This window comes from Meriones unguiculatus, chromosome 6, assembly GCF_030254825.1.
Source record: "Meriones unguiculatus strain TT.TT164.6M chromosome 6, Bangor_MerUng_6.1, whole genome shotgun sequence".
Taxonomy (NCBI): Eukaryota; Metazoa; Chordata; class Mammalia; order Rodentia; family Muridae; genus Meriones; species Meriones unguiculatus.
Genome location: NC_083354.1, coordinates 106,950,850 through 107,022,938, shown reverse-complemented (window position 1 = coordinate 107,022,938; position 72,089 = coordinate 106,950,850). Strand labels below are relative to the sequence as shown.

Genomic DNA, 72,089 nt, shown 5'->3' with positions numbered 1-72,089 from the left:
CACTTCCCCAATCTCAGTGAACTCCACTATGGAAGTTGCTCAGGAGGGTTCTTTTGAACTCCCCTTGCTCACGAATACCATATACAAACTGCTGGGAAAACCTGTTGGCACCATCATTATAATATATCTTTTCATGAATCTTATCTGAATGCCATCCACTATAATCATGTTTACTATCACAAGTTGCTAGCCCATCAGTAGACACAGTCTTTCTTGATTTATATTGTTGGTTATTGAAAATCTCATATTACCTAGGAAAGGTGGCTCATGCCTGTAATCTCTGCACTCAGGAAGGCAGAGGGAGGCAGATCTCTGTGAGTTCGAGGCCAGCCTGGTCTACAAAGTGAGTCCAGGACAGCCAAGGCTATACAGAGAAACCTTATCTTGAAACAAACAAACAAACAAACAAATAGAACAAATCCTAAATTAAACTATATTTTCTTCATTTTTTCAATTGCTAAACATGGGCTACATATAGTTTGTTCATAATTAGAATACACTGTTAGGGACTGGCAAGGAAGCTAGGTGGGTAAAGGCACTTCCGGCTTCAGCTTGTCAACCTGAGTTAGGTTCCACTGAATCTGAATAAAAGCTTACTGACTTAACAAAGTTATCCAAACATATTGTGGCACACACACACACACACACAAATTATTATTTTATCATAAAAAGTTGCAAAAGAAAAAAAAATCCCCCAAAATTGAAGCAAAACTTTGAAGCATAGCTTTACAAGTTCAATGGGTAGGAATAACAACTTGAAAAAATGTAGTACAGGTTTCAAAGCTTTTAAAAGCAAGCTTTTCATTCACACCGTGATATCATTTAACACCGGTAAGGTAAGCAGATGGTAACAATTTTATGTAGGAAAAAGTATAATATTCATAGCATAAAGAGACAGGTCAGTGTTTCTTGCCAAAGGTATGCCTTTGTAGGACATCAAACGAATGTAATGACTCTGATTGGGATAACAGTGGTGAAAGCACAATGGTCGACTCACAGGGCTGTGGCTTCATTCCAAATGTTCTCCTACTTATCCCTCAAGTAGAAGAGCGAGGTGTGCCTCTTATTAGCAAGAGCACTGGCTTTTCTTGCTTGCATTGGATTAAAGCCAACCTCCCTCCTGGAATTGTAGAGGGTGTTATTCACAGAGACTTGGATCCTTTAGTGTAGGAAGTAGGAAAGAGAAATGGGGAAGAGACTGAAAGACATAAAGGGAGACCTAGTAGAGGGGGAAGGAAAGGGAGAGAGTGAGAAAGAAAGAGGAGAGAAAAGAGAGATGAGAAGATAAAGAGCAGAGGGGAGGCGAAGACACACTATTGTGTATATGTGCTAGTTCATGATCAATTTTAATAATTCACAAGTAGCTTCTTATACTGGTATTTGTTATTTTGAAAACATATTTAACAATTTCTCGCTATGAATTTCTTATTTCTTTTCTACATTTGTTGTTGACTGCACAGGCAAAAGAGAACAATTTACCAAACACAACTGGCAAAAAACCCAACCAAACCAAAACAAAAACAAAAGCCAATGAAACGATTCCAAATGCTATTCTGTTATAGAAGTAGACTGGAAACTAACATAATTATCATCAGAGAGACTTCATCTAGCAAGTGATGGGAACAGATGCTGAGACTCACAGCCAAACATTAAGCAGAGCTTAGGGAATGAAAGAGGGGGAGGAAGGATTGTAAGAGCCAGCGGGTCAAGGACACTGCAAGAGCACAGCCCAATAAATTAACTTACCACAGCTAGTGGGGCTCACAGAGAATGCACTGCTAATCAGGATGCCTGTCTAGGTCTGACCTCGGTTCTCAGCATCTATGTTATGGCTGTGTAGCTCGATATTCTTGTGGGACTCTTAAAAGTGGGAGTGGGCAGTGTGTCTGTCTCTTTTGTTTGTTCTTGGAACCCTTTTGCTCCTACTGGGTTGCCTCATCCAGCCTTGATATGAGCATTTCTGTCTAGTCTTATTGTAACTTATTATGCCATGTTTGGTTGATATCCCGGGAGACCTGCCCTTTTCTGGAGGGAAACAAAGGCAGAGTTGATCTGGGGAAGATTGGGGGTCAAGAGAGAGACAAGGAGGAGAGGATGGAAAGGAAATGGCAGTCAGAATATAATCTATGAAAGAAGAATAAAGTAAAAAAAAAAAAAAAAAAGAAAATCTCATTAGGTGTTAAAATTTTCTTTTCATGAAGCCAAAGTAAGAGCTGAGGTTTTGTGCATCAATGCTTTGTTAATACTTACAGATTTTAGTGCTGTCATTAATAACTAAAGGCTTAAAAATACATTGCTGTATAATGGTTATCTACAGCAAATCTAAGACTTTGAAAAATAAATACTATAGAGATAGAAATTGAACTAAAAGAAACATTTGATTTTTATATAATTAACAGCTACTATCTTATTTCAGGAGGGGGGCATTGACCAAAGTTAAAAATATCAAATCATATATATTTTTCAAGTAGTTTGTTAGACTTTTTCATTAGTGAAAATCTAGGATAATATGGCTTAGATCTTTTCTTTTTATTTTTTTATAAAAATGAGAATGTTTTGTGTGGCTTTTATTTCCACTGATATTTCCAACATACAATTATTATGTAAAATAAAAATGTTATAGTCAGAAATTAATAAAATTATTTTATTTCAGTGATGCTTCTGAGAAAATTGTTATCTTTTATACTCAGATTTTGTTCTGCCACAGTGAAAACAGGTCACTCATATTCAAATCACATGTACTACTTGTTGGTTTCTGCTCCAACAGTGATTAGGAAAAAAAATTCAAGTTTTGTTTATTATTGCTTCATCCTGAGGAGAAAAAGATGAAGTTTGTTAAGAGAACTAACTGCCCAAGTGAATATTATTTTTTTAATATATTGTATTTATTGTAATTTATTCACTTTGTATCCCAACTGTAGCCCCATCCTTGTCCCCTCCCAATCCCACACTCCCTCCCTCCCTCAACTCCTCCTATGCCTCTTCCCCACTCCACGATAGTGGAGGACCTCCTCCCCTTAATCTGACCCTAACCTATCAGGTCTCATCATAACTGTCTTTCATTGTCATCTTCTGTGGCCTGGTGAGGCTGCTCCTCCCTCAGGGGGAGGTGATCAAAGAGCCAGCCACTGAGTTCATGTCACAGACAGCCCCTGCTCCCCTTATTAGGGAACCCATTTGGAGACTGAGCTGTCATGGGTTACATCTGTGCAGGGGTCTAGGTTATCACCAATGAATGGTCCTTTCAGAGACCCTACCACAGAGGGTCTCTGAAAGACTCTATTGAGCAGTGTAACAAAGCAAATGCTGAGACTCTTAACCAAACATTGGGCAGAATACAGAGAATCCTACGAAAGAAGCTAGAAATAGTGGGAACTGGAGAGAACAGGAGCTCTACAAAGAGAGCAACATAACCAATATATCTGGGTACAGGGGCCTTTTCTGAGACTGTTACTCCAACCAAGGACCTTTCATTGATATAACCTAGAAACCCTGCTCAGATGTAGCCCATGGCAGGTCAGTCTTAAGTGGTTACCCTAGTAAGTGGTACAGGGACTATCTTTGATAAGAACTCAGTGGCTGGCTCTTTGACCACTCCTCTGGAGCAGGGAGCAGCCTTGCCAGGCCACCGAAGAGGATAATGCAACCAGTCTGTTGATACCTGATAAGTTAGGGTCAGGTGGAAGGGGAGGAGGACCACCCTCTCAGTGGACTTGAAGAGGGGAATGGGAGGAGATGAGGGACGGAGGGTGGGGCTGGGAGGGAATGAGAGAGGGGGCTGCAGCTGGGATACAATGTGGATAAACTGTAATTAATATAAAATTGTAATATTTTAAAAAGCTGCTATGAAATGGTTGAGCAAATGTCCTTGTTGTACACTTGAGCATGTTTTGGATATATGCCTAGAAGTGGTATAGATGGATCTTAAGGTAGTGTTTTTCCTAATTGTCTGAGAAAGTGCCAGATTGATTTCCAAAGTGGTTGTACAAGTTTACATTCCCACCAGCAGTGGAGGAGGGTTCCCCTTTCTCCACATCCTCTCCAGCATGTGTTGTCACTTGAGTTCTTGATCTTAGCCATTCTGATGGCTTCAACAAATGGTGCTGATCTAACTGGATATGTACATGTAGAAAAATGCACATAGATCCATACTTATCACCCTGTACAAAACTATGTTTCCAGTGGATCAAAGACCTCAACATAAAACCAGACACACTAAACCCATAAGAAGAAAAATTGGGAAGAATCTTGAGCTCAATGGCACAGGAGACAACTTCCTGAACAGAGCACCAACAGCACAGGCTCTAATGTCAACAATCAATAAATGGGACCTCATGAAACTGAAAGCTTCTATAAAGCAAAGGACACTGTTGTCAGAACAAAAGAACAGCCTACAGATTGGGAAAGGATCTTCACCAACCCTCTATCTGACAGAGGGCTAATAGCTAGAATATATAAAGAACTCAAGAAGTTAAACAGCAATAAATCAAGTAATCCAATTTTAAAAAAATGGGCTAAACAGAGAATTCTCAATAGAGGAATATTGAATGGCAGAGAAACACTTAAAGAAATGCCCAGCAGCCTTACTCATCATGGAAATGCAAATCAGAACAACCCTGAGATTTCACCTTACAAGTGAATATTTTTTATGATTGTTTTTTATTGATGATTAACACGTCACGGCAGTTAACCTGAACATTTCATGACTAAAAACTAACTTGGCACCCTCTTTATAATATTAAAGAGAAATACAACACAATTTGTTATACATTTTAAATTATGTGTTAGCTATCTATTACAATAATTGAGTTTGTCAACTTGTTAAGGGGAAAAAAACTAATTTAGGTGCACAGTTTCAAGGTTTCAATCCACGGTTTTGGGGGAAAAAAGGACCTACTCATCTCATGGTTAGAAAGCAAAATAAAGATGAGGTTCTCTGCTGTTTCAGTATTTCATTCCAGGCCAGCCTCAGTGACAGGTAATCTCCCAGTAGGCCCTTTTGAAGTTAGAATCACTCTCCAACGACCCCAGCAGCCTTAGGGGATGAGTAATCCAAGCCACAGCACATTGAAAGAAAGATTAAATATTACAATTATCTATCCATTCTGGCACTGTTGGTCCATACCTGTAATTCCAGAACATGGGAAGTAGAAGCAAAAGAATCAGAAGATCAAAGCCAGCCAGCTGTAGCTACCAAGTCAGCCCGGGTTACATGTAAGTCCTGTCTGAACAAACACAAGTCAAACAAAACAAACAAACAAAATGTATTTAAAGTGACACCGGGAAACTCAATGATTCACGTCAGAGAAAGACTATTTAATGATAATTAAAAAAAATAAATGCTTTAAATAAGAAGTTTAACAGAATAGACTACTTTCATTAATGTTAGGTATTTAATTGACAATTACGTGAGCTGTTTCATTTGGTGTCTTCATTAACAAACTTCTGTGAAATGCCCACATTGCCCTCTAACAATTTAATATTTCATTCACATAAAATGAAATCTTAAGTCATTGCTTTATTAGCTATATTTCCATAACAGACTTTCAGTTACAAAAGAAATAGAATGCTACAATCAGTTGGCATTTATTAAATGATCTATGGAAGCTTGCACTACATTACTGAAGAGATAGCAATTCAACATTGTGTCAAGGTTATTATCCCTGTAAAATTTTCTATCATGTTTCATCTCTCTGTCAAATATCAACTTAGTACTTTAAGTTTATTAAAAGTTCTGAAAATCATTCTTTTAAAAGTCTCTAAAGGAGTACACAGCATTTATTAAGCAATACCTATGAACTTATCATGTCTGCTTAAAATAATCTATTGAAAATTTTAGGTCAACAAAGAAATCTTTGAGAAACTTGTTGATAAATTGATGATATTTTTCACTATAAAGAAATCAAATGCATATCATTACAAATCTAAAAGAAATGGAGTTTTTCAAGCAAACATTTTTATCATATTATTGCACATTTTATTTTTTTTTATTTTTTATTTTAATCACAGGTCATTCACTTGTATCCCAGCAGTAGCCTCCTCCCTTTTTCCCTCCCAATCCCACCCTCCCTCTCTCATCTCCTCCCTGCCCCCTTCCAAGTCCACTGATGGGAGAAGTCCTCCTCCCCTTCCATCTGACCCTAGCCTATCAGGTATCTTCAGGACTGGCTGCAATATCCTTATCTGTGGCTTAGCAAAGCTGCTCCTCCCTCCTGGTGGGGAGATCTAAGAGGTAGTCATTGCGTTCATCTCAGAGATAATCCTTGTCCCCTTCAGCAGGGATATCCACATGGATACTGAGCTACCAAGAGCTACATCTGAGCAAGGGTTTTAGGTTATATCCATGCATGGTCCTTGGTTGGAGAAAAGTCTCATAGAAGACCCCTGTGCCCTGATATATTTGGTCCTTGTGGAGCTCCTGTCCCCTCTAGATCATACTAACTCTCTCTTCTTTCATATGATTCCCTGCACTCTGCTGAAGGTTTGGTTATGAGTCTCAGCATCTGCTTTGATACATTGCTAGGTAGAGTCTTTCAGATGCCCTCTGAGGTAGGCTCCTATCCTGTTACTTGTTTTCTCGTACTTCCAATGTCCATCCCCTTTGTCTTTCTAGGTGAGGACTGATCATCTTACTCCTGGTCCTCTTTCTAGTTTATCTTCTTTAGGTGTACAGATTTTAGGATCTTTATCCTATCTTATAGGTCTAGTACCCACTTATAAGTGAGTATATACTGTGTGTGTCTTTCTGTTTCTGGGATACCTCAGTCATGCTGATCTTTTCTAGATCCCACCATTTCCCTGCAAAATTCATGATTTCCTTGTTTTTAATTGCTGAGTAGTATTCCATTGTGTAAAAGTACCACAATTTCTGTATCCATTCCTCCATTGAGGGACATCTAGGTTGTTTCCAGGTTCTGGCTAATACAAGTAAAGCTGCTACAAACATGGTTGAGCAAATCACATTTTAATTTTTATGTTTACTTTTTACCTAAACAAACTACAGTATAATATCAATTATTGAATAAAATGCTATCAAAGTGATTGAAAATTATATCAACATTTCTTTTCAACTCTGTTTTAGTGGCTGCTTTTATAGCCATAATCTATTTTTCTTCATTAACGTGTAGTTCACTATACTTTACAGTCTTTCCTTGCCAGGTGGAGCATTTTTGTCTCCCGTTAACTAAACCATGTAATGAAATACTCCTAAGCCTCAAACCTCAACAATTTCAAACATGATCCTCTAGAGGGCACCGGCGTGCTCACTCTTTTAGATGGCAGGGATGGGTGGGGAGATAAGGGGGTATAAGTTCTTCAGTCAACTAACAAGGGAGGTTCTTTAGCGCCCTTTCCTTCTGCTCTTCGCTATTCTGGGGCTTTCTTTTATGGTTCTCACAGTTGCCGAGCACTGCACACTTCCAGATGAGAAGAACATTACCTCTTTGCAGACAGTACTATTTTCTTCCACAGGATGCCTGCACCTATAGGAACGTGGCCATCTCCCTTCTGCAGCATTACATCCTCATCTATCTTTCAGGAAACGAAGACAGTTTTACAGCTCAGTTCTCTAAAAATAAAACAAACATTTCAAAATCAGTGGTTTTTGAATTCGTTAAGTCTTTGTCTTCGCTTCTAATCAGACCTGTTCAGCAATAAGCATAACTAAAGAAACAAAACTTCAGAGGAAAGCGAGCTTCATTTTCTCATAAAAATTTAGAAAAAAAAATATCATTGTACTTAAGCAGATGGCCTCAACGCATACAGTACTTCAAGCCAGCTCAAACAGCATTCGAATCGCAATTGTCTGAGAGAGCAGTGGTCAGGGTACGCTCTCCAGTCTTGCTAGCCTATAAAAGTCTCACCACTTACTAAAAGCAAGAATGTATGTCCACGTTACCACAGACACACCTTCCCGTCTCTCTCCCAAGATCTCAGTTTAGCGGCTTGGTTACTTAATGACAGTCTATCACCGACAGTTAATAGGACAGTTATGATTTTGACTGATTAAATCTAAGTGCATAGTGAAGAGTCACATTGCCTTTCCTTTCTAATATATATCTACCAGAAGAGGGAGCAGTGTATCTAGTCTGTGGGTGCTTGGTCTATCCACCTGATTTCATCCCTTTGAACAGCAGCGACGGTTTTATGTTGAGTGTGCTTTCTGCATCTTTAAATTTTATTTTGTGTTTATCAAAATAAAGCGTAAAGGAAAGTAATAACATTAACTTACACTCAGTAAGTGACACTAAGTGTTTATGGAATGAGCTACTTTTAATTATTTGTCCTGAAGAAATTAAATGAGGCTTCCAGTATAGTTAGAGTGGAATCCTGGAGGAAATAGAAACATAATTAGAAGGTGTGATTTTTAACACAGTTAGGATCACCAATTGCTTTTCTCCATTTTATTGACCATTTACACTTTAAAAGAGCATGTGGTATTGAGGTTTTTTTTTCGTTTGTTTGTTTGTTTTTCATGTTGTCTCTGTCCCGATGAGACCAGACTAGGGTCAGATGGAAGGGGAGGAGGACCTCCCCTATAATTGGACTGGAGGAGGGACATAGGAGTATAAGAGAGAGGAAGGGTGGGATTGGAAGAGGATGGGGGGGGCTAAAAAGGCATACAAAGTGAATAAACTGTAATTAATAAAAATGAAATAAAAATTTAAAAAATCAAAAGAAGTAAAATAAATACCGTGTGTAAGTTGGTCAATGGGTAGTGTAAAATTATTTTTCCACAGTCATTTGAAAATTAAATAGACATCCATTTTTACTATCAATTATAGTATACAATATTATTACCTTGACTGACTTCCTCAGAAATGTGTGGACATTTATTTTACAGCCTAAACAGTAAGGAAAAGATTTATTTTAGCCTATTTTGGGTTATGATTAGACTGTGCTTATGGGTTATATTAGATTGAGTAGGTGCTGTGGGACCCTTTTCTGAGGAGACATGAGCAAATGTCTACTCACTCAAGATATGACACCCATGACAGAAACAGAAAAAAAACCAAAACAAAACAAAACAAAAAAAACAAAAACCGATTTCACTCTTAGTGGAGTTTGGTCAACCAGTGAGTTTAATTGGGATTAATTACAGCAGAATGGGCCACTAATGGCTGGAACAACACTAAATGAATAAAATTTATTTGTTTGAGAAGCTATTAACTGTCTATAAATCCTGGAGTAGGGCGCATCTGAGCCCCTCCACTGTCCATGATGAAAAGTAATGAGCCTGATTCTATATAGGTCTCCTTCAGGTAATTAACAGCTGCTTACAACTTCAGAGGTCAGGGACAATGCCTATAGCATAGCATCCTCCATACTGAGATTATTACAGTTACTCGTGTCTTTTCAGTAAAAAGTTGCCCATGCTAAATATTAGACTGTGGACATACATGAACTAAGGAACTGAACACACAGGTGACTATAAATATTAAATTGAAAATTAGTACTTTTACCATGATTATGGTGAGGAAAATTTGGTCAGTCTATAGCATGGGGTTCATCTCAACATGATACCTGTGACCTGGGAAAAACTATTTTGTCTTTGTAGCCTGGCTTACAGACCTTCAAAATTCGCATAGTTGAAAGCTTTGCTACATGGCTTATTGGTCTTTCTTGATGTCTCTTTTAAGCCACACATACTTCTCAGCTCACTCAGTCTTGGGAGAGAGGCTTGGACTTAGTGGACATGAGCCAAGGCTGTTACTGGAATTAGTGCTCCACAAGGCCAGATCAGTGTGAAGATGGTTATGGTGTGGTTTTCAGTGTGTGTGTGTGTGTGTGTGTGTGTGTGTGTGTGTGTGTGTGTGTGTGAAGTTGCCTTCCCTGTGAAGCTGTCCCTATTTGAACTTCCTGTTTCTTCCTCCTTGTGGCCCAAATGGAAAGGGCAAGGAGAGCTGCATTTCACACTGAGCCCTACTTTCCTCTGCAGCAGATACGGTGCCTAGATATGTTAGCATACATGTTGAGTTTGTCCATGGTGATAACCCAGAAAGCATAGAATGTTTAAGCTGCTAGGGATCCATGCAGCCCATTGAGCTATCTGTTATTCCTGAAGTGAGAGACGATATTATTTCATGTATTACATTCACTTCTCTCCTTCAGTGCAGTTCAAGCAAAGCAACCGGACATTTTTAACTTCAGTGTTGAAACCCCTTCCTAACTACCCAATGCAGAAAGGTCTTCCCAATGTTAACAGAAGCGGTTTTTCATCAGCAGATATGATTATAAGCATCAATGAAATGGCATTAGGATTTTAATTTCTTTAACAGTGACAGTATTAGCTTTGGCAAGAAGGTGATGTTCTCTTTAGCAGTTTCCACTGGAGAATGACTTGCAATTCCCCAGTTTTCTTCCAACTTTCGACTTGGCTTGACAACTAAGAGTATTCCAGGGCCAAGAGAAATGGATTGGCTGACTGGGAGAGACTACTGTTCCTTCACGCCTGGTTACCTTTCAGATAACTGACACTGCCTTTCCTTATATACCTCTGGGCTGGTGGGTGACTCTGCAGAGGGGACAATGAGAGCCATCAGCTATGAAGTGATAGAAAGCAACACTCAGGGACAATCATTTGTCTGGGCCTAACCCAGGACACCAGGGAAAGCACGAGGAACACACACATCTGCACTTCTTATATTTTTGGAGAAAATTTTCAAGACACTATTTTTTATGGAGAACCTTTAAGATACTCACTCTTTCCATTTTGTTTCCTCTTTCACGACACTTCTTCTTTTGTCCAGTGATGTAGAAGCACCCAGAGATTTCTGGGTCATGGGAGGTAAATTAGGCTGCCATCACTATTTACAATGGGAGGAATGAGTTTATATGATTTGCATTTGTTTTAGGTACAAATCATTGCTAACTGTTTATATTGGGAACAGCATACCTGATCAACCATATTTGAGGAAAAAAAAATATTCTTCTAATGTATTGTAGAACAGTACAAGTTGTTGTCATTGAAAAAGGAATGTTTTGATTACTCATCCAAGGAATTAAAGATCAAGTAACATGCAAGTGTTTCATATAGTAAGAGGTAAGCTGAAATATATTTTATCATTTCTTAAAATCAGCTTAGGCTCCTCCTTGCAGAGTGGATCGGTCAGCTTGGCCTCTCTGTAAGTAAATCCTGACACATTTTCCTATGAAGAAGAGAGTTTATTTAGCGCACAGTTTTGAAGATTCAAGAACATGGTATCTCAGATGTAATGACGGCCATGGCAGATGGGATGTGGACAGTGGTGAAAATATAGTTCAGGGCAGGTGATCCTATCTTCAGGTGGAGAGCAGGATCAGTAAGGCTGACTTCTGCTTGACTCAGTTTCCCAAGGGAAATCAAAGGGTCCTATGAGAACTACATTGTGAAAGCATGTGCTGAAGGATGTAGGAATTCTCACTGGGTCCATCTTTTAAGTCCTGAAACTCCCCACAACACTAACTTCTGCACCAATCATTTAACACATGAATTTTGTGGAGGCTAGAGAGTATCTGAAACATCTGACTGGAAATATGCTTGCTGTGGACTTTAGAAAAAAACGTCTGGTTTCCTACCTGGGCAATGACAGCATCATTTTTAAGAGAGAAATGATGATTTCATGCTAATTTCAAAGATCGTTTCCTCTTCTAAAAGACTTACATCTAACCTTCCATGGAGTACATGATATTTCGCAGCAAGTTCCCGATGAAGCTGCTTATACCTTCTTTTAGAGGTGAATAAAATGAGACGCAGAGAGCGCAAAGTGTTCATGACTTCCCTGAGTTTAGAATGCTGACAGACAACAGAGCGTGGATTAGATCTCCATCCAAGCTTCGAGGTCCTGTCTTCTGATACAGCTAGTAGGAGGCCTTGGTGGGAAACATTCTCAGAGAACAACAGTTTGCTTGGCTGACTTCATCAATTACCAGCATGGAGCAAGTCAATGAGAGTCTTGCAGTGTCAGTTTACATTACATTTTCAGATAGAAAAAAAAAATGTCATTTCTTAAACTCACTGTGAATATTTTCAGCCGTACTATCAGGAGATCTCAAAAGTTCTATGTGTGGGTCAGGGGTGAAAAGCCTGGCAAACTTTCATGATATAAGGATTCTCTCTCTCTCTCTCTCTCTCTCTCTCTCAAACAAAATAACAGCTGGCAACTTTTCATTCCTCTACCACTCTATCAACGCAGAAAGTGTGTAACCTCTGTTTATGCTGGTGTATCCTTTCTACGTGTATTCTCTGTACACAAAAATAAGATCAATAATAAAATATGCTTGAGTTCTTAGTATGATCATCCACTTTTCTGTGCTCTGTATCAAAAACTGACATTATGAGTAGGATGGTATTTTTTAAACCTGAATTAATGTAATTAATAAAAAGATAGTGTAATTCTCCTATGCCTTCGAATTTTCATTTTCCCTGCTGTTTCTTTTATCAGATCCCATAACTGAGTCATTTGTATTTTACTGAGTGATTTTTGAGGTTGCTTGCTAATTTTGCACACAAATCCGTCAGTAACACAAAAGTCACAACAAATTTCTTTTTAAACTGTAATTTGTTATTTAATTTGGCACTTTTTTTGTTATGCCTAATAGCATAATTTTCAATTTTTTATTTTTGGAGAATTTATATATGTGTGCAGTATCTCTATCATGTTTACCCCTCCCTTTGTACTTCTTCCTCCCCTCAAACACATTCTTCTCAAATTTATGTCCTCTTTATTGTAGTCAAATATAACACGTTGCCTTTTGTGTTGTGATTGTTCTATCTTACCTGAGAAATTCTTTCCTTACTTAATAATATAAAGATAGCTCTATCAGCTGTGTGTGATGGCACATGTCTATGATCTCAACACTGTGACGGTTGAGATAGAATAATTTTTAAGTGTGGGTTACACAGTGGAACCCTGTCTCTAAAAAACAAGGCAAGTGATTCTCTTTTTTTCTTTTTTATATCATTTCACTTTAAGAATCTTTAATAAGTGTCACATTTATTTAGGAAAACAACTTCATATTTCTATATTAAAGACAATCTTGTAAGACAATTTCTTGAATGATCTAATTCAGGTCTTTTATACAAAACCTCAGACTTGTTTTACACTAAATTTTCAAACGCACATACCACATATACACAAAGGAGAAGGAGAAGGAGAAGGAGAAGGAGGAGAAAGACGAAGAAGAAGGAGGAGGAGGAGGAGGAGGAGGAGGAAGAGGAGGAGGAAGAGGAGGAGGAGGAGGAGGAAGAGGAGGAGAAAGACAAGCTTATTGTTTGCTAGCTTTCAATCCCTGAGCCAGAAATAATTTCAAAACAAGATTAATTAATTAATTATGTATACAGTGTTCTGCCTGCACGTATGCCTGCAGGCCAGAAGAGGGCACTAGATCTCATTATAGATGATTGTAAGCCATCATGTGGTTGTTGGAACTCAGGATCTCTGCAAGAGCAACCAGTGCTCTGAACCCCTGAGCCATTTCTCCAGACCACTGAAACAGCTTTTTAATGACAGCTAGAGAGGCCTCTTATTGGAAGGTAGTTAAGGAGGTTCTATAGCAGCACACAGGGACAGCCTTGGTTGCTGCTTCTTCCCACACTGAAGGATTTTGGTTGCTTCGTTTTGATTAGGCAGGGAGTTACCATGTGCTGCTCTCTACAAAGGAGACCTCAACAGTCAGTTTAGACATAACCTGGTGAACAATGGTGCGTGATAAAATTCAACACGTGAGAAAAATCTGGGCGACCTTCCTTCCCATCAGCATGGAGCTCTTTACGGATGGGACGTTTGAGAAAAGGTGGAGGAATCATAACCACAGAGAATCCAGTGGATTTTCTTGGAAGAGAAGCTGCCCCGCCAAACTTTGCCAGTCACAGCTGAAGGAACATGGTATCAAGTAAGGGCTTCTCCTAATATTTAGGAGATGAGCAACCTTTGCTCACGACTTGGCTTGTTTTCACAACCAAAACTATGAACTTTTCTGAACTTTCATCTGGGATCATTGGATCTTCTTGAGGTTTGTCCTAACCAATCCTAGCAAAGTATTGATGTGTAGACGGACTTTATGTGTATAGCTGTTTAGACGTCTTAAACAGTCTGAAAATTGTACTTTCCCAAACTATAAAAAAAAAGGATATAGCTGAAAACCTTTCACCTATATAGAATAGTGGAGTGGAACCTATTGGTTCTATTTATAATCAGAGTGCTCCCCCATTCACTCCATCAAAAGATATATTTTTCAATACAGTGTTCTCTCCCTACCTTGTTTGTTATGAGCATCTGTGGTAGGTAAGCCACCTGGTCTTGGAGGCAGAGGAGAGACTGCCACACTGTCAGGACATGCCTGGGACCCTCATCTGGCATAGCCTCAAGGACTTATCTCAGATTTCACCGAAAGCAGTCAGTTCTGTTGAAAGACCTGTGAAGTGGAATATTATTTGGTTATACTTATAAGTACTGAACATTAAGAAACAGCATGGTAGAATGTTTATAGGCTGGGTTTTTTTTTCATAAACTTATTCTTCTATTTATAAAAGGAATAAATTGGAGTCGCTTTAGAAAAGTTCAAAAAGACAATAAAGGCCACAGAAAATAACCGGGTACGCTCAGTCTTTTGAATTCAAGTTATAATGATTGAAGTACAATTCTGGCAGGCTTGAATCTAGAAGCAAAGCTGATTTCTTGTATAGGAAATCTGGAAATAGCAATGAAGTAAAAGAAAATAGTGTTGCTGAAGTTGTGAAAGCAGGCAGAAATATTTTCTCAGAATATGGAGCAAAGGTTGTGTCCCTAGGAGATACTATGGCCTTTGCATGTACCGTTTAATTAAGGCAGCATCATAGTGAATTTAGTACTTTGAACACAATTTAGGTTTTGAGATATTATCTTTATTGGGTAAACTTCAAAAGTAGATTGAACTTTGGCTTTCACTATTTCCTCGTAGTCATGAGAAACATGATTCTTGCATTTCACAACAAACCAGGTTAAACCAAAATTCTGACATTTTCTTGGTAGGAAATTGCGAACATTAGATTAGATTTTTTGTGAAGTGTGCATGTGTATGCGGAGGGTGAAGTTTGGCTTCAGATGTCTTTCTAAACCACTCTATTATTTTCTGAGACTGGATGTCTCAACCATCCTCCATCTTACCAAACTGATTAAGTTGGCTGCCCTGGGGACCCCAGAGACCTCCTGTTTCTGTCTCTTTAGTGCTGAAAGATAGGCTTGGTCTTCCATGCCTGGTCTTTACCATTGATGTTTGAGGTTGGGTTTTTATGTTTAGGTGTAGCAGGCATTTTACCGACTGACCCATCTCCCCAGCCCTACCATTGAATGATTTTAATTTTTTAATTAAAGGGTAATTTGGCTTAGAGTAAATATATACATACATAAGAGCACATGGAATGGACATTTCTTTGACCTGAACTTGCTATTTAGTTAAAAAAAATAATGAAATTTCCTTTTAACACAGCCTATGATCTCCGATTCTGCCAGTAATGACAGTGAGCAGCTTGGTTTTATAACCATAACCAGCTACAGGTATTTAGCATGTTATTATAAAATAAGTGAAAACTACATGATGAGAAAAATAGATTTCCCAAGGGTTGCTGAAACCCTTGTTAGATATTTTTGTGGTGTTGATTACCAGTGGAAAGCAACCAGTCCCAGGACTGAAGCAGAAAGCCATGACCACTGACTATTCATAAAATGCCAAGACAGAGCCACTTCTGTCTAAGGAAATTATATTCACCTTGGATGGCTACAGAAACAAAATGATGCCAGGATTATGCCACAAACTGAAGATCAATTGCAAGGTATGTTTTACCAAATTAAATAGCTTTAGAAAAGTTTAGAAAACAGTTCATAGCCCCGTGCATGTTTAAGACACACAAAGTTGCTAATGTTTAAAGTAGTACTGAGTATCATAAACAAAAAGTTGTCTTTTGGAAAAAAAATACAAAACATAGGACAAAAAGAAAAATCATGGATAAAATGTAGAAAGGAAAGGTAAAAGAAAAAAAGAAAGGTCTGTATATCTTTAGATGATTTTTCTCTTGGTTTGCATTCCTTTAATTCTATCCTTTGAATTAGCAAAGTGAGCCAAGGCCCTACTTTAAACAAATCTTGAGAAGCCAGAAGTAGAACAGGAAATCTGGTTAGATAGAGCAAGGCAATTTGCTCAACATGTGGGAGCAATGTTCAGCTTGCTAATAGATGGTCTGTGAGCTGAATCGTTACAGACAGAAAAGCTATTAATTTAAAGTAGAAACTTAATCCACCTTTTGGGATTCCATGAAGTGAATGATTTTTCTTCCATGTTCTTTTCTATATAATCTTTTATAACTGCAGGCAATCTTAATTTATACATATTCAAAATACATAATTAAAGTTACAGTTTTACCTCAATTTATTCTATGAAATCTTGAATGAACGTGGGTAGACTGCTGCCTTGGCAAGTGGAGAAACGTGTCTTGAATTTTTCTGATTCCTCACTCAGCCATTCTGTTGGCCATCTGGATCTCAGCCACAGTTCACATCTCAAAACACACACCTACTACTTCCTTCCTGGCAGAAGCTTAGCCTGACTTTGCAGAACATTGCTTCCTTTATATAATAATGTTGAGGGCAGAAAGTCTTTGTACTTCATTTTTATTTTTCCATATCAAGCACTGTGTCTCACCTTGGATTTGACCCTTCATACTTCCTGCTCTCCATATTTTTTTTTCAGTCATATGAGTGTTCCTTTTTGCACAACTAGCTCTTTCTAAAGTCAAAAGTCTTTTTTAGTTAGAACCATTCTTTCTTTCAAGGATAGATAGATAGATAGATAGATAGATATAGATAGATATAGATATAGATAGATAGATATAGATAGATAGATATTCTTGTTTATTAAAATACTATGTAGCAATAGAGCATAATTGGCTAGAACCTACATTTTTAAATCCAGAAATTCTTTAGAAAGGCTATTCAATTCTTCCAAGTGAACAATCTCTTAGAATAGATTTCTGTAGAGCAAAACTTGGTGCACCATTTTATCCATTGTTTTCCTGCTTTTCTTTAAAGTTGAATCACCTAGGTACAATTATTCCTGTGGTAATTTAGGGTCTTGTTAAGAAGCACTAACTGTAATATTGACAAGAGTCACAGAAAAATAATCTCCCCCCTGTTTTCAAGTAACAAGCCACAGTGAAGTGAGAAGTAAGTAAAGTTTAAGGGCTTCAGAATAAAATGGCTAGTGAAGAAGTCATTTGCTAGCTTGCCACTGCCTCCCACCTCCACTGCCATTTTCACATTGTACAAAGATTTCAGTTGCACTTCTATGAATATAGCTATGGATGAAAGAAGGTTTGGCATTGTGGATGCTCTAACAAGGACATTACTTTTGAGGACAATAGGGGTCATTAAATTCCATTTACTCAATCTCTCTCTTCATGACTAATTAATTACCTACAGTGTTTACTGATCAGCTGGGCTTTTTTTTCTCTGATAGCTCTTCTGCAGAACACCACAGTAACACTTCAGGAGCATAGATCGACATTCCCTGAGCATTCTTGAGTCTGGTAGGTGGACTGGGCAGTCTTGGACAGCCTCAAGGAGTACATGCTGAGTTCTGTGGTTTAGAGCCTCCATTAGCTCCATCTGGAAAGAACAACTGCAAGCAGGACATACTGCAGTTTCATGACAATAAGAAGGAATTCTGAGATGGAGATACAGGTTGCTGTGTCTCCACAGTTATTAGTTTGGCATACTCTGCCACTTCCACCAACAGTCAACAAGGCAACGATAGCAAAAAAGTCAAATCCAAAGTCAGTTCAAGAGAAAGATCTGTGGAGAAAAAGTCAGTCTACTACTACAGCAGGGATGTGTAGTATACAAAGGATACTCAAAGAAAGAGAGAGGAAATGGTTCCATAAAAGGATAGTTTTGTAAATCCAAAATTACAGCAAGTACATTCCTGTAACTCCTGCTCCAGGGAAGGCTGATACCCCTGGCCTCTGCAGATATGTGGACTCATGTGCACAACCCGCACCCTACTCTCTCGCACATACCAATGATTTAAAAACAGTTAAAGTAAACTTTATGAACATAAGATGAGAAGCAAGTGAGGATGACACCTGATGCCAGTCTCTGGCTTCTATTCACATATACACATTTGTGCATGCATATGGAAATGTTTTCTCATGTACTTATAAGATATATTTTAGAGCTTTTCGAATCTAGATCTCCATTGTAATTAAATCTTGACAGTCTTTTTCTGTCTAGGAGAATGTGCAGTTTTACTATTCATCTAGACTTTCGTTAAGCATTTTAGGCTATCTGCAGATGTTAGAGTATAGGTAGAATATGTTTATGGTTGGACAACCATGAGGATTTTGGGGGGGAGAATTGGGACTTGAGATAAAAGGAAAGGAACAAAACAAGAAATACCTGTAGTAACTGAGATCTGTTATAATTTGGAAAAGAATTTGCACAAATGGCACCAAGAAAGAAATATTTAGAAACAAAATGGGTACTGAAATTAAGACCATTGAAAGAAGTTAAGCAGATGCAGAAACAGGCATCTCCTGTCACTGATTCAGTTTTTAAGACCGACATTATGGATTTCTCAGATATGTTGGCAAAAGCTGGATACCTCAGTTTATTTTCTATTGGCTCACATGTTTTGCTTATTGTGATACAGTCATTGGTCACAGACATTTTATTTTACAGTAAATCTCTGTGTGTGGCTCTCTGTGTGTCCCTCCCTCTTCCCCTCTCCTTCTCTCTCTCTCTCCCCACCTGCATGTGTGTATTATGTGTTCCTTCGGTATGTATGTGTTTACATGAGTGCATGCCATTCATGTCACTTATGTTCCTCATTCATTCCACCTTAAGTTTTGAAACAGAATCTCTCACTGAACACGGAGCTCACTGAATTAACTAAGTTGTATGGCAGCTGAGTTTCAAGGATCCTCCTGTCTCTGCCTACCCAGTTCTTGTGCTGCCTTGCCAAGCTCTTACCAGGGCTCTGATCCAAACTCAGTTGCTTGTGCTTACATGAGAAATGCATTATTGAGTGTGTCATCTCCTGATTGACCAATTTTAGACTGAAAGCACTAATAAGATACATACCAAATTTAGGGGCTTAGTTTCTTAGTTTCAGGAAAATAGTTGGCGGTTACTCAGTCTCCAAGTGGGTTCTGTAGTAAGGGGAACAGAGGCTGTCTCTAACATGAACTCAGTGGTTGACTCTTTGATCACCTCCCCCTGAGGGGGGAGAAGCCTTGCCAGACCACAGAATAAGACAATGCAGCCAGTCCTGCATTGAGAACTGATAGGCTAGGGTCAGAGGGAAGGGGAGGGGGACCACCCTTATCAGTGTACTCTGAGAGGGCCATGGGAGGAGAAAAGAGAGGCAGGGTAGGCTTGGGAGGGGATCAGAAAGGGGGCTACTGAATGGATACAAAGTGAATAAACTGTAATAAATAAAAAATAAATAAAAAGAAAAATAAGCAAAAAAAAGTTGCTCACATCTTTCCTATTTCCAGTGTTTTCTGTACAATTTGTCTAGTTATAAATAAATTTTCTTAATAGTTCCTCTGATATGTAGTGAAAGAATTTTTATTACTTAGGCACCACACACACACACACACATTCACACACACACACACATACAAACACACACACACACACACAGACACACACACTCCTAATTGTGGAGTGTATTCATATGCCAGACACCAGGATTTTTTTGTTGTTTGCTTTAATTGGGTATGATTCTGCAAAATTGTCATTTAAAGTGGAGTATGGGCTTTGGTCAACTATTTCTTCACAGGCTAGCTAATGATAGCTGAGGATGCTTTCATCCCCTTCAGGTTGGAATGAAAAACTTGCCTCAGCCATTAATTCTGCTGATGAGAGGTTGGAGGCTTTCGCTGTAACAATGCTCCTCTTTCAACAATTCTTCCCAGCAAGCCTGGAAGACCTCTACCCCAAACACCCCATCTGCAGGTCATCTGCTACCCCACCAGCACATCTGCAGGTCTAGATGAGGTATGCCTCAGAAACTTCTTTAATTTGAAAATAGTTTTGCATTTCTGTACATTGTACTTTAAAGAAGAGAAAATACACTGCTCAAACGAGATAGATGTTTCTATGTTAATGTGTCTTTCTGTCTCTTGGATGTGCTATAGGTTAAAAATCTACTGATGCTGTAATTATGCATATAGGCTGTAAAATGATATGTAGAGACAATCTCCTAAGTGAGACAACATTCATAACACAAATACAGCACCCTCCTGAAGTATCATGTGACTTTTCTCCCTTTAGAGAACATTTTCCACAGATCATTGAGGTTAGATTGAAAAGAATAAATGGTTTAGACATGCCTTGCCCTTATTTATTTAAGGGAGAGTTTATATGCATAAATTTTAAATTAAATGAATGGCTTAGGGCAGTAAATGTTAACCAGAAAACACTGAAAATTTGTTAATGTTATTTAGTCTGGTGATACTTCCTAGAGTTGCTAATGTCCTGTCCAATTTTTACTTTTAAACTAATCTGAATTGCCCCTCTGCTCTGTACCATGATTGTCTCTCATGTACTGTCTCACACATAGATGTTCCCCCCCCCCCCACCACCACCAAGGAAATAAATATCTTAGGTGACAATTGTCTCAAGCATGATGAGCTTTGTTTATTTTGTGGATTCCAGTTCATCCGTCATGCACAAACGGAGCATGGGTACTTCTAGGTTTGAATGTGTTTATACACTTGGTCCTTAGCTAGTGGTGTTGTAGTCAGAGGTTGTACAGCCTTTGGGACTTGAGGCCATGTTGTCACATGGAGGCCCCTGGAGTTGGGCCTTAAAGGTGACTGGCTGACTTTTCTTCTGGCCAGAGTTATTTGCTTCCATAACAACCTCCCATCTGTGACTAGCCATCTCATGCTTAAACTGTGCTTCAGCCATATGGTCATCAATGAGGGTCTAGATGCACCCTGTGCTGTAAACCCAAATAAACCTTTTCTCCCCCAACTTGCTTCTGTCTGGTATTTTGTTAGGGCAATGGGAAAAGCAGCTCCCCAAGATCATGTTTTGTATTTCCAAAAGAATCCAGTTCATCTGTGTATTTAATATACATTGTAAGTGATGAAACGCAATGCATATACACAACTTCCTTTGTTAATAAAATTTTATTGGGAAGTAGGTCAAATATACAAATAGCTATCGCTTGAGGAGTAGAAAGAGGGCAATGAAGTGGCAGAAGAGATGGCGAAGCCATGAAAATCAGTGTGGCAGGGGGTGGTTTGGGTGTAGATTGTCAGACTGAATGTTACTGATTTCACGCACAGAGAAGAGTATGAAGAAAGGCAGAGACGCATATAAAAATTCCTGGATCTTTTTTTTAATGCATGAAGAGTGCCACAGATGTGAGAGAAGATAACTTAAAGGTGAACCACTGAAGGAAGAGAGTGAAGAGCAGCCAGACTGCAAAATAATGACAAAGTTTTTCATTCAAATAGAAAAACAGGCTAATTTCTTCCCTAGACATCACGACACACTTCAAGGAGTTTCCAAATTATAACATGAATATGGGTCTGGACAGTTCATCTCTCTAATTCAACTGAAGCATCATAATAAGGCTGGCTGCAACAATGACATTTATCTATGTATCTTAGTTTGGAAATTTGACCTTTATGCTGAACAATTCATGGCAGTTTCCCAGGGATGGTGACAAGAAATGTGGTTCTTTATAAAATTTCTTCCTTAGTAAACTGTTCCTTCATCACACTTTAACACAATCCCATTCTATGTAAAACAAGGATATGTTCAGAAAATGGCCAGCAATACAATTCAGAGATAAAAGAGCAGCATTTTCTTTATGACTTGGAATAGGCAAGATTTCTTCCACAGGCTCCAGGGTGGTGAAATGGCTCAGGGCTTAAGCACAGGTGCTGCTGTTGGAGAGGACCTGGGTTTGGTTCTCCGCCCTGGCATGGTGGCTTACACCCTCCTGTGATTCCTGCTCCAGAGCATTTGATGCCTTCTCTGGCTTCCCAGAGCACTAAGTATCATGTGGTGCACATACACAGAAACATGCATGCTCTTACATACCTAGAACCATGCAGACACACAGAACTATGCAGACACTTACATATATACACAAGCACACAAAAATATGCAAGCCCTTACACATACACACAAACGTACAGACTCTTACACGAACATACAGGCACTTACACATACACACACACATAAAAAAGGCACTTATAAACACATGGAAAACCTCCTTTGGCATCAGACACCATGGGGTACACATACTTACAAACATGCAGGCACTCCTCACACATCCACAGAAAACCTTCCTGGGTACCAGTCATCATGTGGTACACACACACACACACATGCAGGCATTTAGTCATACATGGAGGAGAAAAAAACGTCTTTGAAATAATTAAAATACATCTACACCAGTGTTATTTCTTAAAATACCAAACACAAGAAATCTATCCCCAAGAGAAGAAATGTAACAATGTCCTGCTAGATGAGACATAGGGATACCGTAGCAGAGAGCCACTGCCATTTCCACAATACATACTCACTTTTGGAAACTCAGGGGTAGGCTAGAACATATTTCAAGGTAATTCTTTACTCTGCATGCATACAGGAAATTGCAGTATGGAGACTATCACACCGGCAAAGGATGAATCATCTTTGCAGAAAGGTGTGGGTTACAATGCTTAGAGCTGCAAGTAGCAAAATACTCATTCCAAGCTGGTGCAGCTTAAACACACATTTCTTATCTGACATAACAAGAAAATGGGCAGTAGGCCTGTTGGTGGTTGGTCAATAGTAGAGAGAGACAGACACTATTTGTCCTTTTGCACAAGAGGTTAAAAGGCCATTCCTTTAGTTTGTCTCTCTTTGTACAGCACCAGCTGTAGTTTTAAATCTCACAAATTAACACTTAAAGGTACACTTTCTTTTCATCACACACATACACACAAAAACTTTCTAAGCCCTTTCCTCAGCCCTAACTACAGCCCTGCCTTAACTCGCAGCATGAGAAAGCATTGCTAGCGCTGTCTCTTCCTTCACTGACCACCGCCCCAGGAATGAGCAGCGGTCTCCTCCTGCAGTTGTTGCTGAAGCAAAAAGGTAGACACCCTTGTAAACCAGAGGCTATGGGCTTGGAAAGTCAAGTGGTGACCAAGTACCCAACAATGTGTGACAGGAGAAAAGAGAAATGCTACCGCCCACTGTGGCATTAAAAGGGACTGCTTCAGCCTCAAAGCGAAGTGCTACTTTCCCCTCAACTTTATGAGGACAAGATGGTTTCTTCTATTGACAAACTCTGCAATAATTAGAAAAAAAAAAAAAAAAAAAAAAAAAGGGGACTGTGTTAAAAAAAACCACTCTGAATTGTGAATGACAAGAGTTTTAAAATGTTAATGTTTAACACGATGGATATTTACATCATTTTTTATTAAAATATAATTATTTCTTCGCCAAATTTCTTACTATTTTAATTTGTTTATTTTCAATTTAAGTTCTTTTTTTTAATGTTTCAAATTTATGAAATGACTTTTAACAAGCTTAATTCAATTCACCGTATGATTTTCAAGGACACATAAAGCATGAAATACAGACATAGTCTCCATCTTCAGTAATACCTCCATTCCTTTACCATGAGCTTGTCTAGCAGTTCAGAGGCAAAGGCCAATTTCCTGAGTGCCAGGCCTAATAATTATGAATGATATCAAAACTGCAACGTTACAGCCATTTTGTGTGTAAGATACTGAAGATAAAAATGGTAATCTACACGTGGGAAGGTTCGGTGTGGCCCACAAGTTACTCTTTCTGATAGGCCTGTTTCCCCCGCTATTCCCTGTTACAGGCAGAAAGGATTCCTGTCATCAGAGACTTCGGGATCTGACTACAGAAGAGCAGCGGGTTAGTGCAAAGAGTCAGGTGGAGGTTGGAGTGATGGGAGAATCCCTAGCACGGGGTTTTTATGTGGTCTTGTGCGGTACTCCAGATACAGAGACAGAAATTTGAGATGAGGACTCAAAGGAGCAACCGCAAAGGCAGGAAAACTAAACGCTCTACTTCAAAAGAAAAGTGTGCATGTACAAAGAGCACTGCACTCAGTAGGGCAACACTTTCTTACGGATGTAAAATTGGTAAATCCCTCCTTCAGGTTGCAACATGGGTAATGAGGGACTCCCTTCTTTATTGTCCTGGGACTGAGATATGAGCTCTTGTCAACCTATCAACGATGTATTGTTCAAAGGCCCCTTCTCTTATTTTCACAAAGGCCAAGTTCTGCGACCCCCTTTGAGAAGCCAGTGCTGCATGTTTTATGGCTGAAGCATAGGTCTCAACTGTCAGGCAATATCTGCCTCCATAGTCTTCTGAAACTTCTTTTCCATCTGGTCCTCATTAAGGCTTAGTAGCCAAAGAAAGACTTCTCCCCTCTAGAAACTAGAGCCTAGAGACCAATGGGGACCCATTGGAGAAAATAAAAAGCATTTCTCTCTTCATTCGGCGCCATAGGTCTCCTTGTGTGTGTGTGTATTAGACTGCAGGGTCTGAGCACACCCCTCTGCCCATCCACCTCAAGCTATGGAACCAGCTCCATTGCGCCCAGGCTGTTGGAGAATTTTAGCACCCCCTCAGAGTGGAACTAGGGGGAGGGTGCGTGATAGGAATGGAGTTAAGAGGGGCAGAAGAAGTTAGGGGTTTTCCTCCCACAGGGTCCAGATCTTGCCTGTCCCTCCCCTTCCCCCCCAGTCACAGAGACCCAGGGTACGCCCACGAAAGCTCCTGGCTTGCTGCTAGTCGACTCCCGTGGGCATTGGGCCAGGCCTGGGTGGAGGTGGAGGTGGGGTGGGCAAGGAGGGCTCTAGCGTCACGTGCCTGCGCAGGGACCTCAATAAATGCCGGCGAGCGCTGGGGAGCAGCGGAAGCGCCTTGCTCCGGGGCTCTGCTCTCGCTTAGACGTCACCCGGCCAAAGCCAGAGGTACCCGCGGAGCTTTCTCCTTGCCCCACCCAGCACCGACGGTTGAGGAGCACAGGGGAGCCCCCACTGCCGAGCGAGCTGCTTTCCGGGGGGGCCACTAACTTCGGAGCTCGCGGCCGCTGCTCCTCCCAGGTTTGCGGGGAGTCAGGGAGGTAGCGGCTGGTCCACAGCAGCCAGCCAGCTCCTTGTTCAGAGTGGCGCGGTGGCCTGGTCCTTTCCCCTCGTTGGCTCTGTGCAGTGCTGAGTGGAGGCTCGGGACAGCTGCAGAGATCGGCCATCCCGCTGGGCTCCGCTCTCCGGGGGAACAGCACACTGGAGAGGTAGGCGATTCGCAAGCTGCACCCGGAGTGGTCCAGCTGCCACGTTTTCCTAGCTCCCCTTTTGGAAACATGATCTAGGAAAAACACCAAAGTTGTACAGAAAGGTCTAGCCAAGACAGGGTAAGTGGGTTTCAGCGCAGGAACCCGAGGCGAGAGAGGACCCAGGCTAGTTCTTGCAAGTGGCTTCATTGGTTTCCCCTTGTCCTGGGCTTGCCTCCGCTGCGGAGTTTAGTGAACTTTGGGCTCCTGTGGTGTGTTCAGGACCTGTCTGAAGTCCTCCAGGAGCCCCCTTGGTAGGGTATGGTTCACAAGTTGGGCATAAACTTTGCAGGAAATATGATTGATTTCTCCATCTACGCGTGGGTGAAAGAAAAGTTGCTCCAGGGACAGGAGCCACTCATTCACAGTGATTCACCGCCGGGCCCCCTTCAGGTACCCAGGAACAAAGGCATACAGTGTATGAATAGCTATGAACCCACAAGTGCGATGCTGTGATACTGTGAATAAAACCCTTCGAAGTTTCTACACAAAATATTAACGTCTACACACACACGCACACACAAAACACTCAATCACTATATAGATTGTACTGTTTGCAGACTAAATGCAGCCTATGTCACTTAAAACCTTGTAATTCAGAAATTATTCTCAAGCTTTGAGCTTCCCGTGCTACTTTCTTGCCCTTGACCTTTGGCTTGGAAAAATATTTTTTGTGCAAACAGTACATTGTGAAAGCTCTTCGTGGGAAAATGGGGGCAGTAGAAAAGTATTTTCAAAAACTGAGTGCTTACTTGTTAGAGTTTGCTATTAGAAAAGAAATTCATCTTAATTCCCTGACATGTCTTATAGCCAAAAGGAGTGGACGAGCCTGTCTTGGAGATTTTCCCAGGGAAACCCCGAGGCCGGTCATTATGATGTGTACAGCACGGGAGTGGCTCAGAGTGACTGCACTCCTATTCATGGCTAGAGCTGTTCCAGCTATGGTGGTTCCTAATGCCACTTCGTTGGAGAAGCTTTTGGAAAAGTACATGGATGAGGATGGTGAATGGTGGACAGCTAAGCAAAGAGGGAAAAGAGCCATCACAGACAATGACATGCAGAGCATCTTGGATCTCCATAATAAACTGAGAAGTCAGGTGTACCCAACAGCTTCTAATATGGAGTATATGGTAAGACAGTTTTCCACTTGGTGTGTGTCAAAGAAATATTACTGGTGCATTGAGCGACACAGGCAAATTCCTTCGTGCTGTTCTTTAATCTTTTACCACTCGTTCTGTCTTAAGTTTTAAAGTTTTCGTCGAGTATATCCTCATCTGCATACTCTTCTATTCATGTCCCCGTTATTAATAGCTCTTTCAGTTTCGGCATAAAATCAAGTACCTTCAGATCCGCTGTTCCTACTAAGCATTCTAAACCCTGCTCTGACCTGAAGGAAGGTCTCCCTCTCATAAATAGCTGCTGTATTGACTTTAATTTTTTTTTTTTACATTTACTTATTTTATGTAGGAGGCGCATGCCATGGTAAACAGGTGACAATCAGAAATCATGTGAATCCAGGTCATCAAATTCAGATCCCTTGGCTTGGTGGTTCTTGGCTGAGCCATCTGGCCAGCCGCCATATTGGCTTTCTATTTACTTTGTAGAAAGATTATGCCATAATGCCCCTTTCTGTAAATACTGGATCTGACAACTCAGACTGAGACTCAGGGAAGAGTTCTGAGTTGTTGGCACAGAACTAGAGGAGACTTGTTTCTGGCAAATATGAAAAACATAGTTGTTTTATGTTAGTCTGTTTTAGTCAATTTATTCTTTATAAGTTTCAAATATAAATATAACTAGGCAAATAATTTAATTTTAAAGAATCATTTTGTCTTTGATCACCTCATATAAATTAACAGGTTTGGGACACACAATTAGTTCTTTAAAATTATTAGCATACCTTACATCTTTAGACTGGCTTTCAAACTGTATTGTATTACTCCTGTGAACTCAGAATGCACTAGGCTGGGGAAGCCTGATAGCTAATACTTCAATGACAGAATAGCTTATTTAACAAACACACTCAGAAGCATATTTCTCCCTTAGACAGGTTCTACAGTGCAGTTAATTTCAGTGCGTTCTCTTCTCCCTCTGTGTTTACATTAGTTCTGATGGCTATCTTTTTAAGATAAATTTATAGAAACACGCAGTTCTGACTTTCCATTACCCTTCGCAAAATAGTGCTTTACATTATTTTAACTTTTACTTGAATACAGTTTAACTATAAAGAAAGCAGGTAGCATTCAAGATGCCTCATCGGAAACTGGGAATTAGGGCCCATGTAGCAGGTAGAAACTCTACCATAATCACATCACTGACTGTGTGGATGGTCACTCATTAATGCTTCTCTGTTTCACGTTCCTTATGGCTACTCCAAGAAGGGTTGTGAAGATTAATTGAAGTAGCCAGTGGTTTAATTCTTTAAGACACATATTACTAGGTGACAATATATCATGAAGAAATATGCAATGGATTTCTTAGGCATCCTCACACTGTTTACATTTGATATCTAAGGAGATTGCTTAATTCTCAAAATTGCCTGAAGGATGTGACATCTTCAATGTTGCATATTTATTTTACATTTGATATTATGTTTATTTTGGAATGTTTGTTTAAGATGAAAAATTCTCTTTCTTCGGTAGTGAGCCTTTAATTTGAACAAATTATGGAACCTCTGTAGGTTGATCACTCTAAGTTTATTCCATGATGGTAGGTCTTGGGTGGCTTCATGTGTGTGTGCTTGTGTGTATGTGATATATGTGTGTGTACTGTTCATATGCATGTGTGGGTGCACACTTATATGTGTGTGCATGCATGTTGAGATCAGCAGTTGATAATAGATGTCTTCCTCTACCCCTCCCCACCTCATTTTCGAGATAGGATCTAACTGAACCTGGAACTGGAATTTACTGACTGGGCAAGACTAGATGGCCAATGCAATCCATGCGTCCTCTTGTCTACATGTCTCCAGAGTTAGCATTTCGGTATATATATACCACCTTGCTTGGCCTAGGAGAGTGCCTCACTTAAGAGAGGGCGGAAGATCTATTCTCAGGTCCTAGTGTTTGTGTGGTAACACACTGTGGACATAAACCAGCCCTTCCTTTGGTTTTAATTAAAAAAAAAAAGAGCTTAGGATCTCAGTTCTACAAAAGGGAATGTGTGCGATTTAATGTGCAAATCGTGAAATGTAAGTTCTGTGATTTTTCTCTCATTTCTACTTTCAGAGAAAAAACAATAACTGCAAAGAGTATGTATGCTGTCTATCTAGCCTGGGATGTTTACTTGGGTTTCAGCTTTGTTTCATTGGTTTCTTTCTGTCCTTGAAACGTGGATGCAGAAACCAGCCAGGGTTTAGGCTGTGTTGCCCTTAGATACTGTTAACATTGGAACTGTGTGCTGGCTCTAACCAGCTGCACAGCTCTGTGCCTCACTGTGATACTGGAAGACATTAATTTTAGAATGCACACTAAAGGGGCATTTAAAAATTGACTATTGAAATTGTTATTGATTTTTGTGAATTTTATAGGAATGAAAGTGCAGATATTAATCAGCCTTTTTAGAATATAGTTAACTCAGTTATTTATAATGGATTTATTTTATTTAAGAAATATAGCTTAAATGTAAAAGCTGCGCAAAGCCATTTTCTATGTTACTTTCAATGTCCGCTTATACTCTTATAAGTCTTTTTCAGATTAACTGTTGAAATAGCCATTCTCCTTATTTGTAATTGGTGCTTATTTTAGTCTCACAATTGCCAAGCCACACATTGACAAAATAATACCACTGTCCCCACTTCTGCCTTTATCCTCACTTATCTTTTAAACTTAAATCTTACTGTTGAAAACCAGGCCTTTTCTTGAAGAGCTTATCATTTAATTGAGGAAAAGAAAATATATATGCTTAAAGTCTCCACATACATGGGACACAGAATTCTTTTTCCTGAAATATCCTTGTGAGAGCTTTACAAGGCTAAATGTGAGGTGTGGGCAGTTTTTTAGTGATGGTCAACACTGCCAATTAAAGGTAAGAGGAGAGCTCAGAGGTGGAAAGTAGACTCCCAGGCACTATCAGCCTGCTTTGCAATAATCAGACTAAGCAGATACAAGCTCAGAGCTGGGGCAGAATCTAGACCCAAAGAAAGGAAGATAGGAACCAGAAACCCTAGGGAGAGTGATTATCTGCATTTGGTTTAGGGTGAGTTGAGAAATGAGCCTTAGGGCATCAAATGAAGGGACAGGGATTACCACGTAAAAACACCGGCTTTGCGTGTGTACTGGAGGGGGATCACAGCTTGTCCCTGTTGCTTACTGGAATGTGACCTCTGAGAGTCTTCTGCCCTTCTGGGCCTGGGCTACTTCACAGTAAAGCTGGTGGAAAAATACAAAGCCCAGAGGTTGGATTGAAGTGAGAATTTGACTGTGTTGAACTGATGTGATTCCTGCAGGTTTATGACTCTGGGGCAGAGTGTGGCCATCTATGTCCTTCTTTTCTTCAATATTTAAAAATATCTTCTCTGGGTTTTGCTTTATCGATTCAGTTAAAATATCATCAGGCTTGCATGGCTCTGTCTTCCATCTCTGCATTGTCTTCAGGTATTTCCTAATATGTACGGGGTGTCCTCCATGAAGACTCATTCTACAGTAAATTTCAAAGAAAGCTAAGGGCCTTATGATGTCTCTTCACTCTTCTCCAGGAAACAGATAAATAATTGTATTCAAGTCTGCAAATCTGGTTTCCACACCCACATATGAACACATATCACTTCATAGCATTTCTCTCACGGATGTCTGTCTTTAAGTCCACCTCTCCTATTTCATTCTCACCGTTGTTCCTATATTGTCATCACATTTGTCAGCTTGTACGAATTCATTCCTAGTTTGCAGCTTAGTTCACCCTTTTCATGGCTGCTACAGCTGACTTGTCCCCCAGCTTGTCTGTGAAGGTCACCCAGTTGAACCAAAGTTATTTTGACTCCTCCATGGTTCAGAAACTAAGGTCTCTAGAATTAACCCAAGCAAGGAGGCACCTGCAGTCTGCACCATGTGCCCGTCTGCCACATCTTTGTAGGTGCCTGGATCCAGTTCACGCGTGGTCCTTGGTTGATGCTTCAGTCGAAACAAACCCCTCTGGGCTTTGGTTAGTTAGCGCTTTTGGTCTTCTTGCGGACCCCCTGTCACTTCTGGGTCCTTTTTCCTTTCCTCCCACTATTCCCCCAAGCTCCCTATGAATAGGCCAATGTTTGACTGTGAGTCTCAGTATCTGTTTTGAAGATCTGCTTGGTAGAGTCTCTTAGAGAACAACTCTGTCAGGTTCCTGTCAGCAAGATTAGCAGAGTATGGTTCATAGTGTCAGTGGTTAGCACTCTCCGAAAGGGTGGGTCTTTCGTTGAGCTAGGCATCAGTTCAGTATTCTCTCAATCTCAAAATATAGCTTTAATTAACCTTTCTCCAAATAAAGTTATATTTTTATAAGCATCTTTAGCTACAAAAATCTAAAGTTCATGAGGACTATATGTTTCTAAAGAAATTGGCACTTTAAAATTAAAGTGCTTTTCTCTTTGGAAATTTTGTCTCTATGAGGACAATACTGGAAGAAGAAATAACACAGCAGCCAAGCTTTACTAAAAAAAATTAACTCATGGGGTAACTGGCTGGAGTTCAGGAGATTAAAAGTTCTTTCTTAAATCCAAGCTACTTATCTAGGCTTTTGAGATAAAGGGTGTGGAGGGGTGGGGATTGTGCTGCTATTCCTTCCTCCATTCAGCCTACCTTGAGAGATGGCCATATAACAGGCAATGTCTAGGAAATATAAGTAGGAAATATAAGCTTTACCCCCTGCTTGAAACACTTGACTTTCTAATTTCAACATGTTGCTCCCTGTGCCTGAGAGCGTGAATTTAGGAAATGGTGCAGAAATGAATACTGAGCTTTAACTGGGAGGGATGAGATTGGTTTCTTTTAATCACTACAAAAGCCATTTGAGCATTTGAATGGAGGAGGGACTTATTTTAGGATTATCCCAGTCTTCACTGTAAAGGGCTGTAGGTGGGTTGAAACTCAACTGTATACAACAATCTGTTTAGGTGTGGCAGCAGTTGTCAAGTGGATAGTGACCAGGAGTAGGTAGCGGTGTGAAGGTGGTGAGAAGTGGCAGGAATGCGAATATCACCTCCTCGCAGTTCATTCATCCTGAAACATTCAAAGACGTCTTGTTCCAAATGTAAAGTTGACCTGGCTAGCAGGCAGCCAGGAGACAGAATTCCCTCTCCTTGTGAAAGGCCTGTCTATCCAAGCCATGATGCAGACTTTTGAAGATTAGTGGCAGTTTCCACTCTGGTTTTCATATGAATGGAAAACATTATGCATCCTACAAACTTGCAAGGACTTTCAGAATGTTGGGAAAATTATAGAAATCACCAATTACATGGTGTTCAATGCAATCTCTAGTATAAAACTAGTCAACAGTATCAAAGAAACACCATCTCCCTGTATCATCCCATCCTATCTGTTGACTAGTTTTATACTGAAAGGCAATGGATCAGGAAGAATTTGAGGTTATGTTCAGAGTTTACAGCCTCTTGATTGACTGAAGCACGTCTTGTGGTAGAAGAAGAGACAGGACAAAGTGAAGGTGAAATCACAGGGTCTTTTGGGGGAAAGACTTGAGTTTGAAGAGCAGTGCTATTCTTACTTACATTTAGTGTTCAGTGAAGAGATGGGGCTTGGGATAAAAATAATGGGAAGGTTGTACATATCATGAAGTTATCCCAGCTGAGCAGGTGCAGCTGTGTCAAAGAGAAGATTGTATGGACAAGGGATTGAATGCTTTGGATGGAGCTCAAAGAGTGATGTATGGGTGTTAAGGCAAAAGGATAAGGGAGCAAAGACAATGAATAAAGCCCCCAGCAAGGTTGGAGAAATAGATGGCACAGACAGCATTCCTTAAGGCAGCAGGAGAGATAGCAAGCCAATACTCCTTCAGTGTTGTTGCAAGGCTCCTAAGATGAACCAGACAAAGGAACAGTGGGTTCATCAGTGTAGAAGTCATTGGTAAGATTTATTAAAAATGTCAGCAGTGAGGTGTGCCCAGAAGCCTTGGAGAGATGAGAAGAGTTAGGTGAGTAGGTGGCAAAGTCATCTTAACTCCTAGAGATGTTGATATGAAGATGAAATGAGAGGGCAGATTATGAGGGAAATGGGAAAGCTTCTGCTCTTCAGTTTAAGAGAAAGTGTGGTAAGGGAAGGGCCTTACCTAGGAGGGAGAAAGTATAGCTGCCACACCGTCAGTTTGTTTATTTTAGCCGTAAACCTGAGGCCACAAGTGTGGAAATGATTGGATTCATTTAATAAAGAAAAGAGATTTTTTTTTTTTGGTTTCCTTAGTGAACCCTAGAGAAAAATCCATACGTTGTGTCTAAGCAGATAAAAATGAAGAGAGTCTGATGAGGGAACATAGTGAATTGGTGTTGTTGGCACGCTTCTATTTAAGGATCTTTTTAAAATTATTTATTTATTTTACTATTAATTACACTTTATTCATTTTGTATTCCCCCATAAGCCCCTCCCTCCTCCCCTCCTGATCCCACCCTCCTTCCTCCTTCGTCATGCATGCCCCGCCCCAAGTCCACTGAGAGGGAAGGTCCTCTTCTCCTTCCTTCTGATCTTAGTCTATCAGATCGCATCAGGAGTGGCTGCATTGTCATCTTCTGTGGCCTCGGAAGGCTGCTCCCTACTCAGGGGGAGGTGATCAAAGAGATGGCCAATGAGATTATGTCAGCGGCAGTCCCTCTTCCCATTACTATATAACCCACTTGGACACTGAACTATCATGTGCTACATCTGTGCAGGGCTTCTAAGTTATCTCCATGAATAGTCCTTGGCTATTTAAGGATCTTGGTGCAGTCAAGTGTAAGTGGGATTTGAGTTATTGTAAGCTTTCTTGTTACACAGTACTTGGGGTCCAGGAGTGGTATCATAGCCTAATGTGGCCTGGATTGGTAATGCAGAGCAGTGTCAGAGGACACAGTCACCTTGAACAAGGGGATGGCTTGAAATAGAGAATATATCTTCCACTTGTTAGATACATCCAGACTCCAAGGAACAAGTGAGTGAGGTAAGGTAACAGCTCATTGAGGCATAGAATATAGCAGCAGGATAGTGCAGAGATGGTAGTGCAGAGATAAATGAAGGTTGCTTACCATGATTTTCCTCAGATGGTCAAATAGAAATATCTAAAAGCCATGGTATACGTATCCGCTATACATGTATATTTGTATGTATGTATGTGCGTATGCATGTATGTGTGTATACACACCCATACATATACATCATCACAATCTTTTCATAATATCATTTTATTATTTAGCCTTTTAGGGAAATTTATTCCTCAGTAGTTCATAAAGATCTCATAGAAAATAATCTCCTTATAAAACTGGTTTTAATTCTCCTTACAATTAGGGAAAACTGAGAATAAAGGATTTATGTAGTTCTCACTGGCTGGAAAGATAGAGAATTTTCACCTTTAGGGAAGAATTACTGATACAGACAACACAGAATATGAATATACAGTGCAGAAAATCAAGGAGTAGAATACAGCAGTTTTGTTGGAAACATCTAAACTTACATTTGAATGTTTCTAATGTCAGCCTTTGGTTTAAATGAAAGTTCTTTGGGTAAATTGTGGTTTCAGTTTATTTACTTCCATAAGCTTTCTTTTACTAATTTATCCAAAAAAGAGTGGTTTTTTTTTTTAATCGTTAATCACTTAATAAATAAACTAGGCTTTCTCAAGAACACTAAATAGAAGCAATTAGTTTTTCGTTCACCTTCAAAAACCTAACTTATCAGTTAGTATTACAGTTTGGTTGTGAAATGCCACACCAAGTCTCAAGTGTTGGCTGGAGAGTTGGCCAGTTGTTGGTGCTGTTCTGGAAGTTCTAAGAGCTTTGCCACATGTAGACCAGCTGGCAGAGAGAGATCGTGAAGGCTGGGACTTGATGGCTATGCCCATTTCAGGTTCTCATCTGGTTCAGTGCATCCTAGCTGGTGCTAGGTAACAAGTTACTGCTTTCTGATCACTCTTCCGCAGGCTAGGCTTCTTCGTCACACCTTACCTGTTTTGGGCGACGATAGTCCTCAAAACTTGACACGACAAAAATCTGTCCTTGACATTGTTTCTGACAGGTTCTTTGGTCTCTCCGTGATGAGCAGAGTACCATTATAATATGCAAATCTAAAGTACTTACTATGCAAATAATAATTTATCGTGAGAATTTTTTCCTGCCATGCATTTTCTAGGTTTGAGTTTCTGAAATTTATTGGACTATGAATAAGCCCATTGAAGAAATTCACTCTCACAAATTGGCCGCATATCCACAGCTCAAGATGTAAAGGACTAATAAGTTAGGTTGTTGTTGTTTCGCTTGTTTGTTTGGCTTTGGTATGTAACTTTGTTTTTGTATACACACGTGTGTGTGTGAGTGTGTGTGTGTGTGTGTGTGTGTGTGTGTATGTGGAGGCTAGAGATCAACACTGGGTGTCTTTGTCTCAAAACTAATATGTTTAGTGATAGATAAAGTCTCAGTGTCTCTTGAAGTGTGAATTCACCTATAATGGCTCACCAGAAAGCTCTAGGGATCCCCTGTCTCCACCTTTCTAGAACTGGGATTCCATGCTCTTGCTGCGTCCAGATTTTAAGTGGGTTATTGGAATCAGAATCAAGGTCCTCATGCTCAGTAGTAAGTGCTTTGTCCTAAGAAATACTTTACCCTAGATTGTACGTTTTCCAGTACTGAAAGATTTTCCAAATTACTATGGTCTCCTGAAATATCTAGGAGACATTTGTAAAGATTGTTACTCCGCCCCCTTATTTATTTATTTTTATTATTAATTACACTTTTTCACTTTGTATCCTTCCTGTGGTTCCCTCCCTCCTCCCATCCCAATCCCTCCCTTCTCCCAGCCTCTGCATGCATGCCCCTCCCCAAGTCCACTGATAGGGGAGGTCTTCTTTTCCTTCCTTCTGATCCTAGTCAATTAGGTCTCATCAGGAGTGGCTGCCTTGTCTTCTTCTGTGGCCTGGTAATGCTGCTTCCCCCTCAGGGGGAGGTAATTAAAGAGCAGGCCAATCAGTTCATATCAGAGACAGTCCCTGTTCCTATTACAATGGAAACCACTTGAATACTGAACTGCCATGGGCTACATCTGTGCAGGGGTCTTAGATTATCTTCATGCATAGTCCTTGGTTGGAGTATGAGTCTCAGGAAAGACCCCTGTGCTTAGATTTTTTGGTTCTGTTGCTCTCCTTGTGAAGTTTCTGTCCTCTCCAGATCTTACCATTTCCCACTTCTTTCATAAGATTCGCTGCACTCTGTCCAAAGGTTGCTATCTCAGCATCTGCATTGATAGTCTGCAGGGCAGAGCCTTTCAGAGGTCCTCTCTGTCAGGCCCCTGACTTGTTCCCTCTTTTTTCCTTCTTCTGATGTCCATCCTCTTTGCCTTTATGGACAGGGATTGAGCATTTTAGCAACAATCCTCCCTCTTGATTAGTTTCTTTAGGTGTACAGATTTTAGTAGATTTATCCTATATTATATGTCTATATGAGTGAGCATATACTGTGTGTATCTTTCTGCTTCTGGAATAGCTCATTCAGAATGATCTTTTCCAGATACCACCATTTACCTGCAAATTTCATGATTTTCTTGTTTTTTTATTGCTGAGTAATATTCCATTGTGTAGATATACCACAATTTGTGCATCCATAGCTCCACTGAGGGGCATCTGGGCTGTTTCCAGCTTCTGGCTATTACAAATAAGGCTGCTACAAACATGGTTGAGCAAATGTCCTTATTGTGTACTTGAGACTCTTTTGGGTATATGCCTAGGAGAGGTATAGCTGGATCTTAAGAAAGCGCTATTTCTAGTTGTCTGAGAAAGCGCCAGATTGCTTTCCAGAGTGGTTGTGCAAGTTTCCATTCCCACCAGCAGTGGAGGAGGGTTCCCCTTTCTCCACAACCTCTCCAGCATGTGTTGTCTCTTGAGTTTTTGATCTTAGCCATTCTGATTGGTGTAAGGTGAAATCTTAGGGTCTGGGTCTTTTTAATTTGCATTTCCCTGATGGCTAATGAGGTTGAACATTTCTTTAAGTGTTTCTGTGCCATTTGATATTCCTCTATTGAGAATTCTGTATTTTGCTCTGTACTCCCTCTTTTTTTTTAAAGACTTTAAAATTTGTTTGAAGTATGTATGGGTATTTTGTCTTTATTTATGTCTGTGTCACATGTATGCAGTGCCTCCAGAGGCCAGAAGAGGTTGTTTAGTCTCCTGTAAGTAGAGTTGCAGGTGATTAGTTGTTTCCAGGGGGGTGCTGGGAATCAAAGGTAGGCTTGTGAAAGAGAAAGCAATGCTCTTAACCACCAAGCTATATCTCCAACCCAAACTGCTCCCCTCTTAATTAAATGTCAATAAAATAATGAAGGTATTGTAGGGTTTGATTTACCAGAAAGTCTATAAGAAGGTAATATCATTCACAAAAATAATTCAAGTTTGCGGAGCTTTATATTTGTGTAACACAGGTGCATTATGGTTACTCTAACAATTATTCTTAACTCCTCCAAGCATGTTTGAGGCAGAAAAACACAGCTCTCTTTCCCTGAACCAAGTGTTTGCTCACTCTTGGGCATTTGGTGAGATGGAAGCAGAGAGAACACATGGACAATCAGATCTCTTCTGAGTCAGGTTACATATTAGGAGCCACAGAAAACTCACAAGGCATACACAGTGGAGATCTGCTTTTCAAGTTCTCAGTTGAGAAATAAGATTCAGAACAATGGAGGCAGAGAAAGAAGAAAATATAACAACTGGTAAATTGTGTGTTTAAGCAGATTGAGAGGGTGGTATGGGAAAGAGAGTGTTGGAGTGCACATTACTTTGGGAAATCTTTGAGTAATGGAGGAGAAGAAAGAATACACAGTCCTGTTGGAGAAACACTGATGACATCAGCATCCAAGTAAGATGGACAGTTGTGGACCTGGCTGCTTTGTCTTCTCACTCTCCTGGCTCCAGGTGATGGAGCTGTACCTAACATCTCCTGTACAACTGAGTCATAACTTGCATTTTGACAAGAAGTCCTTTAAAGTTTGATAATGGAAGCTGTAGGGGGTCAGCAAAGAGGAAAGTTGGGATATAAAGGCCTTGACAGTGACATAAGACTAATAAGAAGAAATTGTGTAGAAAATGTGGAGATGGTGTCAGATTCATGTTTGCTCCATCCCATGAAGACACTCTGTCCTGTCTCATTCAAGACTTTGAAGTTGAACACGGTATTCAAATAAAATGAAACCACTGGTATTGTCTTTTGAGTTTATCTGCATATTCAATTACCATTTCAGAAATTGAGAGAGAAGCCCACCTCACATCTCTGTAATTTCCAGGAATCCCTGCTAGAACATTCATTGCCTCGGGATAATGCTGTTTTCCCCGGCATCCTAGGATCCTTCTTTGTGTTCCCTCTCACTACAGAAGCCTTGAGGACAAATGAGGCAGAGTAGTTACAACCTGCATTCACCCCTAAATTGGAAGGAATGCGTCACAACTCATTCCCATAGGCGTGTGTGTGTGCTATATATGTAGTTGGAAAATAACCATGTTTTCTTTTCGACATACCTCATGTATCCATTTTATGAAGAAATGGTAATTTTGGTATAAGTTGTCTTCAAATTACTGCTGGGTAAATAGTTCAGAGGAAGACAAAAAAGCCCCTTAAGCCATCTTGATTTGATTTACAAAGCCAGAATTTAAATAGAAATGTGTAGTCCAACCTACATTTAAATAGTATGGGTATGAATTATTGGCAATCTTAAAGCCTGAAATATCAGGTTGTTGAGTGAAAATACCCATGTATAAATGTGTATGCATGTTCCATGCTGTTATTGGTCCTTAGTAGTAATACTTCCAGGACAGCTAAATTTCCAGTACTTTAGTCTAGAAAATTTATAAAATTTACATTGTTTGTAAGTTTTAGGCATAATTAAATTTGATAAACAATGACTTTAAAATGGTTACCAATTAATATTTAGTGAATATTGATTTAAATTAAAATTAGTTACGTGATTTTCTGTGTAGTCCTTATATTCAAATATGATATTATGAATATGTTTATTTACGCATGTATTATTAATGATAGCTTATAAATTCCATTGACTCTCAACTCTTGTTTTCAATGGGTTAAAGAAAAATTAGTTGATGCTTTTTAAAATATATAATTACATCATTTTCCCCTTCTTTTTGCTATCTCCAAGTCTTATAATATGCTCCTTCTTACTTCTTTTTCTGATTCATGGCCTCTTTTTCACTAATTTTTATTACATTATATATGTATACATTATATGTATGATTTATTCATAGTATGTACTGAATGAAAACAGTTAGTCCTTAAGCCATCTTTCTGATTTACCTTGTATTTCATTTGACAGATTTTATAGTTTAGAAAGATTAGCCTAACAGGTTTGAGCACATTTTAAATTTTATTTCACTTTCTGTGTAACAGATACAGACACTGCCTTGGAAAGACAAATTTGGGAGTTTAGAAGCAGCTGTACATTCTGTCTGTAAAGTTCCAGTTTCCATGGCAAACCTCGCAGCCCAGAGTATACAGTCAAGTGCAAAGGAAGAAGAAGCTGGCCTTGAGGAGAGTCTCCAGGACTCTTCTGTGGGCTCCTCTGGGTGGTCCTTAGGTGTGGGAGGTGGGTGTGAGGCTTTCAGTTATTTACTGGACCCGGGCCACCATCACCTGAGGGTCTGTACACTCTCCCGTCTCAAGCCCGGGCCAAGAAATCTCACAGCTCCTGATCCTTCTGTGTGGTCTCTCCACGGTGTCCTTCCCGCCAAATTTCCCCTGTGGTTGGCTGCATAATGTATTGGCTCCAGTTAGTCAAGATGTATCTGAAAAGAGAACCGAATAGAAGCTCCATTTCATAACTTAGCCCCAGAATTCTTGGGGCCTCATTCCATTTGTCAGATGTAAATCACTGTGGCCCTGGTTGAGGGGGAGACTCGAGAATTCTACAGCACCTTGCATAGGAGGAGGATTTAAAAATCAACACAGATTTTTTTTTCTTTTTAGCCATGTAAGTCTTATTTGTGTTTTTCCTCTTGCTTCTGTATGTCCATTATCATGAGGTTGGCCTACTGGGAAACCTATGGGTTAGTATGTTTTGCAATGTGACTTAAAACACTGAGGGAAAGCCCAAGTTTCAAGATTGAAGACAAAACTCTGTTGTCTCTTAAGGACTCTTTACTTTCTGGGTGACTCTGCCTGGAAACCTGATTGCCTTGGAGAGGTGATTATTTTTCCAATTTTCTGGATATAAAAGGAAGATAACATTTTATCCACCCTTTGGAACTTCATCCAAATACATACTTCTTGTGTAAATATTTGATGAAGAGATAACAACAGTGACTTGAATGATATTTGTGTAGTAAATTAAAATGTGTAGTTTAACTTAAACAAATACTGAAATTAACTAATAGTGTACTTATGTCAGCAAATAAAGTATTTAACCTGATAAATATCATATATTTCTGATGTCTATGGTAGTTTGGAATACTTGATATTAACCCAAAGTAAAGGCAATTTTTTTAGTGAAAATCAACTATTGTTTACCACTCTTTAATTTTTAGTTGAATATAGAGATTTTTTTAAATTCATGGTAAATAATAAAGGTATACTCTAATAAAAATATAGTTAGTTAATGTAAAATATTACTTTGTTACTGTGAAAACATTTTCCATATTTTAAAAACACAATTAAAAGGGAAGAAATATCATTATAAAAAATTATATGAATGAGGAAGAAAGACTTTCATACCTGTATGTGTTTGTGCATGTATGTATGTGTGTGCAAGTGTATGTACGAGTGTGTGCATGCATGTGTATGTACACGCGTACCTGCGTGTGTTTGTGTGTATGTGTATGTTTTGTGTATGTGTTGTGTGAAGGCTGAGCTCTTTCAGCTTCTGAAATCAAGGAGAGAAAACAGGCTTCTTGCTCCACAATCTTACCTTTCTTAGTTTCTCCACCACCTCTCCTGAAATACTGGGGAAGTCAATATCCTTGACTTTGCTTTCCACTCACTTTTAAACCTCTATGGCCAACATTCTCCATCACTGATCTGGAGTGGCTCTTATTTATGCGGTCTTACTCAGCCAGGCTGCTGTCTTGCTCTCTTGGTGACAGCGTTGCCCATCTACTGCTGAAATCTCTTTCTTCTTGCTGTAGTTGAACTTGCCAGTTATATATAATTTTAATTTCATGTCTAGTGGGCAGCCTATGTCTTGAGTCAATAACAACTTGAATACTAAATCCATAATATGTAAAAGTTCATTAAGTTATCAGTTTGCATTTTGATTCTTTGTAAATTCACCTTCATTGAATTTTATAGATAAGAATAATGTATTTCCTATTGTAATCAGATTATTATTTTTTCATGTATCCAACATGTACTTATTGGTCACTGTGTCTATATGATGAACACAGAAAAGTGGCCAATGGTACCAGCAGGAGTTAAACAATTATCTCCAAACAACTCATACTCTCTTGAGAGAGATATGTAAATAAACATTGCCATGCTTGGTAATAGTGCCAAATCAAGGAATGTAAACAAAGCTTTGACAGCACCAGTAAGGGAGGAGCTTACTTTTGGAGGAGTTGGAGAGGTAAACCAGAGACCCTGTTATGTAATGCAGGACAGAACGCCAAGCATAGAGTCCTTCCTGGCTAATAACCACAGGATGCTTAGACCAGGTTCAAGTCCTGCAGGTAGTACAGATTGCATGATACAGAATCCTTGCTCTTGCTACCTGTGGGGTTTTATTTGCTGCATAAAGGGAGAAGAGTCAGGTAAATGCATCTGTGATCACTCTGGTGCTTCTGAAAATGTATAGGCGCCTTTGAAGAGGAACAGATGCAGTGAAGGAAGTTGAGTGAGGAAGCTAATGAAGAAAAACTCTAGGTGATGATTAGGAAAAACCTAGACCAGTGTGTTCACTTAATAAAGAAGGGAGAAAAGAAGAACCCAGTGATGCTCACTTGAAGGAAAGCCTGGTGTGCACATTGCATGTCTGTTTTGTTGCTTTTTACCCTGCAGACGTGGGATGTGGAGCTGGAAAGATCCGCGGAATCCTGGGCTGAAACATGCCTGTGGGAGCATGGACCTTCAAGCCTGCTGCCCTCCATCGGACAGAATTTGGGAGCACACTGGGGAAGGTAGTGGAAAGTGCAGCTTTTTATTTCTGGACACACAAATGCCATGAATGAAAATGCTGATTAATCGATCGCTGCAAATTTTCTAATGTTTGGTGCCTAGGACTAAAGAAGCTAATTGCAAAACAAGGAAAAGTCCAATATCCTACCAGAACAGTCTCTGACTTCCTAGGTTATTTTTGTATTATTTGTATATGTAAGATCTGCAGCTTACACAGAGGAAGCTTTCTGTCAAGCCTTGTCAGTCTTAGTTGGTTTTATGTCCCTCAACTTTTCTTGTTTCCTGTGATTTTTCTCAAACAGATATCGACCACCAACCTTTCATGTACAAGCGTGGTATGACGAAGTGAGAGACTTTAGCTACCCATATGAGCATGAGTGCAATCCTTATTGTCCTTTCAGATGCTCTGGCCCTGTTTGCACACACTACACTCAGGTATGCTTTCTGTGAGCTACAGTTCCTTCCTCCAAATGCAGTTACTACAACTGCCTAAGAACATATGAGCATGTGTCTTTTTTAAAAATTTAATGTGATTATTTAAGAAAATGTGTATTGTTGTCAATCCCATGGAAGAGACATAAAGATTTCTATAAGCACTGACACTATCACAGAAGCCCAAAACCTTCCTTAAAAAGGTTACTTTAATGACTTCACATGTAGAATAATTTACTATGGCCTCGATAAGTATTTTCAATGAACAGTTTGCCATCTTTGAAATCAATTTGGTGCCAAAATTATAATTCATGATTGACAGCTACTATGTACAGGTGTGCAGAATTTTTAATATGCATGTATAAATTTTATATTTTGTATCCACATTTAGCATTGCATGTGTTACTAATTTTTAGGTCAAATAAGGGAAGGCAGGCTCAAGTAGACAAAGGTCACTGCTGTGCTAAGTTTCTAGAAAGGAGGGCTTCTGAGCATTGCAAGCTTACTTCTTGCTTGAGATACAGGCTTCTGTTTACTATTTTTCTACTTAGTAGAAATGTTCGTAGCATAAGATGGAGATGTAACTTTGAATTATTTAGTATGTTTGCACTTCGAAAATGCTGATGTTGTTTTGCAGAGAGGGCTATTTTCCTGCGAATTTCTTTTATAAAAAATCTCAGGCAAGATGCATGTTTGACCCTGTTGCTCCAGTATAGATCAGTCTTGGCTTCTGAAGCTCTGTTTTTATCCATTTCTCTTTGATGCACTGCTGCCTCATGTCATCTTTTAGCCTTCCCTGAGCTTCTCTTCTCTAACACAGGTGGTGTGGGCAACCAGCAGCAGGATAGGCTGTGCCATCAATCTTTGCCACAGCATGAACATCTGGGGACAGATATGGCCCAAGGCCGTCTACCTGGTGTGCAATTATTCTCCCAAGTGAGTAGACAGTGCGCGAGTGTCTAATGGAGAGTTTTTCTTAATGTGAAAATAACTTTATAATCCTGGGTTTTCTTATCTTCAAGGTATATTCATAGAGTGTGTTGCTTTAATTCAGTTTATCACCCATGGCAGTGATTATAGTTGTTGAATGTGTAAGTCAGTCCTTACAGGGACTGGGACAATTGAAACCTAAAGACACAAAATGTATTTCTATGTTTTCATCTTGACTCATTATACTATTCTTGTCAATATTTACTAATTACGATGAGAGATTTTTCAGCTACACATTAGTTGAGAAACACATATTTTGCCTGTGCAAAGAAGACATTAATGAATGTAAAAAATCGCACACAACCATCCTCTGAGTCAGATTAAGTTATTAGTATACATGAGATACGTGAATTCAGTTTTTTTCTCCTAAATGATTGATTCTTAAACTGTTAATAGTATTCATGCCAAGTTACTTTGAGAGTTTTCAAAATAATGACCCATTTCTGCCTAGACCAAAAGTAACTCATAGTAAATTAAAGATTCGGGGTTTTATCTTAAGATGACTGCGTCATTACTCTGGAAGTACTTACGTAGTGATGTTTGTAACATCTCAGTAATGTCTTAATAGCATGGGTCATCTCTTTAGGGGAAACTGGTGGGGCCACGCGCCTTACAAACATGGAAGGCCCTGCTCGGCTTGCCCACCCAGTTTTGGAGGAGGCTGTAGAGAAAACTTGTGCTACAAAGGTCAGTGTCATGTTGCTCTAGTTTTCACTTTGAAATCTGTTTATCCAGCTTTATATCACTTTGTGTGCTCTTGGGGGATGTTGCAAGAGGCAAGAGTCTGCCTCATGTCTGCAAGGGCCTGGATGGAATCCCCAGTGCCAAGAAATTCAAAAGTATTCTAAACCGCATTAGTTCTCACACGAGTACTTCCTAGACCTAAAGTGCAAGTATTTTGAGGAAGTCATTTTAAATGTGAATAAATTATTTTCAACTTATTTTTAAAGGGTTATTATATCCATTGTGACGGGGACATGTGCCTATAGGATAGTAGCAAGAGTTTCCATAACTACTTCTAATACTTTATCACTACTATCATTTTTTAAGGCTTTGACACTTTAAGTAATTCATTTTTAATGCTTTGAGAGTTTAGACAAAAGTACGTTTCTATGTATCATACTGACCTGTGCACATTGAGACAAACTGCCTTTCCACTTCTCCCGGTAGACTATATGTCCTTTGTTTCTTTGTTTCTTTCTTTGTTTCTTTCTTTGTTTTTTCTTTCTTTCTTTCTTTCTTTCTTGTTTTTTTTTTTTTTTCAAGACAGGGTCTCTCTGTGTAGCTTTGGCTGTTCTGTACTCACTTTGTAGACCATGCTGGCCTGGAACCCACAGAGAACTGCCTGCTTCTGTCTCCCTGAGTGCTGGGATTACAGGCGTGTGCCACTGTGCCTGGCTTAGATTATATTTCTTATGCCAAAGCAATTTTAAATGTGTGACCGTATTGTTGTAGAATTTATAAAGTTGGTGCTCTCAAACACATTTAAAGTCCTAACATGTAAATATAGGGCTCAGGTGTTGAAATGCTTGCCTAGCATGCAAGAAGGTCTGGACTGAGTCCCTAGCACCAAGAGTAATAGCACTCAACCTTTAACCTCAGCAGTAGGAAGGTAGAGGCAGAACAATTCAGGAGTACAAGGCATCCTTAAGTACAGAAAGTTCAAGGCCTTCCTGAAATAGCTGTAATCCTGTCTCAAAAACATGTAAATATAGATATAATTCAATATTAAGAATGTCTAAAGATATAATGTGTATGACAAAAGTTTATGAAAGGTCATGATCTTGGGCATCCTTACGGCCATGTTTTACCTTCTACTTTTGATGAATAAATGAAATTGATCTAGATCAGGTGTGTTAGGAAGACTTGAGCTACGTACAGCTCCCTGTTCGGTGCTCATAGAGAGCCATGTATTGTTTCCCTTAGTGACCAAATACTTCTTTGAGGGGATGATCAGACAGGAAGTACCCATTCTGCCTCTCTCTTCTATGTCCCTGTTTGATTTTCTAGGCCCTTTTGCAGCATGACCTCCTTCTGTGATGGTCTTTGTTCTATCCGCCTTCAATGCTGCAACCTCTCTGCCCTTCACCAGTGATTGTTGTGTTCCTCTTAAAAGGGATATTCCTTTATACCCACACAGTTTTTTCTAAGCTCTGACTTTATGGACACAAATGAGAATAAGCACCCTTTTCAGCACAACACTGACAACCTCTTGTTATAGGTCAACCTGGGGGACTGCAGAGTTAAATTTCAAGCTTGAAACTATTCTCTACTTAAAGCTACAACCTTTGCATTCTGAAGCTTGTTCTCAAAGACAAGACATCCATGGTCATTTATGCTACAACAAATAACAAGGGCATGCCCACCCTTTATGGGATGTTTTCATTTGGTACCACACTGGAACTAGATTAGACTACACTGAATGTTACCTAGACACTTAACAAAAAATCAAGGGCTTGGAGGCTGATGTGTGCATTTCCCTTCAGTGTGGTACACACAACCATAACCTTGAGTCAAAACCTGTGTCAAGAGAGTACTGAAATTTTAGTTTTTAAAAATTTAGCAGGTGTAGAAAAGCATTTACTTAGTAATGTGTGCTCATGTAAATAAAATCCATGTTTTTTAATCTTTTCCCCCTGACAGAAGGATCAGACAGATATTACACCCCTCGGGAAGAAGAAACAAATGAAATTGAACGGCAACAGGCTCAGGTCCATGACACACATGTCCGGACAAGATCAGATGACAGTAACAGAAATGAAGTTATCAGCACTCAGCAGATGTGTAAGACCTTAATCATAAATCAGAAACTTATACTTTGCTTCAATGGTCATGGTCCTACTTATATTTGCTCATTTTCAGAATATAAAAAGCATGTTTTAGCTGGGCAGTGGTGGCACACTCCTCTAATCCCAGAATTTGGGAGGCAGAGACTGGTGAATCTCTGAGTTCAAGGCCAGCCTAGTCTACAGAGTGAATTCCTGGTGAGCCAGGGCTATACAAATAAACCCTGTCTCGAAAAACCAAATTAAAAATAAAATAAAATAAAAACCCAAACCTAAAAGCATGTTTTAATAACATGTAACACTCATTTTAGCAGCTTTAAAATTATTAAAACTCTATGGGTCTTTTTGTTTTCCTTTTAGCTCAGATTGTTTCTTGTGAAGTCAGATTGCGAGACCAGTGTAAAGGGACCACCTGTAACAGGTATGTATCACCATTAGCCACACCATCAGCTGACAGGATAGTAGAAGTGTGTGCAATCTGTGCTGCTGTCTAGAGAAACTAAGGTTTCTTTCCCACGACTGTCACTTAGGTATGAGTGCCCCGCTGGCTGTTTGGACAGTAAAGCTAAAGTCATTGGGAGTGTACATTACGAAATGGTAAGTGGAAATGAAAATTGTGTGGGAATACAATCTTTTTCACAAGTGTCTATTTTTAGTGTGGGAATTGTGGATATTAAGTGTATGTGTTTTTCTCAGAAATGTTTCTTTAGGTTATAGTCTTATGAACCATCATTTGCTTCTTCCTCTAGAGCCTGAATTCTTTAACATTCTCTTGTCTCTTCCTTCTCTGCAAGCAATCCAGTATCTGCCGAGCTGCCATACACTATGGGATAATAGACAATGAAGGCGGGTGGGTAGATGTCACCAGACAAGGAAGGAAGAGCTACTTCATCAAATCGAACAGAAACGGTGTTCAAACAATTGGGTAAGAACCTGAATGGTCTTTTCTATCAGATGAAATTTAATTGTCATAATGAGTTGGTCTTTGACCCAGTCATAGAGAGGAATTTCTGGGAGAGAAGATGCTAATTTTCAAAGTTCATTTTAGCTTATACTGTCCATGTGTAAAAATATGGGGAAACCCCCTAAACTCAAAGCTAAATCTTTTTGCTTAAAGGCATGATAAAATTATGAATTTTTAAGAGATTCAATAAGTACACGCAAATGTATAGTTAGCTCTCAAGATTGGACAGAGACCTCATTGGTTAAAAGCACTGACTGTGCTTTCAACAAACCAGGATTTCAATTGCCAGCACCCATATGGAAGTTCACAACTGTCTGTAACAGGGATTCAACTCCTTTTTATGGAATTGCAAGCACCAGGCATGCACATGATGAACATAAATACATGTAGACAAAACTATTATACATATAAAATAAAAAGTTCTTTTAATTCTAGCTAAAGTTAAACAGTAAAATTTTCAGTTATAGTAAAAAATATCCCAAAGGGCCCTAATTCATTACGTGTTTTTCTACACAATGTACTTATGCCTTATTTCATGCAACGGTTGACTAATATAATAAATTTTATTACTAAGGGAACATTATTTTTCACTTTTTAATTGTTTAATAATTTATTCACTTTATATCCTAGTTGTAGCCCCTTTCCTCATCTCCTCCTGGTCCTGCCCTCCCTCCCTCCCTCCCTTCCCTCTCCCTTAGACCACAGAAAAGGGAAGCTCTCCTCTGCTACCATCTGACCCTAGCCTATCAAGTCTCATCAGGACTTCCTGGATCCTCTACCTCTGTGGCTTGGCAAGGCTTCCCTCCCAGGGGGGAGTAATCAAAGAGAGGGTACCAAAGTTCATCTCAAAGATAAGCACTGTTCCCCTTACTAGGAAACCCACATGAAGACTGACCTGCCTATGGGCTACATCTGAGCACGGGGTCTAGGTCCTCTTCATGCATGATTCTTGGATAGTTCATCAGTCTCTGCAGGCTCTCCTGGGCCCAGATTTGCTGTTTTTCTTGGTCTCCTTGTGGAGTTCCTGTCCCTTCTGGGTTTTTCTATTACCCCACTCTTCAATAAGACTCCTCGCACTCTGTCCAAAGTTTGGTTATGAGTCTCAGCATCTGATTTGATTCTCTGCTGTGTGGAGTCTTTCAGTGGCCATCTATGGTAGGCTTCTATTCTGTTCCCTTTCTTCCACCACTACCAGTGTCTATTCTGTTTCCCCTTCTGAATGAGAATTAAGCATCTTCTCTAGGGTCCTTCTTCATATTTAGCTTCTTTAGGTCTGAAAAGATCATCCTGAGTGAGTAACTCAGAACCAGAAAGACATGCATGAAATATACTCACTTATAAGCAGGTATTAGCCATATAATACAGGATAACCATACTACAGTCCGCAGACCTAAAGAAGCTAAATAACAAGTAAGAGAACATTTTGAAGTCTTCTAAGCATGTAATGTACTCTTGCCTTTTTGTTGTTGTTGTTCATTTAAGTGTAATTTAAACACATGAAAAGCTATGATTCAATTCTTGAGTGTTTCTCAAATTTAGTATAATGTGTTTCATTCTAAAACATGGCAAATTTCATATGTACTTCAAAGCAGAGTAATGTAGCCTTTTGAAATATCTTTGTTTAGTGTGTTTTTCTTTCTAAATAAAAGACAGCATTGATATTCACACAGAAAGCTTTCCTTAGGAGTTTTAGCATATATTCCTTCCTCATAAATACACAATTTCTTGAAGTTTCACAGATTCAATTGGAATTTACTGCTGGGTATAGGAGTGTAGTTCCTAATCCCAGCATGTGGGAGGCAGAAGTGGATCTCTGTGAGTTCAAGTCCAGCCAGGTCTGCACAGTGAGTTCCAGGACAGCCATGGCTATATAGTGAGATCCTGTTTTGGAAAAAAAATGGAATTAATAATTATAAAAAATATTATTTTAGAATGTCCCTTCCAAACTAGTGTCCTGGTTTTCTATGTGGGCAGTTGTGCGGCTTCAGACATTGCCAATGTCTCTTTTTAGTACACTGTTGTTAGCTTACTCACCTAGCAGAACTTATAAATCATCATTAATAAATAATAGCCATTACTAAAGTAGATACTGGTTAATGATGTACTAAGGGACAGTGTTTCATCTTAAACTCTATTTTTGATTGTCCATTATAAAAATGCTGCTGAAATATGAAGTGTGATACATTTTGTAGTTTCTGCATTTTGTGATTTGTAGGATCACAAATATTAAACACTGCTTTTGAAACTATTAGGAACAAAATAATAGTAAGGTTTTACATCTTTAATACTAAGCAAGGAATTTAAAGGGTGAACCATGTTGAAATATCAATTGTAAATGAGCTATATATCAATAACTGATGATTTTCTCAAAACTTTCTATGTAAACCAGTTAAAAATTTAAAAGATAATAATATAACTAAACTTTCCATCTTTTTCTGGATAATTCACACAATAAGAAGAAATTCCATGCACACTGCCCAACAGTTGGCCACAAGTCTCAGCATATGCTTTGATAGTCTGCAGGGCACCACCCTCTGTGGTGGGTTTCTAGCTTGTTTCCTGTTTTCTTCTTCTCTCTCTTGATTAGTTTCTTTAGATGTACAGATTTTAGTAGGTTTATCCTATATTACATGTCTATATACCTGTGTGTCTTTCTGATTCTGGGACAGCTCACTCAGGATGTTGGGCAGTGTGCATGGAATCTTATGTAAGAAGTGGGAAATAGTAAGATCTGGAGGAAACAGGAACTCCACAAGGAGAGCAACAGAACCAGAAATTTGAACACAGGGGTTTTCCCAGAGACTCATACTCCAACCAAGCACCATGCATGGAGATAACCTAAAACCCCTGCACAGATGTAGCCCATTGCAGTGTAGTGTCCAAGTGTGTTACATAGTAATGGGAAGAGGGACTGCCTCTGACATAATCTGATTGGCCTGCTCTTTGATCATCTCCCCCTGAGGGGGGAGCAGCCTTACCAGGCCACAAAGGATGACAATGCAGCCACTCCTGATGAGATCTGATAGACTAAGATCAGAAGGAAGGAGAGGAGGACCTCCCCTATCAGGGGACTTGGGGAGGGGCATGCGTGAAGAAGGGGGTAGGAGGGTGGGATCAGGAGGGGAGAAGGGAGGGATTTGGGGGGGATACAAAGTGAATAAAGTGTAATTAGAAAAAAATAAAAATAAATTAAAAAAATAAGAAATTCATTCATTTACTGTAGACCATTTAACAAAAGTGAACAATTGAATAACCATTGCCCCTTTAAGATACTTGTCATTTTTCATTTTTTTTTTTATCTTATACTGACTAATGTAAAGGTTTAAATTGGCTATGTGGACCAAATACATTAGTGTATAGGTTTATTATGAAATAGATGATGTGTGCTTATACTATAAGTCCAAACACTTTAATAAAAATGTTTAAAAATATGATAAAGCCCTTAGCAGCATTAGGAGTTATATTGTTACTAATGTCCTTAACCAAATAATTGATTTTTTTTCGTCTGTAGCAAATATCATTCAGCTAATTCTTTCACCGTTTCTAAAGTGACAGGTTAGCACTCTTTTCTTATTTGTTTTTTTTTTTATCATGTATGGTATATTTGCAAATGGACTCACTTTTTTCATGCTTTAATTCTTCAGTTCAAGCCGTGACATGTGAAACTACAGTGGAACAGCTCTGTCCATTTCATAAACCTGCTTCACATTGCCCAAGGTAATGCTTTCCACATTTTTCTTTTTTTCAATTAATTATTTTTTATTAATTACAATTTATTCACTTTGTGTAGCCTCCTCCCTCATCCACTCCTAATCTCACCCTCCTTTCCTCTTCTCCTCCTATGCCCCTCCCCCAGTCCACTGATAGGGGAGGTCCTCCTCTATTTTCTTATCCTTCTAATAAAAATAGATATTTGCATATGTGTGCATGCATTTGCATAGTCACTTAATGTGTTTGACTTTGGACTTGTAATATCTGTTTTGATCAGAAGTTCTGGTTCCTTTGGGGTTTAGAATTTTTTCTGGTCTAGAATTGCCTCCCAGAGGAAACAACAGGACATCACACACTTCATGTACCCAAGTACCCCTACTGTACCCTCTCTAAGTGTTGGCCATTCCTTGGGATCATGTGTTCAGTTCACATGTGCAACAAAGAGTATGTATTGGTTCACATAAGCTGTTATAATAAAATGTCACACTGGGTGGTATAATATCAAACATTTACTTCTCACATTGCTGACGACTGGAAATCCAAGATCAAGGGGCTGCTGACTCGGTCACTGATGTGACTCTCTTCCTAGCTTGTAGATGGCAACAACGTACCTTGTGTCCTTACATGGCAGGAAGAGTTCTTTCCCATCTACCCTTTATGCAGGGGCACTAATCCAAATGGATAAAGAGTCTTCATCAATGCCTTATTTAGCCGAGGTGCCTCCAAAAAGGTCCAACCTGTCTCCAAAGAATAATGCTGTGGGTCGGGACTTCTACAGACACATGTGGGATTGACAATGACATTCATTCTACAGCAAGCTCTTCTAACAGAAATCAACCTAATTCACATTTAACACTGTTATCCATTTCCTGAATTGGAGTAATCTAATTACAATTGGTAACTGAAAATAATACCGATAATACCAGAAAAGGATTCTTCATTTTCTGTCCTTAGGAAGTTCCTCATTTTCAGATGTGGTGTGAACAATCGGTCTTGCACATAAACATAACTATCCCGTGTTTCCTAAAAGGAATTACCTCAAAAAGAATGTGAAGGGCTTATGGGGGGATACAAAGTGAATAAAGTGAATAAATAAAAGTTAAATAAAAAAAATTAAAAATAAAGAATGTGAAGAGGCAAGAATTACTGTATTTTTGTATCCTCAGAGATTTCGTATCTGGCAGAACAACCCGAAGTAAATGTTGGGAAAAATAGGGAATAAATAATTATTATTCAATATTGATAGGCACCTTAAATGCCTTATATGTAAATAATTAGAAATGTAAATACCCACTGAATGCCTAAATGAGTCATTAGCATTTTATTCACAGCAGAGGGACAAATGTAAGTCAAGGACTGGTTATTAGATCACCCTTTCTCAGAAACATAATGGAACGATAGTAAAACCAGCAGAAACAAGTGTCCCACACAACCTTTCTTTAAGTTGATCAAGGAGATCTAGTTGTCACTATTGATGCTGACCTTCTGCAGGCTAAGCGCCTGCAGTTAGGAATAAGGTGCAGTGTACACGCATGAGCGTAGGGAGAGGGAGGTGGTTTGGCAGCTGTAGGAGGAGGAGTTTTCACATCCAGTGAGATAATTTCTAGTCAGTGGAGACATGTTCAGTTCTCAGAAACTCCAGGTAGCTTCTCTTATAATTATCAACCCTCCAAAAACTGTCATTTATTATTTATATTTAAATGGACCTGACTTACATATTCTACAAAGTATACACAGTATAGAGTGTTGTACATTGTTACAGAAATTTTAGAAGTGACAACTAAAGCTATTTCCTGAAGGAGACATATTTACAATGGTAAGGGTGAATTCAACTTAGGTTTTTTTGTTGTTGTTGTTTTTAATACTTTAAGAAAACTGATCATGTTAAAGGTATTTTCATATGGCTGCCATGCTGAGAGTCTTGTATACTATGTGAAATGATGTTTTCAACGTTTTAGTTCATATTTCTGTTAAGTGCCTATTGGTTGAGGGCGGATATACACACAGAGACACAGAGAGACTATCGATTAAGAAGTAACTGCTTAATTTTTAAAAAACATCAATTGATAATTTCTTGAACTCTAAGAATGGATTTAATTATTATGGACTGGAGGTCTCTATTTAAAAACAAGCTTTTGGAAGCTTTGGAAGCCTAGCCAATTGATAGAACAATGGGCTATCTGTAGAAAGAGTATGCCATGCAAAGAGAACTGTAAAGGACTTAAGCCATGAGCACATAGCATATTTTGTATGTTGAAAAAGTAACCACCCTTCAGTGGAAACAAGATAGAAGAGGAGCCACATATTAATTTACCAAATATGCAGAAAATATTGTAAGGATCTGCTCATTTATTTTCAATGCAGAAGAAAGTTTCTGGAATAATTGGAGTACATAAATGGTATTTCAGGACTTCCATCTTTTAGTTTATATGTGTGTCAATTGATTTGGGAGGACCAAGGCAGGCAAGATCACAAGAGAAGGGTGTTGTTGTAAGTTACATAGTGGCTGATCATATCTTTATTTACCATGTTTTAAGTTCATTTAGGGATGTCCTGTTCATGGTTATATTAAGCATGAGTGGTATGAATTACTGCCCAGTTGAATGTAAGGTACCAAATAAAGAGGAACCAAGGCACAATAGAGGCTTTGGCAGAGACTCCTGCAGTAATAAAATTGCACTGTGTTGTAATGTTAAGTGCACAGAAGAGTAGGATTTGATGGGATGCAAAATAAATCTGAGATATTTACTAGACATGAATGGAAGGGCTGAGAAAGCAGTAGGTGTTCAGAGTGGAAATATAGACATCCCACCTGGAGATGTAAAGTGGGAATTAACTGTTTGTAGATGAACCTATGACCATGACCCTGAATGTGACACCAAAGTTGTGGACACTGAGAAGAGAAACATGTTATAGAGCATCCAGTGACAGGCCATCACCGATTTCCCAAGCCACATGTTTACTAAATTCTACCAACATTGACTTGGAAACTGAAATCCACAGGGCATTTGTCTATATTTCTTTCTGCTTTAAATTCCCAAGTCAGTGATACTCCAAACAAGGACCATTCAAGGACCATCTGAACCTGTGCACAGATGTAGCCCATGGCAGCTCAGTGTCCAAGTGGGTTCCCTAGTAAGGGGAACAGGGACTGTCTCTAACATGAACTGATTGGCCTGCTCTTTGATCACCTCCCTCTGAGGGGGGAGCAGCCTTACCAGGCCACAGAGGAAGGCAATGCAGCCAGTCCTGATGTGACCTGATGGAGTACGCTCAGATGGAAGGGGAGGAGGACTAGGAGAGGGGCATGGGAGGAGAAGAGGGAGGGAGAATGGGATTGGGGTGAGTGAGGGAGGGAGCTACAGCTGGGATACAAAGTGAATAAACTGCAATTAATAAAAAATAAATTAATTAAAAAATGTAAAAATATTCCCAAATCAGAAAGCTTCTCAGCAAATAAAAACAAACAAACAAACAAACAAACATATCTTTGTTAAAACCTAGAAGTAAGTGAAAAGAGCCATTTTGCCATCTGCTGGCTCAGGCAGTTGATCTATTTCAAGAGAGATTAAGGTAAGCAAGACCCATAGTGCTAACTTCGTTTCTACATAGGTTTCATTTCTAAGAAGTGTTGAACTTACCAGCTTACCTTATGCATTTTTCTCTTCAGAGTATACTGTCCTCGCAACTGCATGCAGGCAAATCCACATTATGCTCGTGTAATTGGATCCAGAGTCTATTCTGATGTAAGTATGTTAATATCTGCAAGTACATAAATATTTGTGCTCATTTAGATTAAACAAAGTAGGACTGAACTACTTTTTGAACTTGTACACATATTTTCACAATAGCTAACTAAAATATGCTTATATAATTATTTTCACTAATTTTAACTCATGTCTTACTCATATATCAAACGCTTAATAAGAGAGCCTAGAGGCATTCTTAGGGAGAAAAATGCAGTTTGTTTCTCTTCAGTCGTCCTACGGTTCCTCTGTGTCTGTAATGTGAACTGCATAGTTTAATAATTTTTCAAGTATATACATCATATGCTCACTTCCAAAGAAAGCATTTGACAAGAAATAAAAGGACACAAACAGGTAATTTGTTAACATCCATACAAAAGTGTTAATGTTCTTTGTATGAATCTGTGTGTTTCTCAGTTTCTCGCTCAACCCAGCTATAAAACGAATAATAGAAACTCTATTGTATTTGTTTAATAACTGAGACTCTATTATATTATTTTAACAAGCTTCACAGCACTAGAACTGAGCAGTTATTACTGTTCGTAACCATCTAAGGTAATTTGGCTTCTTCCCAGTGTACATCCCAGAGATATTTGCACTTTTTAGATGTCTTTGTTGAACTCCTTCTGCTGATGTCTCTAGGACCTCTCCCTTGGCTGAGTCCCCTACTTCCTCCTCTAACTCCTCCCCTTCCTGGATGGCAGGAAGTCTAGCCCTATTCTCTTCCCTGCTCAGCAACTTCCTGTACGGTGCTCTGTTGGCATATCAGGGAATGATTGGGGATCAATGTTTACAAAACATTGAGACGGGAGATTATCAGAAGAAGAACTGCAACCAGATATGGAGGGTACAGAAATCAACATTTGAATTACACAATAAACTTATGCCTACACAAAAGGGAGCTAAGTGCCAGAACATTGTGATGTGGAACTGTAGGGTGATTAGAACGGGAGCTCTAGTACTGATGGCTTCAGAGTGGGTATATGCATTGCAGATGGCTTCTGTAGTATTGGTCAGCAGAGGGTTTGTCTTTTTTTAATGGTAGGAATGGAATCCAGTGAGAAATGTAGGTACATGTAGATGCAGCAGGCATCAGTGACAGCATTGCTGTGCTCTGGGTAGAGAAGAACTGCAGCTATGAGGGGAACCAGAAGGACGAGAAAGAGAGGGGGGAGGAGGAAGGGGAAAAGGCAGAGGGAGAGGAAGAAAGAGGAATCTGAATATCCCATGGAGATGGAGATGATTCGGTCTTTATATGGTGTGATAAATTCAGATTTTATGTGGCAAATATTTGGAAGGCATTGCCAATTTTAAAGGATTTACAGAAACAAATGTTGAAACTCTCCTCTTGATGTATGTGCTGTTATCTTAAAAGTAGGTTGGAAGTATGACGGATTCCCATCTCACAGGAACTGCAGAACTGTAGACTAAGCCTGCCAATCTTCTTTGCTCCCACAAAACGTGTTGTCTCTCCAGTTAAACTATGGTGGAAAGGTAGAAAGGAATCAGCCCACTTCCCTCCTGTTGCTTTCTCTTGTTGCTCTTTCTGCTTCTAGAGCCAGATGTATATTATATATTCTGCTAGTGTGGACATCTTTTTTTTGTAGCTTATTACAGATCATATCCGTTCTGCATTTGTTCAAAACTCCTCTATATTTACAGATAAAATGTGTCATTTCAATAATAGATTCTTTAAAGTATGGATAGGAAACAATATGGCCTCTGAACTCAGTGAGAATGCCTGCTGACTGCATGCTTGCATGCAAAACAGTACTCTAAACACATCTTAGGGTTAGTGAATGTCATGTTTGGCATTTTTGTTGTCTTGAGGTGAAAATGCTGATCATAGTATTTTAATAAAACAAGTGGAATACTGAAATGCGCAGAGAATTACTTTTAAATTCATCTGTGATGAGCAGTATCTGTCCTAGTCGATGCAGTCTGGACTTTAACCTGCTGAGTGAGATGCCTCCTTCTCGGGGGAAGGACACACAGTGTTTGCCAGACAGCATTTTGTAATAGAGCAAAAACAGAAGAAGGATTAGACACCCTGGCCTTCAGGCTCTTGGAGCTAATAAATAGTGACTGATGCCACAGAGTTCAGAGCGCTTTGATAAAGCGAGGTCAGGCCAGACACACACGCTTGTGTGAGTTAAAAAAGCCTTGTGAAACCATCCCCATTGTGAACTGAGATAAGAACCCAATGGAGGCCTGCAGCAGTCTGGGAAAAAGAATACAGGAGGTGAAGTGGACTGTGTGGTGCTGAAATACTTCAACTCCTTGTTGTGCAGCATTACCTCAATACCCAGCTATTGATTCATTTCCAGAAACCATTTTGATTAAAGACAGTGCTTGAATCCAGGGAAGACTTCCATGGTCCAAAAGAAAGGATTTGACTGTTGGAAGACAGTAGTTTTAAACCTTGAAGATTTGGATCTGAAATATTAAAGAAAGCCTCTCCTCCATAGAATTTCTGTTTAGTTTGGATTTTGTGGCTGAATGTGTGAAGACGGTAAAATCCATTAAGGAAAAAAAAATCTCATTTCATGTATGCCTGCATTCTGGGAAATGGATCTTAGATATGTGCAGAACGATGGTTGAGTTGGGTTTAAGTAAAATGTGAATGTAAGTGAGGTCATCACCTCCACAATGTGACGGTTTTGTCACCATGTTCCAATATCCACCAACAAAGGCTGAGACTTATGAGTAGTGCTTGAAGAATTAAAAGGAATTAGATCGCTCTCTGCTCCTTTGGTTATAAAACTTTATGTTGGGACAAGAAAAGTGTCTCCTGTATTGGTGGTGGAGAGGTTTTACTATGCCAGCTGCTTTCAGCCTCTGCATTGAGACTTGCTGAGAATTGGTTTGATGTGCAGTTTTCCAAACACCCATTTGTGTGTGAAGCATTCTACAGCAGCTGCTCACTGGCTGCACAGACAGTGGCTGGAGACCTCAGACTACAGAAGCATAGGCTAGGCAAGTCCAGCAGGGAATTCCTCCTTAATGGTGACTGTTGCCTTCACCTCCACAGCTGTCTAGTATCTGCAGAGCTGCAGTCCATGCTGGGGTGGTTCGAAATCACGGTGGCTATGTGGATGTCATGCCTGTGGACAAAAGAAAGATGTACACTGCGTCTTTTCAGAATGGGATCTTCTCAGAAAGGTAAATGCAGGCACAACACGCCTCTGTTTGCATCTAAGTGGCTGGACAGTGTGTCTCCTTTGGTCCTCGCATGGCTGCTGTTCCCTCTGGGACGAGGGGAGCTGTAGTACCAGACGTGGCTGTCTCCTGCGGGCTTATGAAAAAGCAACATGAAAATCGGATTACCCAGAGAACCACTCTTTTGTTAATTGATCTTATAAAAGGGAAATTTTCTTCATCCTCTTTCAGATTTTCTAGATTAGTTTTTATATTTACTTCTTTCTAGGTGTGCATGGCACTGAGTATTTCTCTAATCCAGTTATCTGACAAAGTATTTGACCAACACAACGAGTCTTATTTTCCCGAGAAATAAATTCTCTTTTTAATTTGAAGTTGGATGCTTAGTGTGATGTAAATGAACTCTTTCAGGCTATCTTACGGTGTTCAGCTCATTAGGGTGACATATTTTTATGACCTGGGAAAATGTACCTACTCAGTTTATAAACTATTAGTAGAAATAAAAAGAAATGAACTTTTAGTGAATTTTTAAAATCACCAGTATTTATGGAACTAATGTGAGGTTCCATTTATTTGTGCAGATGACTACCTTTTAGAAATTTCCTGGATCATATTTCAAAATGATAGCAGAGAGGAGTCAGGTTTCTAATAGTTTTTCTAAGAACATGAAGACTATCCCATGGAGAGTCCAGATCGCCTTCACCAATTAAGATACACACACTGTAAGGCTGTTTTCATATGGAAGTGTATCAGGAAGGAGACCATGGCTGAGGAGAATGTTTGCATCTTGGGTCATGATCTTCCGAAGCAGGCAGAACATCTAAGGCAGGTCCTAGAGTTTTAACTTTCAATACACCTTACATTTTTAAGATTTGATTTAAAACTATTTCTCTGTGGATGAGTGATAACCTAACAAAACTGGGGATTGCAACTATTTTTTAATTACTGTGAATAGCCAGCACTTTCTCCGTCACTGGGGTAGCGACTTCAGGAGCAGCCAAATAATGTTGAGTGCCTGGACCCTAACATATATGTGTGTATATATAAGCAGTCTCTACGATCAATACTGCATCTGAAAGTTCAGCAGTATAGATTTGCCCAGGATATCACTATGCACAGAGAATCATTCCAAACACACATACTTCCTAGGGCTTGTAGTCTGTGCCCTGGAAAAAGATAGAAGACTAAATATTTTCCTCCTATGTACATTCACACCTGGCACAGCATATGAATGTGTCATATATGCTTATTTTTACAACTATCATCGTTTTCTCCCTCTAAAATTCTTTCCCAATACTTCTTGTATTGGGAATAAATATAGAAAGAAATTTCACTTTGTGCTCAAGATTGAATATTCAATTTGTCAATTATTACAAATATTCATTGTGTTAATTATTACAAAACAAAATTTTCTGTAAAATGCAAATAAGCTATGTCTTTAAAATAATTATATATATATGTATGTATAGTTCTGCATTACTGTCACCATCTGCTCTAAAATAAAAGAGAGGGATGGAGGGAGGGAAAGAGAGATAGAATATTAATTTCCATTTTTAAGTCTTTCCAAATTTGAACATTACATTTCACTGTCATGTTTCTTCGGAACTGTCAGGGCTAAAACTTAGATCCAGTGATGGTGTCGTGACCGTTAGTAAATGATAACAAGCTTGTGCGCTGAGGCACTGCTTAAGTATCCGGAAGCTTCTGAGTTGTAAAGAGCTGTTAATGCTGTAAACCGTTTGCCAAGTCCTAGCATCACTGCAGCAGGTTGAAGGAGCAGTGGCCTAACTTTGATGTGTTAGGACTTAAGGAAGCGATTCATGGAAACATGCCCAAGACTCTGAAATTGTAGAGTGGCTACTATCCTTCCTTGTGAGCTTCTCGAGTTTCTTTAGTAAACTTTCAGTGCAGCAGGCAAGCAGAGCTCGAGAGGATTAGGTCATCTTCAGTAGAGCTTCCCGGGAACAGTAAATTATGGCAGGCTGAGACAGTTGGGCCATCTGGATTCATGGAGCTACTTGCTTGAGTTGTCCTCAGAGAGCATGACTTATTGGGAGGATTCTATGTGCAGACGACCTCAATGTCCCCTTTGTGCTCTTGCAGTTTACAGAACCCTACGGGAGGAAAGGCATTCCGTGTATTCGCTGTTGTGTGACAGGGAACACTTGGAAGGGGATCGGAAAGACTGCTCCAAATGCCACATTTCTGAAGTTTGTATACAACTGTAACATTACTGTACAGAAGAAAGCAAGTGTTGCCAGCCCAGCCCCAGAGTGCAAATACGTTCCACTCTTGATAAACAAAGTCTATAAAATAAAACATGGGACAATAGGTTTGGGGAAAGTAATGAACATTTACTGGTTTTAGAAATCCTGTGTTAAATATTGCTATATTTTCTTAGCAGTTATTTCTACACTTAATTTCATAGTCGTGATGTTCTACATTTCGTATATTTTATTATATGGTGCTTTGTATATGCCACTAATAAAGTGAATCTAAACTGAATGTGAATGGACCTTAAAGAATTATCTGTTGCATTGAAAATCATTCAACCCTAAAACTGAACGAAATGTTTAAGTCAATTTTTTAAATTAAATTTTTATTTTTTATATTAATTACAGTTTAGACACTTTGTATGCAACTGTAGACCCCTCCCTCATTCCCTTCCAATCCTACCCTCCCTCCCTCATCTCCCATTCCCCTCTCCAAGTCCACTGACAGGGGAGGTCCTCCTCCCCTTCCATCTGACCCTAGCTTATAAGGTCTCATAAGGACTGGGGCTCCACAAGGAGAGCAACAGAACCAAAATATCTTGCCACAGGGGTCTTTTGTGAGACCGATACTCCAACCAAGGACAATGAATGGAGATAACCTAGACACCCTGCTCAGATGTAGCCCATAGTAGTTCAGTGTCCAAGTGTGTTCCCTAGTAGGGGAACAGGGACTGTCTCTGACATGAGCTCAGTGGCTAGCTCTTTGATCACCTCCCCCTGAGTGGGGAGCAGCCTTACCAGGCCACAGAGGAGGAGAATGCAGCCAGTCCTGATGAGACCTGATGAACTTTTTTTATAAGTCTAGTGCTATGCTCTTCCTCTAACTCTCTAATAGTCTTCCCTTAGGACTAGGCAGTTTTCCTTCCTCTTAAGTTGTGTTATGCAGACTATTAAGTCCGGCTGTTTTACTTGTTCTTTTATGTAAAATAATCCTTTAATTTCCAAGTGAAAATATTTGGTTTCTTGATAGTGGCCTCACTAGTATGTGGGCAAAGTCCTAGAAGTATTATGGGAACACTCCCTGATAATCATGCAATAACTGGAGGGCAAAACGGCACCCAGAGCTTGCTAGTGTTGTTAGGATTGAGTTCACGTTTATCTTTTGTATCCTGGCAAGTACTCCTGCAGGCCAGGAAGTATAATAAAATGTCTAATGAGGATGAACTGGTGCATTACATTATTTTTTTATTTTTACCACTGGTTTTCATAATGGCAAACGGCTTTGTGTATAAACCTTCCATTAGTGTGATGCTATTTTAGTAATATATTTGTTTCTGTGAAAATGTATTGTGCCTTAATACCTAAATTCTGTAAAATGTTGCTGTTCCTGTTTTTTTTTTCCCTGATGGTGAACTTAATCATTTTTCATAAGCATATTAAAATTAATCAGTTTCAAAAATTTTTACTTTTATATGAATGCTTTTGAGTTAGAATCATTCTAAAAATAAATGAGCAGTTTTATTTTCTTTGACTTACTGACATCAGTATAAATAAGTGCTTATTAGCAGAAATCCACAAAGTTGATCTAAGCATGCAGGTATTTGTTGTGTAGAAAATCGTCATTCATTTAGAAACATTATGACAAGAAAAAAAATTGAGTAGTGAATTTTATAATGGAGAAGAAAAGCATCACATTAAAATAAGATAATGTTTATAAATAAGAAAAAGCTGAATAGATAATAAATGCTTCGAATATTTTTAAATGAGTAGGTGTTAGAAGCAGGTAAGATAGAGATAATTTGCATGCTGGGATCAGGAAAAGCAATGGTAATACAAAAAAAAAAACTAAAAAACAAACTCAGGAATAATTCCAGAATAATAGGTTATGAATAAGGTAATATTGTGTGGTTATTTGATGAAGAGGGCTGACAGTTAAATTGTTCAGAATGTAAACAGGAGTTATGAAGATAGTTATCTGGAATTTTTTCCCCCAAATACACATACGGACATTTTATACGTGTTTAATTATAACTTTCGTGTGTGTGTGTGTGTGTGTGTGTGTGTGTGTGTGCGCGCACGCGCCCTTCCTTTCATTTGTGTCCTGGTCATTGTATCCCTGGAGAACGTCCATCACCCTTACAGGAATAAGGTTCTCCAGACTTGCCCCTAGTCTACAGCTCCACTGTGGATTCTTCATACTGTTAGAGTAACTCCATCCAGCCTTGTCCCTGTATGCATGTCCCTGTATGTCCTCTTTAATGCATGCTTCCAAGCTCAACAGAATGATTCTCTTCTTTGGACTTCAATTGCCCAGAGGAACCAACCTCATTGTAACAGCACTTATTTCTCCCTAGTCTAGTTTCTACGTAAGGTGTGTTTTTGGATAGCCTACTTCACTCTGTGTCCTTCTATCACTTTTCCTGTAAAATGGAACACATCCTATCTTTTACAGATGGTGCCAGGAATTAACGGTGGCATTATGTGTGATGTGGCAAAAGAGAACATTAAACATGCAATATGCCATCAACATATGTTAGTTTTTATTCCATTCATTTTTATTTTCCTTGCAGAAACTCTTCACCTATCATATTATACTTCTGCTGGTGAACTTATTAATTTCAAAACATATTAAATTAATCACTCCAAAAGATTGCTTTTACTGTCATTTATTCACTATTCTTATTTCACTGATCCTCTGGTGGATGTCTCACTAAATATGAAATCTTGCAGAAACTTCTTTGCAGTTATTCTGATATTAATTAAATTCTGTCTACTATAACACCCTTTACTTTGTCTACATTATTCTAAATTTGCTGCATATTTATATAGTTCTTTAAACTTAATGAGTTTTTTGTTTTTGTTTTTGTTTTTTGTTGTTGTTGTTTTTTGTTTTCTTGGGTTTTTTGTTTGTTTTTGTTTTTTTTTTTTTTTTTTTTTTTTTTGGCTGCTCAAGATGCAGAGCAGACAAGCCGGATGCAGGGCCAGTCCTATACTAGTCACTGAGAGCATTCTTGTAAGGCTCAGGAAACACGGAAGAAATATTGAGGCAGTATTGAGGGCCTGGAAGACAGGATACAGAGCTAGGAAATGACATTCTTCAGACTCATCCAACCATTGCAGTCATCCATAGATTTCTGTTACTGACACCAAAAGCAACTTGGGAACTGAAAGATTTATTTGGCTTACAGGTTACCAAGGAAAGTTGAAGGCAGAAACTATGGAGGCGAGCTGCTTAATAGTCCACACAAAGTGGGATGAGTTATCACATCTGTTGTTAATTCAGAACATGTCCCATAGACTTGTATAAAAGCCAACTTGATGGAAGTAATTCCTCAATTGAGATTCTCTTTTCCCAGGTGATTCTAGTTTTTATCAAATTGAAAAAAAAAAAAAAGCTAGCCAGCACAGCTCTGAACCTTTGGACACTGATGAATTGTAGGAGAAAGGGACTTAGGGTCTCTACTATTCAGCTGACCAAGCTCCCAAGGATAGCTACAAACCATTTGTCACAGAGCTTGCCCGGTTACTCTCAATGCATCACAAAACAACAAAAAATAGACATGAACTTGAGAGATTTGGGGAGGTGTGGGGAGATGTGAGGGAGCGGATTGAGAGGGGTTGGTATAAATAGCATATGTGTGAAAAATTATAATTTTTTCAAAGAATGGATTCTTTGGGAATGGTAGATTTCCTTCCTATTTTTTTTTCTTTTCTGAGACAGAGTACAATTACATGGTTTGATTTTTATTCAAATCAAAATTGTTTTCTACAACTTACTGGTCAATATTGTTGAATGAACGCTACTAATTCCTTGTTTTATTACTGATGGCATAAGTAAAGCTTTTCTAGCACCATCCTAATAGAAGCCAGTACAAAGAGAAAGTGCTATAGCTACTAATATGCTAGTTGTTCTCTATTTAGATATTTAAAAAGAGGTCAATGTTAATGACCAGTATTAGCATCACTATTGGAGCTTATAAGCCTGACTAACTTCATGTTGCTTACATTATAGCTTTTATATATTAAAATAATCTATGCATTTTAAACAAAAACAAATTACTCTCCTAATTTTGTTAAGTAATTTGCATATATCAGTGGCCATTTTTTTTTCTCGTTTTATTCTATGAAAATGTCATCTATGTTCACAATGTATTTTGGTCATAGCCATCCCCCAGTCCCTCCCTCCAACTCCACTGGGGACATCTCCCCAACATGTATCATTCCCAATCTCATATCTCACATATGCATATATGTGAGGTCATGCACTGGGGCATGGACAGTCTACAAATCCACTCACACACCAAAGAAAAGTGGCTTTCCCTCCATCAGCAGGCATCACCTCCTAAAACAGATTCTCAGATAGGATTGGGAAGTGATTAACCCCTCTCCCCTCCATGTTGGGATTCTTGACCGGCTTGATCATATGAAGGTCAGTGCAGGTGCCTACAGCTGTGGTGAGTTCATGTGTGGAACATGATGTCACAGCTAGAGGTCAACATGTCACAACACTCCTCCCTGTCTTCTGACTTTGCGTTCTCTTGTTCTCTTTTACTATGTTTCCCAAGCCTTGGGAAGGTGGGTCAGGATTCATAAACAGATATCCTCTTCAGCCTAGACTTCACGGTTGCTTATTCTTAGTGCTTGAGACAGTTACTGTTACCCTCCACAACAGGAAACTTCTCTGACCATGGTTGAGAGCAGCACAGATCTGTACATGTAAACACAAATATTTAGTAGCAGACAGTTTGACAACAAAGATATACAGGAAATCAACATCAATACTTTTGCCCATAGGACTGATAATTTTCCTCGCCATGATGATCATGTTTACAGGAACAGGTTGAATTCCTGGCTATGGAACAGCCCTCAGATTCAATCAGGATAGCCGTTGGTTACTCCCATAAAAATCCCTACCACTGTTGCAATCCTGGGCACATCTTTCCTGGCAAATCTGTATTGCAGCATGGAAAGTCTGGGGTGGGAAAGGCCATGGATGCTCTTATCCCCAGCAAGCACCCTGCATAACACCTTCCAGCACTGTGAAAGACACCACCTTTATGTGTGGTGTCTTCCAAAAAGAGTCTTACTTCTAGTATTAGAGTGGGCATCCAAGAACAAGGACAACAACCTGAATTGTTTTGGGTGCCTTTGAAGCATACTTGACCAATAAGTCAACCTGTGCCTCGTGCTGAGATTTTCATTTAACAACCTGCGCTTCTGGGAGCAGTGTTCTTCACCCATGCAGGATAACTCTGTTTAAACTCCTATAAATTGTACAACAAGGACATTTGCTCAACCATGTTCATAGCAGCTCTATTAATAATAGCCAGAAGCTGGAAACAACCTAGATGTCCCTCAACAGAGGAATGGATACAGAAATTGTGGTACATTTACACAACAGAATACTACTCAGCTATTAAAATTATATTTTGAATACAAGATAGAAATCAAGGGTAAGGGAAAAGAGAATTAGAGAAAGAGTTAAACAAAACTAAGGATGCCTGAGGCAGCCTTATGACACCCCACTATGTAAAGCTAATATGCAAATATATATATACATATATTATGCAAATGTCCTTGTTGTATACTTGACCATATTTTAGATATATGTCTAGGAGTGTATTAGCTGGATCTTGAGGTAGCACTATTCCTAATTTTCTGAGAAAGTGCTAGTTTAATTTCCAAAGTGGTTGTACAAGTTTACATTTCCACCAGCAATGGAGGAGGGTTCCCCTTTCTCTACATCCTGTCCAGCATATGTTGTCACATGAGTTTTTGATCTTAGCCATTCTGATGGGTGTAAGGTGAAATCTCTACTCAGCTATTAAAAACAAGGAAATCATGAAATTTGCAGGCAAATGGTGGGACCTAGAAAAGATCATCTTGAGTGATGTAACATAGAAGCAGAAAGACACACATGGCATATACTCAGTTGAAAGTGAATATTATCCATATAATATAGGAAAAACATACTAAAATCTTTACTCCTAAAGAAGCAAAACAACAAAGAAAACCCTAGGGAAGACACTCAATCCTCATTCAGCAGGACAGGTTCTTGGTTGTGAGAATAAAGATCAGCTCCAGAGGACAAGGGTGAACTAAAGTAAGAATTTTATAAGCATTGTAAGAGAGGAGGATGTAACCAAAAATGTCTTGTTTGAGACTACAGCACAATGTATATCTATTCAAATGCATGATAATACTAAATTGTATTAGCATGTAAAATTCAGTGCAAACTGTTACTGAACAGTGAGTTTTTGTGAAAGCATTGTATGTTATTGTATCAGTTTTGCTCCTTTTTTTTTCTGTTCCATACCAGATAGGTTTTGTTAAACTTAATTATGGAAAATGTTATTATAATAAAATTCTCACAGTACTGATAAGAGGGTTAAATGGGAGAACATGGTTGAAATTACTTAGCATTTCCACAACACTATGTAAACTATCATTACATATGCCTGAACATATATATATGTATATATATGTATATACATATATATACATATATATATGCATGTATACATGATGGTGGAGTTAAAATAGTAATTTTTCATAAGTTGCATGGATTTTATCTCAAATTTGTATGAACTATTCTCAATTATCTTTAAAAAATAATTATACTATGATTTAGATATAGAATATGGGTACTTACAGTTATTTGTTTGGATGAGGTAAGGGTTTGTCTGTTTGTTTTGTAGATGTTATTATTACAGAACTACAGACAGTGAGTGTCTCAAGAGAAATGCATGGTTTCACAAGTTGTGAAGTCTGAATGTTGGAGACTAAGGTGTTGGCAGGATCATAATGTTCTCTTTGGTGGTAGACACTGATCTATCCCAGATCCTTCTCCTGTCCTCTTTTGGTTAGCTAGCAATTTGTTCGTCCTTGGCTTTGGCACAGACTGACTCTCCACAGAACAGTCTGTCTGTGTGTGGTTCTGTTACAGATTTTCCCTTTCAACAAGGATACTAGCTTAGTTGCATTGGAGATCCAATCTGCTCAAATATGGCCTATTCTTAAGTAATGACATCTGGCATGGCCTTATGTCCAAGTAAGGACATAACACAATACTTATAACATATAACAGTTATAACATATAACAGTTTGCTCATCCTTTCACCTGCTGACAGATATTAAATTTATTCTGTGTCTTATCTACTGTGAAGAAGGTGCTAGAACACTTCATGAACAACTCTTCACTTACACATTTGCTTTCTTTTCTTTGAGGTACATAGTAGATCATATGGTAGACATATGATTTGCTGAATTGTTTCTTAAAGTGTTGTGACACCTCACATTCCTGCAGTGATACAAGATAACCTTTGCGTGAAGTTAGGCAAACCTGGCAATTTTACGGTAATTTAGCTCTTACAGTATGTGTGTAAGCAATACCTTCTGTGTTTTTGCTTTGTATCTACTTAACAGCTAAGAGTGTTGAGTAACTTAACATTTGCTTTTCTACCTTGTAAACTCAGCGTTTGTTCAAATCCTTTGCCCATTTTGAAGCTGTTATTAGTTACATATCCTTGATTCAAAGTCTTTGTCATAAATACACAATTCATTTATTTTCATATACTGAGTGGCAGACATTCTAAGTACTGATAAAAGGCCAACTTAATAAACTTCTTTGGTTTATTGCTTGTGCTTTTGTGTCATCTCTGAGATAAATATATTATGTTACAAAGATTTTCTTTTAATGTTTCTTCTATGTGTTTTATAATTACGTAATTGTATTCATTTAATTTTGGCACACTATGTAAAGTAGGGGTATACATTTATATTGTTTTTCCTCACTGTGGGCATTAAGTTTTCCGTGTATCACTTGTTGAAAAGGGTCATTCTTTTTCATCCTTTCATTATGCCTCCATTAGAAAACCTGTTTCAGGAAATACTCTTCTAATAATGTCTCTTGGTGATTTAAGATAAGCCATATATATCATCTTAAATTTTCCAACAGCTTTGTTAATAAAAGAAAAAAAAATCAAGTCCACTTTAATAATACTTTACTTAATCCATATATTCAGAATATTATCATTAATGAATTTAAAATATTTGTTAATTTTGTTCTAAAAATTAATGTGTTTGATATTATTATCTCTCCAGGCTTTTTATGATTTTGTATGAAAGATTCGTTTGTATACATTCATTTACCTGTTTTAGAGACCTAACTTTCATGAATTGTAGTATATGCATTATATTGATTATACTATTCAATATTGACTGACAAATGTTTAGCTGTCTAACAAACAGCACTATTGACACAAGGCAGCTCCATCAGTGGAGTGTCATCTTTGGTACTGGTTTGATACTCTCATTTATTACCATTCCAGACCCCACTATTACTGTTCTGTCTTTGGTTATGATTGCTTAATCTTTTGAGTCTGGCTTACTTCATAGCATAGCAACTTTGATATCAACATTGTTGTATGCTCACATCATTCATTGCTATCTTCTGAGTAGCAGCCTGTGGTATTCAGGTACTGTGCTGTGCTTCTTTATTACTAATTAAAGTTACAAATAAAGCTTTTAAAGAATGCCTAAACAGTGATGGTGTGTGTGTGCGTTTCTTTTTGCAAACATCTGGGGGATTGCACTATGGTTAAATTATTTTAACCACTCTATTTCTTTTTTTTAATAGTATTTTTGTAGTGGGATTCAAGTAAGTCTTATTTTTTTTATGTAGTATGGCAATTTCATTATTTGATACATTTACCAAGTTAGAATATTTACAAAAACTAAATAATTATTCAAATGCCAGTCCTTAAATCTGTAAGCTTGCAATATTTTTTCATGCTAATCTCATCTATCTTGTTTTATATCTTGTCTTTTTTGGGATAATTGAAGATTTTTGATATTTTATATTAAAATATATTTTATGCTCCTTTCTATGCCTATATACTCAAATTTCCAGTAGTTTCCCTAGAGATTGCCATATTCTTCTTTATTTTTATTATTTATTTATTCATTTATTTCACTTTATTTAATGAACAAGACATTTCTACTCTACCTATTTAGAAATTTACTCTCTCCTGGGGCAGGGAAGAGTTTGGAAAATGGTTCCATGTTTTTCTTCTAGAATCCTGCATTGTACATTAATTGGTTCATATGAGGCAAAGGCTCAAGGTGCTTCATACAGACTTTCTAGGTTGCTTTGTTTGTATATCACCCTCTTTCTGGAATTCTGTTTAACCTTTTCCAGAAGCCAATCTCCCTAAACTCCATTCTTCCGTACGATGTGCGACGTCTGGGAATTCTTACCTGAACTACAGAGGGATGTTCCTCAGAATAGAGAGACTGGAGATGGGGATTTATTTGTTTGATTTCCTTTTCTCAGACACTATTAATGTTCTTAATGACCAGTTACTGAACACACTTATTAAATGCATTTCCCATGCTCTAATGCACTTAAGGTGAGAATTGAAGTCTGTTCCCTGTTGTTCTATTATGGTGAGAAGCAGAATACATCAGTTTTCAGGAAATGCAATCCACAATAAAGTTTCCATTTTAAAATGACAATTAACTTAAATGACATAAATAACAGCAACAGCTTGACTTCTATAAATAGCATAAGTTGCAGAAACATGTAGTATTATTTTAGATATGTAGATTTCCAACCTTATTTAAATGTCCATGGTTTCTTGCAAAAATCTTGAATTTATCTTTGTGGGCTTTGATTTGAAGAAGGAAATGCTTGGTGGAGGCTTTCCAGAGCTTGGAGAAATGTAGAGTACTAAATGTGACAGATAACTGGCTCTCTAAACAATCAGAAATGTCACCTTACAAACAGGAGAAGGCATAAACTGAGAAGGATGAGTGTTTCAAAACATTGCCTTTCTAAAATGGAAAAAAGTAGAAAAGGCAGAACTAAAAAAAGCTAACATAGTCTAGACAGGTTTACTTTAGCATCTTATATGGGACTGATTTCTTTAGCATCTTTTCAAAGCTCACAACTCATTATTCTCTTATAATAGAACTCTTGCATCCCTGATAACAAAGATCAATATTAATATCTTATACAATCACCTTCAATAATCAAACTGTTTATAAGTCTTATATGAAGTTACCTAATTTCAAATGTTTTTTTGCTTTTTAAATAAATAAGTAAATAAATAAGTAAATAATTAAATAGTACAAGCATGAATAAACTAATGATCTGATACTTAACATATCAACAGAACAATTTAATATTTTTGACTATAGCAAATTTCTCTTATGAACTGAAAAGCTGCTTTTCAAGAAATGTATGTCTTTGTTTGCCATGAAAATCTTCACATTTCAGGAATACCCTTTCTGGTTTCCCAGGAAGAACACTGAGTATCAAATAACCCTTCAAACAAAAATGTAAATTTTCAGGAGACAAGGTGTTCTATGGGGTTTGTCTTGATTTCATTTTGAAAAACTGATAATCAATCTACAACTTGGCTACTTGCTAGTAAAGAATGAAGAACGGTTATAGCTAGGTTACAGTGTTCATTTGGAATCTCCACCCAGCCCAAATGACATAAAAGTCCTGGTGTCTTTATTAATATTTAGAAACAACAGTATGAACACCACTTATAGATTTTCTTATACATGTACTTCAAGCTTCTTAAAGTATACGAACCTCTTCATTAGCAAGTAGGCTTTTACTCTATACCCCATTTGTAACAACAAGGTAACCCCTTCACTCAGCCACAAACTTGAAGCATTTCTGAATTGCTTTCCTTTGTTTACATTTGATCACAAAGTCATGCTTTCCCTGACTCATAATCCCTCCCCCGTCATCACTGTTGCTGTCCAACCCCATTTAAGTCCTCAGCCTTTTCTGTCTTGTTTATGACAAACACCTATCTTATTCACCTATTAATTAGCCTTGCTCCTTCAAGTTCATTTTTACATGATGACTGAGTGATTTCACACCTGTATCATAGTTAAATTGCCATGCCAAAATTCATTAAAGATATCAATTATCTATTAAAAAAATTACTCAGACAGCAGTGCAAGCTATTTGTTTACTTAAACCCAGAATAGCTCTTCAGTTGGGTTTCTCACCAGCCTTGTATGACTTCTCTCCTTGGAACTTCATGCCAACCAAACAAAACAGAGTTTCAGTCTACTCTGTGCTTGTGGAATGGCACTGCTTGGTCCATTATTCCTTTATTCAAATGTTTTTAAAATTTTTTGAAATTAAGATAGTTTTATAATTTCCCCCTTCCCCTCTCTTTCTCCAAACCAGTGGTTCTCAACTGTCCTAATGCTGTGCCTTCTTAATACAGTTTCTCAGGTTGTGGTGACCCCCAATCATAAAATTATTTTTGTTGTTGCTTCATGACAACAAAGTTTGCTACTGTGATGAATCACAGTGTAAATACCTTTTTTCTGACGGACTTCAGCAACCCTATGAAATGGTCATAGGGGTCACAACTCACAGGTAGATAACCACTTCTCCAGACACTTCCATATACCTTTTCTTGTTCTCTTTAAAATGCAGGGCTTCTTTGGGGGAAGGGGTTAATTGTTGTTACATACACACATATATATATATCTATTTACATGCACAGTACTAATTAAAACTGGTTCTGTCTATACAGTGTTGCTTGTATATATCTTCTTAGGGCTGACAATTTGGTATTAGATAACCAATTGGTAGCCTCTCTTTTTCCATTCCCATTTCAAGATCCAGCACAGAACTTTCATTCCTTGTATGATAACAAATGCATGCCAAGAATGATAACAATAAGGCTAAAATAGTATAATTTGTATGAAAACAGATGAAAATTGTGAGGGAAGCCACAACTTAAACTCCCAGATTCCAGATAAAAAGAAAACCCACCTACTGTAAGCCCAGCCTCAAGTATCTCTGTCTCATGGCACACTTGCAAATTTTAGTATTAAGGTACAGAGTTGGAATGAGACTAGAGGATGATTGTTGATAAAGTCACCAACAAAGATTCAGAAAACCTCAAGGAATTCCCTCAGAATGTTTCAAGCATCCAGAAGCCAAGGGGCTGTCTCAAAAGAGGGCGGGACTAATATGAGCTAAATAATTTCCCTCCTTGAACTTGGGTTATCTTCTGATTACTCTCTGAAAGGCAGGATGCAGAGAAAACAAGCACAGGGCTCAGAAAGAAACAGAGCTGGATTTATATATATATATTAAGTTGTTTATTTACTTTACATTGGATTGCAGCTTCCCCTCCCTCTTCTCCTCCAAGTTGGACTTCTCACCTCCTTTCTCTCCCATTCCTCCTCCCTTTCTCCTCAGAAAAGGGCAAACCTCCTAAGGATATCCACCAACTCTGGCATATCAAGTAGCAGTAAAACTAGAAGCATCTTCTACTGAGCCTAGGTGAGGCACCCCAGTGGGAGGAAAGTGTCCCAAAGGCAGGCAACAGAGTCAGTAACAGCCCCTGCTTCTTCTGTTAGGAGTCACACATGAAGACCCAGCTACACAATTGTGACATATGTGTAGGGGGAATAAGTCCTTCTCATGCATATTCTTTG

The 72,089-nt window shown here is 38.8% G+C and overlaps 1 protein-coding gene across 2 annotated transcripts; it reads left to right on the top strand.

Moving 5' to 3' along the window:
• The first annotated feature begins 24,844 nt into the window (after positions 1-24,844).
• Crispld1 (cysteine rich secretory protein LCCL domain containing 1) lies at positions 24,845-61,065 on the top strand. 2 transcript variants are annotated; one of them, XM_021664647.2, is made up of 15 exons: positions 24,845-25,302; positions 26,152-26,471; positions 41,489-41,607; positions 41,908-42,040; positions 42,858-42,973; positions 43,614-43,714; positions 45,671-45,811; positions 46,174-46,234; positions 46,344-46,410; positions 46,608-46,738; positions 50,289-50,332; positions 50,422-50,494; positions 54,159-54,234; positions 57,266-57,396; positions 59,497-61,065. In XM_021664647.2, the coding sequence occupies exons 2-15, from the start codon at positions 26,214-26,216 to the stop codon at positions 59,546-59,548; spliced, it is 1,503 nt and encodes a 500-aa protein (XP_021520322.2). In that variant the 5' UTR covers positions 24,845-25,302; positions 26,152-26,213; the 3' UTR covers positions 59,549-61,065. The 2 variants fall into 2 exon arrangements, with proteins under 2 accessions (XP_021520322.2, XP_021520323.1); XM_021664648.2 differs by lacking the exons at positions 24,845-25,302; positions 26,152-26,471; positions 41,489-41,607; positions 42,858-42,973 and having other exon boundaries at positions 41,973-42,040.
• The last annotated feature ends 11,024 nt before the right edge of the window (positions 61,066-72,089 follow it).

Bases quoted from the DNA above. Each gene is read 5' to 3' on its own strand.
- Crispld1 (XM_021664647.2), top strand. From the start codon at position 26,214: ATGATGTGTACAGCACGGGAGTGGCTCAGAGTGACTGCACTCCTATTC. The intron at 45,812-46,173 runs GTAAGACCTTAA...TTTTCCTTTTAG, and splicing joins TATCAGCACTCAGCAGATGT to CTCAGATTGTTTCTTGTGAA. The intron at 50,333-50,421 runs GTTAGCACTCTT...TTAATTCTTCAG, and splicing joins CACCGTTTCTAAAGTGACAG to TTCAAGCCGTGACATGTGAA.